Source organism: Eptatretus burgeri, chromosome 7, assembly GCF_056783735.1.
Source record: "Eptatretus burgeri isolate ZD-2024b chromosome 7, Ebu_testis_v1, whole genome shotgun sequence".
Taxonomy (NCBI): domain Eukaryota; kingdom Metazoa; phylum Chordata; class Myxini; order Myxiniformes; family Myxinidae; genus Eptatretus; species Eptatretus burgeri.
This window is the reverse complement of record NC_140967.1, coordinates 85,654,113-85,726,201: the sequence shown is the minus strand read 5'-3', so window position 1 is coordinate 85,726,201 and position 72,089 is coordinate 85,654,113. Positions and strand designations below refer to the sequence as shown.

The window sequence follows — 72,089 nt, the reverse complement described above, 5'->3', positions numbered from 1 at the left end:
AAGGTCCTGAGTTCAAGCCTCGTTGGGCCACTGAATATATATATATATATATATATATATATATATATATATATATATATATATATATATATATATATATATATATATGCTGCATATATGCATGTATATGTATGTATGTATATACATATATATGTATGTATGTGTATATATGTATATACCAAGTGGTATAACACCATGGGGTCGACTCAGCCAGTCATCCTTCTGAGGTTGGCGAAATGAGTACCAGTGTACTGGGCTGGTGTATACCCCGGTTAGAATAGGTGTACCAGATCCCTGTGTCGTAAGAGGCGACCAGGGTGTTGCGTCAGGGAGGGCATCCGGTGTAAAACATGTACCAAATCACTATGCGGATCATATGGATGATCCGCTGTGGCGACACCTCATGGGAGTATCCGAAAGAAGAGGAAGATGTGTGTGTGTGTGTGTGTGTGTGTGTGTGTGTGTGTGTGTGTGTGTGTGTGTGTGTGTGTGTGTGTGTGTGTGTGTGTGTGTGTGTGTGTGTGTGTATGTATGTATATGTACCACTTTAATGTTTTTAAATCCCACAAAATAATGTTTTTGCAATTTTTGTCTTTAGATTTTTATGATCTTGACAACATTATTTTGTTCGCTGAAATGCTCTGTTGGGAACCGAATCAATTGCATTTTAATTTTGATATTCCGTATGCAGAATGGAAATTAATACAAAAAGGGTCCACAGTCTCCGCAGATCTATGCTGAGTGCAACAAGTGGTTACGCATTCCTTTATGTCCTTCAACAATAAATTGAGGCCATTTGGCCCATCATTCCTGTGATGCACTCCTGAGTTAATTTTCACTCCAGCTTTTAAACATCAATCTTTTTGATGTTTTGCGCAGGTGACCCAATGTGTGTGTGTGTGTGTGTGTGTGTGTGTGTGTGTGTGTGTGTGTGTGTGTGTGTGTGTGTGTGTGTGTGTGTGTGTGTGTGTGTGTGTGTGTGTGTGTGTGTGTGTGTGTGTGTGTGTGTGTGTGTGAAACAAATGCTAACTGTGACTTCTGAATCCCAAAGTTATGTATTTGAGAAATGTGGAATATTTAGAACTGAAAATTGAAAGGTTAACCTATTGTTAAGCCACCATATGTACCATTGGTCCAAAGCAAATATTTTCAAGCCAGTTTCAACAAAACACAAAACACAAAACCTGGCTGCTGCGGTCTCAAGCATATATCACCATTGACTACTTCTTATTAGCCAGTCAGTTGGTCAATCACTATCACATTTGAGAATCATGGCTCGGGAGGTACTGTGCCAATATATGTGAAAACTGCCCAATTAGGGACTTGCCAAATATTGTTTTTGCCAATTGATTTTTATAAACTCACATTATGCATGGCTGTTTATTCATTTTCTCTTTGTTCCTCTCTCACATTCACAAATTCATTTCTTACAAAAGTTAAAGGAGCAGCGTGATCGAGAGAGGCGCCTTAAGAAAATGAAACAGGCATCGACTGAAGAAGGTGGAGAGTTTGATGATTTGGTATCAGCACTACGTTCCGGTGAGGTTTTCGACAAGGACCTGTCAAAGATCAAGCGCAATCGTAAGCGAGGAGGAAACTCGTTGCTGGATGGCAGTGTCAGCAGGGAGAGGCCCACAGGCAAGCTGAGCTAAGTATCTGGCCGTCAACTATGCATCCTGCTCTGGCAGCTGTTTGAAGCTTGGCGGAGGCTCTACACCCAGCAGGAAAGCTCCAAGGAACCATGCTCCTGCCACCTTCCAATGCAAACGTTGTCAAAAGCAAACACTTTAAATGGAAAATGGTTCTTGGGGTAGCTTCCACTTTTGGTTGGAAGTTGAATTGCTCGTTTGGACTTTTGTTCGCTGAATAGATGGACTTCTGTCATCGGCCCAGGATTTCACCCATCTGACTTTAAGTTGGGCGGATTCAATGGCACAAGATTTGCGTGCGCGGGCGTACACACACACACACACACACACACACACACACACACACACACACACACACACACACACACACACACACACACACACACACACACACACACACACACACACACACACACACACACACACACGCGCACTCCAAAGAACTCGGACAGAAGTTGCAAGTTCACCAGCTGGGTACAATAGGGCTGACATGTAAACGTGTTTCTATAGGTTTCGACAAGAAGCCATGAGAGAGTGAAATTTTATTATCGTGTTTTATTGCCTCATCATTCAAAAGCTGCTTTGTTGTGCATTTCTCCTTTGGGCATTGCCTTCCCCAGACCAAAATGTATTGCTGTGTGTTGAACCATTGACACTTTTATCTCCACTTTGCAATCCGATAAACATGTGCTTGGGCTTTACTGAGGGCTAATATGAAGTTTGCTCAAGCATTTTGCTTTCGATTGGTATGGTTTTCAAAAGTGCTCATCAAAACCAGTCATCCATAATGAGCATCTACTCATCAGTTCGTCCTTCCTCATTGCTCCATGTGGACAATGTGCCTATTCAGGAAAGCTACTTTTGTGTGGATTGGCAGCAGAGGAGGTGAAGGTAGACTTTTCTGGCTTCTTGAAGGCCATATTAACTATCGTTATTGTATTGCCTTTCTCATCACTGAATCATGTTTGATTATACTGCTTCTACAGAGGGCTGAAAAGACCAAATATGGCCATATATGTGTTAATTTTTTTTTTTTCTTGCGCTCACCCGGACGTTCTCATTCTTTTCTCGATCACGTTTGGCCTGGTGCTAAAATCCTTAGTTTGTAGCCATACATTACATGGAAATTTTTGCACAGGAGGAGATCATTCAGCCCATCATGCCTGTGCCACACCAATACCAGATTTAATTAATCCATCAATACCCCTTCCCTTCGTGTGCAGCCTTTTGGCTGCTACTACACTGGTACTCATTTTGCCGACCTCGGAAGGATGACAGGTTGAGCCGAACCCCTGGTGTTAATTCAGCGGCCAACGGGGCTTTAACTCAGGACCCCAGGATCCCAAGCCGCCACCCTAACCACTTAGCCCACACCAGGTTTTGTTATGCCAACACCATTCTTAGGTTAAATGGATGGCAATGTTTAGGAAATCAATGTGCATTCTGTTATTATCATCAAACAATCACAACTGTTACTATTCCCTAAATATCGCTGATGGTGCTTTACTCTTGAACCATTTACCAATTTCAAACACCTCGGTTGCTTGTTCCACAACTTGCCCCGCTGTTAGCAATAATCATACGCCGTTCATCATCTGCCACCTTGGAACAATACATTTCTGGTGAAATTGACAATCGAGGGTCACTTATAATTATTGCTTGAACAATACTTTTATGCCAGATTTAGGCAATGCAGGTGTTTAGATTTTTTTTGTCTATTACTTCCCTGTGAATATCTTTTATTTGTACACAAGGTGTCTTCATGTTTGTCCTGTATATGCGTTAATGCACATGTTGTGATTAACGTTTTTGATTAACTTACAAATGACAGTGTTTTGTTCACCTTCAAGGGGTTTCATTCCTTGAAAGCCAATTTATAGCTTGTTCGGTATTCTGATGCTCATTCACAATATATACGAGGGAGGTTCAAGTTTATCATGGCCTTTTCGTTGTAGAGATGTAAAAAATAAGAGTTAATTGCTGAAATTATGTGCACCTACCCCTTTTTTTTTTTTTTTTTACTTCTTCCTTCATATGCAGTACATGGCTGGGGGTGCATCTGTGCCACTGATACAGTGTCCCCTGTAGGTTAGAGCAGGAATTTGGAACTTGGCCAGTATGCCGGCGATAGCTCACCTACTCTTCGCAAAGGATGTCTTTGACATCCACCAACTAATGCTGACAAGACGGGATGCCAGTTTAACATCCATCCGAGGGACTTGCGCACATGTTGATTGATCACCTTGTGTCTACCCTGAGCAAGTTGCACAGAAAGTGACATCGGCTTTGGTGAAAACTTATTCTGGGTAAAACCAAGATGACATCCAACAGTATCACATGTGCTGTGGAACATTGTTGTTTCATTAAGATCCATGTGAAGAACAACAAACCGGCACAAATTCACAGGAAATGTCTGCATAATTCGGCGAGACCTGTCTTTCACATAATTGGTTGGTTAAATTAGGTAGTGAGTTAAAAATTGGCCATAAATTGTGGGTGATGTTGAACATTCTCACGTCCAACCAACTGCTGTTATTCAAGCAAGTATTAAATATATTGAACAGATAATTATGAGAATTGCCAGATTCCTATATGTGAAATTTCAGAAGATTTGTATATTGGTGTTGGAAGTGTGGAATCATTCGTTTTCGCATGACATTCAAGAAGATTAGTTAAAGGTGGATACCAAAGGTAATCATGCTTTATATCAAAAGTGGTGTTTTTTGTGTGGCCATTGCCAGAGAGCTCAGGGAATCCCACTCAAGAGACTGAAATGACTTATTGAAGAAGATTGTGACTTGAGACCTGCATCCGTCATTTCATGCCGAAGTCAAAGTGAGCATTCGTACCGTGCAAACGTTCTCGGTCCACACCACCAAAAAGGTTCTGAGTTCAGACATCAGCCAGGAAGCTTACTTACCGCAATGGTATTCATTTAATGGTTTTATTCGCATGTAATTTCTTGAACGTGAGAAAACCATCAATACACACTTAGCATCTCCAGTCTTGTTCCACAATGAAGTGACTAGCACTATATATAGACAATGACCAAGTATGCTGTTTCAGGGCATTATTTGACTGCACAATAATTCTCACCCTCACATGGCAAATATGACAACTTTTACTCAAGTAGAGCTGGGTCGCTAAGTTATAAATCATCACACTGGTCACCTTGTGTGTTTTCATCTCTTTGAAGTACTCAAATAACATCTGGGTGGAATTAAGTTTACGATCGATGGCGACGTCAAAGCAGTTCTCCTGCAATGGCTCTGTACTCATCTGAAATATTTGTACGCAGATCACATGAAAGAGGTACCACATCCATTGGGCAACTGTGTACGTGTAGCAGGGGAATACCTTGAGAAATAGCTCAACGTTTATCAACTCCCTGGTACTTTCTCAAACTCTCGAATCATGATGTCTGCATCAATCTTGAACCACCCTCACAATTATATATATTTTTGACAGCAGTACACTGCACAAGCTGTATCTTCCTGTTTGACAAATGCCTTTGCGCATACATGACTTTTTGTAAGAAAGTTATGACCATATCACATTTTCAAAATATTTTTAAATTCTTGTACCAATTCTTCTTCTTCTTCTCCTCCTTCTCCTCCTCCTTCTCCTCCTTCTTCTCCTCCTTCTTCTCCTCCTTCTTCCCCTCCTTCTTCTCCTCCTTCTTCTCCTCCTTCTTCTCCTCCTTCTTCTCCTCCTTCTTCTCCTCCTTCTCCTCCTTCTCCTCCTCCTTCTCCTCCTTCTTCTCCTCCTTCTTCTCCTCCTTCTTCTCCTCCTTCTCCTCCTTCTTCTCCTCCTTCTTCTCCTCCTTCTCCTCCTCCTTCTCCTCCTTCTCCTCCTTCTTCTCCTCCTTCTTCTCCTCCTTCTTCTCCTCCTTCTTCTCCTCCTTCTTCTCCTCCTTCTTCTCCTCCTTCTTCTCATCCTTCTTCTCCTCCTTCTTCTCCTTCTTCTTCTTCTCCTTCTTCTCCTCCTTCTTCTTCTCCCTCTTCTTCTTCTTCTCCTCCTTCTTCTCCTCCTTCTTCTCCTCCTTCTTCTCCTCCTTCTTCTCCTCCTTCTTCTTCTCCTCCTTCTTCACCTCCTTCTCCTCCTCCTTCTCCTCCTTCTTCTCCTTCTTCTCCTCCTTCTTCTCCTCCTTCTTCTCCTCCTTCTTCTCCTCCTTCTCCTCCTTCTTCTTCTCCTCCTTCTTCTTCTCCTCCTTCTTCTTCTCCTCCTTCTTCTTCTCCTCCTTCTTCTCCTCCTTCTTCTTCTCCTCCTTCTTCTCTTTTTTTTTTTTACCAACTTCTTTGTTTTGTTGCTAAATATCTGATGCATCTGTGTAAATACAACCACCTATTTAACTTGTACTGCATGCCACATCATCTTATAAGGCTTCTTTCTCTGTTCTACCACCGAATAAAGAATACTGTACTCTTGCAAAACTGACTTTGGTTCACTGAAACACATTACTTATGGCAGGAACATCAAACTACTTTTGAAACGATTATTGAAGATTGTGACGTGATTATTTTGTCAGAATTATTGAAAATCAAAGTTCAATGAATGAATGATGCGGCACTTTGATGGTCGTGTTGATTTGTGCATTCAGAAGTTGCTCATTTTGTGGGTTGCTGAAGTAGCTCTGTTGCATTGCAAAAGATTTTGATACATTTTCAACTTTTTCACTAATTGTTTTGTCAACCTTTATTTTTCAAAAATGACAGTTTACATGTGTTGTGTATGTTAAAGTCCAGCTTTGTTTTTTTTGACAATTGAGACACATTGAAGAGTGTAATAATGCAGCCAAAGAGTCAACAAGTAGAGGTACATTCAAAGTACACCGCCGCCATGCCAAATAAATAAATATCAAATCCTCCAGTGCACGACCGCCGGGGCACATGGCGATGCCATCGTGCTGCACATGGAGACGGAATTGGGAGGGAGCAGTGTACAATAATTGATTGATTAATTGCACAATTAAGATAATTGATCACAAAATCATTTCTTAATTGACTAATAGCAAACCTAAGCCACCACTGTTTCATCCAAATCTGTAACTTTTTGAAAATTAATTAATCGAGAAATGAATCATTAATTGATTAATAAATCAAAAATAGCATTTTTAGCCAAGTCACTTGTTCGCTATCCTGTCCAATTATCAGTTTCCGAGCTCAAAAGGTGCCTGAGATATTGCCCAAATGAGAAACAAAATAAATAACTAATTAATAAATCGATAATAATGAAGCAATTCGTCAACTACTTGATCAATGAAAAAATTAAAAATACCGTTTTTGCCAAAGCACATCTTCACTTTTGTCCCCAAATTTCAGCTTCCTTGCTCAAAGGATGCTTGACATATCCCCCAGACAAACAAGAAAGAAAATAATTAATCGATTGATAAATAAATAAATGACCCTTTATAGCCAAATCACTTGTTCACTGCCATCTCCAAAAATCATCTTCCTCCCTCAAAAGGTGCCTGAGATATTGCCCAGAGGAGAAACAAAGTAAATAACAAATAAGTAATGAATCAATTAATTGATTCATCAAAAAATAAAATGAAAAATCACTCATCGAGTGACACAGCAAAACAGAATAAAGTGGAAGGGCACTCGGAAGAGCGCATACCTCCGTCAGGCTGAACAGTTTACATTTTGTATCCCACTGATGGGAGGGTCTGGACCAAAATCGAATCTGCTTGTTCTTGTCATCTAACCAACTCATCCACCTCATTTAAATATAAATTGTCCACAACTTTTTCAGCTCTCATGATATATATATATATATATATATATATATATATATATATATATATATATATATACATATATATATATTTTCCCTATCTCTAAATTTTAGAAATTAGGCCTATGTTGACCTTTTGACCTTAAAAATAATTGGTGGTTGAATTCGTTGACTTGATATGCAAATCCTGTTCAAATTTCAAGTCAGTCGGATGAAAATTGTGGATTTTAGAAATTCCATCAAAGTTGTTGACCTTTTAGCATATGTTGACTTCAAAAATAATTGGTGGCTGTATTCAGTGAGCTGATATGAAAATCCCATTCAAATTTTAAGTTAATCAGATGAAAATTAACAATTTTAGAAATGTTGACCTATGTTGACCTCAAAAATAGTTGGTGGTTGAATTCAGTGACCTGATATGCAAAGCCTCTTCAAATTTCAAGTCAATTGGATGAAAATTGACAATTTTAGACATTTCGGCCTGTGTTGACCTTTTGGACCATTTTTGGCTGACATTGACTTCAAAAATAATAGGTGGTTGAATTCAGTGACCTGATATGCAAATGCTCTTCAAATTTCATGTCAATTGGATGAAAATTGAGGGTTTTAGAAAATTTGGCTTATGTTTACCTCAAAATTAATAGGTGATAGAATTCATTGACCTTATATGCAAATGCTCTTCAAATTTCATGTCAATTGGATGAAAATTGACAATTTTAGACATTTCGGCCTATGTTGACCTTTTGGACCATTTTTGGCCGATATTGACCTCAAAAATAATAGGTGGTTGAATTCAGTGACTTGATATGCAAATGGTCTTCAAATTTCAAGTCAATCGGATGAAAATTGAGGGTTTTAGAAAATTTGGCCTATGTTTACCTCAAAATTAATAGGTGGTAGAATTCAGCGACCTGAGATGTAAACGCTCTTCAAATTTCAAGTCAACCGGGTGAAAATTGAGGATTTTCGAAAATTTTGCCCAAATTGGCTTTTTGGCCAATGTTGATCTCAAAAACGATTGGTGTTTGAATAAAGTAAGCTGATATGCAAATGGTCTTCAAATTTCAAGTTAATTGGATGAAAATTGAGGATTTTAGAAAATATGGCCTTATCTCAAAAATAATTGGTGCATAAATTCAGGAAACTGATTTGCAAATGCTCTTCAAATTTCAAGTCAATAAGATGAAAATTGACAATTTAGAAACGATTAAAACATTTTGGCCTATGTTGACCTTTTCACCTATGTTCACCTCAAAAACAATAAGTGGTTGAATTCATTAACCTGATATACAAATCGTGTTCAAGTTTCAAGTCAATCAGATGATTTTTGAGGATTTTAGAAAATTTGGTCCAAATTGGCCTTTTGGACGATGTAGACCTTTTTGCTTGACTAAATTTTATGAAACTTCAATGCGGGTCCATTGCAGGGTCGGTGACCACAATGCGAAAATTTTGGAACGATCAGTTGAGCGTTTTGGGCTGGAGCCGAGTGGACAGACAAACAAGTGAAAAATCACTCAGAGTGACAACTTGGCAAAACAGCACAAAGTAGAATGGCACTCGGTAGAGCATATTCCACTGCCAGGTGGAAGAGTTCACGATTTGTTTCCCACTGATGGGCTGGATCTGAACCAAAATCCAATCCGCTTGTTCTTGTAACCTGTTCAACTCATCCACCTTTTTTGTCATAACTCATCCACAACTTTTTGAGATATCGTGATATATTTAGATGTTGGCCTGATCTATCAATTTTCGAAATTAGGCCTGTGTTGACCTTTTGACCTTAGAATTAATTGGTAGTTGAATTCAGCGACCTGACATGAAAATGCTCTTCAAATTTCAAGTCAATCGGATGAAAATTGAGGATTTTAGAAATTTGGCCAATATTGACCTTTTGGTCGATGATGACCTTTTCACCTATGGTGCCCCCCCCCAAAAAAGGTGGGTGAATTCAGTGACCTGTTTTGTAAATCCTGTTCAAATTTCGACTCAATTGAATGAATATTGAGGAATTTAGAAAATTTGGCCTATGTTGATATTTTGGCCTATGTTTACCTCAAAATTAGTTGGTGGTTGAATTCAGTGACATGAAATGCAAATGCTCATAAAATTTCAAGTTAATTGGATTAAAATTGAGGATTTTAGAAATTGGCCTATGTTGACCTTTTAGTCTATTATTACCTTTTCACCTTTGGTGACCACAAAAAAATAGGTGGTTGAATTTGGTGAACTGTTTTGTAAATCCTGTTCAAATTTCAACTCAATCGGATGAAAATTGAGGATTTTCGAAAATTTGGCCGATGTTGACCTTTTGGCCTATGTTTACCTCAAAATTAATAGGTGGTTAAATTCGGTGACATGATGTGCAAATGCTGTTCAAATTTCAAGTCAATCGGATGAAAATTGAGGATTTTCGAAAATCTGGCTCAAATTGCCCTATTGGCTGATGTCGACTTTTTCAGTGACCGAATTTTACCAAACTTCAATGCGGGACCCTCATAGGGCCGATGACATTAATCTACGAAGATTTCAGAACGATCGGTTGAGCGGTTTGGGCTAAAGGTGAGCGGACAAACAAACACACAAATGAAAAATCGTGCTTAACACGACACTTGGCGAATTAGTTGACCTTTCCGTGTGGTGGTCCAAGCTGTAATGTCATGGAATGTGTGGTGTTTATTTGTTCGTACATTAATAAAATGACACGACGTCACAAATAACAATTATCAGGCGCGTGTTGTCATGGTAACGGCAGCAGATTGAAAATTTTCACAAGTCATTTAAAGCCACCATGTGACATTCAACAACTTATTATCGGTGCTTGTTGCCTTCATTCTGATCGTAGATAATATTTGAAAATACCGAGGAACATTGCTTTTCAACCAGCTTGACGATCCCGTTATCAGGTTTGAACTACGTCGTAAAACAAAAATATGTATTTTATATGTGTTTTTCATGTTTTGGGTGACCCTGACCTTGACCTTGGGTCAATTTCGATCAAACTTTGTACACATGATAATATTACATGCATAAATAGACAGTTTAAGTTTCATTATAATAAGTGCAAAACTGTTTGAGAAATAGCCATGTGTAATTCACAAAATTACCCATTGGTTTATAATGGGCGATAATATAAAGTGATGCAGAATCCTGATATTGAACATCACCAAAAGTCACATATCTTTTTGCACTGTGGATTTCTATCAGCTGTTAAAATTTCATCCAAATCGGTTAAGAATTGTGACCTGGAGAACGAATAGAATTTTTTTTTTTTAAATCACGCCAATAGCTAAAAATTTTGACGTCATACGCTTGCGAAAACTGTGCATAATTTGTACTAACATGTATTTTAAAACACTTAGATATTCCATTGAAGTTTGTTTTGGCGTCAACAGGAAGTCGCTACGGCTTCCGGTCACTGAGTTATATCCAAAAATGTGTTTTCACGTTGTGTGACGTCACGTCGTGATGTTTAGTCCGATTAAGACGGGGTTTGGACGTGGACCGTATCAGGTGGATTGCCTATCAGGTGTAAAATTTTAAGAACGACTGGTCCAGCCATTTGGGCTGTAGACGACTGGACAAACAAACAAATCAACAAACGGAACAGACCAACATACTTGACAAAATCGAAGATTTCGCCAAGTAACAAACAATGGAGGTGATCAACATACTGTTCAAAAAAAGACATTGCCAAGTAAAAATACCGTTTTTGCCAAACCACATCTTCACTTTTGTCCCCAAATTTCAGTTTCTTATGTCAAAGGAGCGCGGAGATATCACCCGGAAAAATCAAGAAAGCAAGAAAGGAAACAAACGAAAGGAGTAAAAACTGAGTACTCTCCTCCTTCAGTGCCCGGTGATGACATCATGCATCGACTGGACATGGAATTGGGAAGGAGCGGTGTACAACAAGAAAACAAACAAACAAATGGAGTAAAAACTGAGTATTCCCTTCCTTCGACGCCCGGCGATGACGCCTTGCATCGCCTGGATATGGAATTGGGAAGGAGCGGTGTACAATAGACAAAAAATGGGTGAAGGAAAGCACTTGAGAGCAAGTATGTAGGTATGCACTAAAACATGAGGAGAGGAGTTCCAGAAGAAAGGGGGACAGAGGATCAGTGGGTGTAATAAATATAGCCTGAAGGTAGATATCGGAGAGAGCATGAGGTGACGGGGTGCAGCAGACCTAAAGGTAAGAACAGGAGACGATGGACTCGGGAAGATGATGCCACACACGAGAGAAGAGGGGGATGAACAAGTTGAGATGAGTCTCAAATAGAGTTGAGCATTAGTTTGGGGAGGGTAACAAGGTAAGAGTTTCTGGTAGAATGCATGTGCTTTGTAAGGGTAAGGGGTGAGCAGAAAGGTGAACGGGTAGGATAAGTAGGATCAAAATAAACCTGTTGTATGGCAACAAGGCCATCAACGTGCATGTGGTGGGTAAGGAGCAGATCCCAGGAGAGGCTCCTTTTGGAAGATGCCAATGATGTGGAGGGCCTTTGATTCCACAGTCTCAACAGGAAGTGTTAAACTGTGGGGGAAAACTTGGAGATAATATCTACCCAAGACAAGTGAGAGCTGATGGTAAAACTCAGGACTTCCAGTGATTGCACCTCTTTCAGGGGCATTTGCCAGTTAGTCCTTATGAAGAGACCAGGCAATTATTGGACTTGCCTGAATTATAAGGCATGTTTCATGAACATGACCAGTTGCTTATTTCATTAAGATCACCAGAGAAGGATGTTGCCATTGTATGTCTGGTGGGAGGTTGAGGAACAGTTCTGCACACACTCGAGTTGTTTGCAAGCTTTTACAATAGATCTTTGGTTGATGAAGAGAGGTCATTTATATAGACCAAGAACAGGATTGGCTCCAGAATGCTACCTCGAGCAATGGTGCCTTCAAGAGATAGAGAATGTCATTCAAAGCAAACCCGCTGCTTGCAAACATGCAATACATCTGATGGGTCAAGAGGGTATGCTGGATAACATTGGCAGACAGTTTTGAAATCATGCCAGACAGAATTAAGTGAATGGGTGATGTCCGGTGAGATGGCGCTGACCTCGTGTTTGAAGTTGAGGGCATTTATCCATCGTTGCCATTGAAGAAGCGGAATGTCCAGGGTGGTTTGACTTAAGTGGAAGATAAAGTGGTGTTCAGCTCTCAGTTTACAGGCAGAGATTATTGGTGAACAGTTTTCCTTGAAGATCCTGGTGAATGGATTCTTGAGTTGAAAGTGAAATTGCCATTTGGAAGAGTTGTAGATGGATGCTCAGTGTAATTGCATTAAAGTCCAAGTAACGTGTATGGTGTTTGAAAATTTTAATATGCAAATGGGACTGATTGTTGAGCAAGTATTAAAAAATAATTTTGGTTTTATTTATCTCTTTCAATAATAATACAAGTGAGAAATGACCACACTGTGGTGACAACAGGCGATGCAAAAAAAAACAAACCCGGGCAATATATAGTCAGCAGAGGCCTCCAGGCCTAATGTGTCAGGCCCACCAGAAAACCAAGATGGTGGCTATATCATTTTGTGTGGGTGCCATGGTGGGTGGAGTCAAGCAACCAATGTGGGTGTGATCCAGCAGCTGTCTGACCAGTCAGACCTGGTAACCAGGTGACCAGTCAGACAGCTGCTGGATCAAACCCACATTGGTTGCTTGACTCCACCCACCATGGCACCCACACAAAATGATGGGTGCACATTTCAAAAACCAACCATCAACCCCAACAACAACAGCAACGCAGAGCTCTTGCAGACATGTTGCAGGTAAGAATGTTACCATACCCTTCTTGTAGACATGTCGCAGGTAAAAATGTTACCATGCCCAGACAGCAACCACACTGAGATATCAAGGAGTATAATAAATATGACCATATCAAGGAGTGTCTGGGAAGACCAGACCAACTGATACCTGCAATTTAAGCGAGATTTGTTCAGGGTTCCGGTGATAACTCTGTTCCTCTTTACAAAACACACCATGGGATCTTTAATGCCCACCACCAACAAGTGCTCTTCAACGCCCACCAACACCAAGTGCCGGCAGACTGGTCGTCCGGCTTGACGTCTTTCTGATGGACGGCTGCAACACACCATGGTGACAGTTTATAGCTGGGCTGAGATTCGAACCCAGGTGGGACAGCTCAAAGGAGTTTACACATTGCCATAAGCTGACATTCCAACCCACAACAATACTCCTACCACTATAGTCATTAAATATTTATCCAAGTATGTTTAGCAATTGTTCAGGGTGCAGCTGTTGAGAGTGCAGATCATTCCCAACAGTGATGATGTGCAGCTGTTCCAAGAGAGTCCACCAGCTGAAGCTAAACCAGAGGCACTTGTTGGAGAGACAATTTGCATGCAGCACCGAACACCCGGCTGGATGTTTCTATCGATGGGCCCTGGACATGGCACACTTGGAGTGGCGTCATCAATATCTACGGTGGAAAGGAAAATGAAATATTTGTCATATGCTGTACATGACGTGAAAATGTTTATCTAATTCCATCATGAATCATCAAATTGCCTCCATCAGAAATGAACATCAACGATTTTCATTCTATCTATAATTCCAGCAGTGTGTGTGTGTGTGTGTGTGTGTGTGTGTGTGTGTGTGTGTGTGTGTGTGTGTGTGTGTGTGTGTGTGTGTGTGTGTGTGTGTGTGTGTGTGTGTGTGTGTGTGTGTGTGTGTGTGTGTGTGTGTGTGTGTGTGTGTGTGTGTGTGTGTGTGTGTGAGCGCTGTTTCCCGACAACCACTCGTCCGATCTAATTGAAACTTGCCAGCTATATTGCTGGGGACCTGAGGATGTGCCTTTTCAAGGTTTGATATTAATCGGACAAGTGCTTCCCAAGTTATGGCCATTTATTTACCAACCAATGACAGGACACGTTGCTGCGTTGGCCGGTGCGCGGCCGGCCGACGATGACGTCACGGGCCTTGCCGGTTACGATGGGGAAAGGGCGCCATAGTCACCATGGGTAGGAGTGGCAATGGTCAATGACAGGGAGGTAAACTTGATTTTAATTAACTCTGTGTGTGTAAATATCACAGCAGTTGTTACTTCAATGAAAGCGATAATTCGTGATGACTTAGTGTATTCTAATAATTTCTCGATTTCTTATGCGCATTTATAGATAAACACAATGTCCCAATCCAGTCGTCGTTTACGAGAGCGAAGGAACGGCCTGTGTGGTTGTTGTTTCTGGCTCACGTGTGGTTTGAAAGATTTTTTTTGAGCGAAGGAAGGGCCTGCGTATTTGTTTGAAAGATTTTTTTTTGATTTGCACGTACGGTCACGCATGTACGGGCACGTACGTACAGCCACGCACGTATGGGCATGCGAGAGCGAAGGAACAGCCTGTGTGGTTGTTTGAAAGATTTTTTTTTTGATTTGCATGTACGGGCACGCACGTATGGGCATTCGAGAGCGAAGGAACGGCTTGTGTGGTTGTTTGAAAGATTTTTTTTTGATTTGCACGTACGGCCACGCACGTATGGGCATGCGAGAGCGAAGGAACAGCTTGTGTGGTTGTTGTTTCTGGCTCGCGTGTGGTTTGAAAGTTTTTTTTTTGAGCGAAGGAACGGCCTGTGTGGTTGTTTGAAAGATTTTTTTTTCGTTTGTACGTACTGCCACGCACGTATGGGCATGCGAGAGCGAAGGAACAGCCTGTGTGGTTGTTTGAAAGATTTTTTTTTTGATTTGCATGTACGGGCACGCACGTATGGGCATTCGAGAGCGAAGGAACGGCTTGTGTGGTTGTTTGAAAGATTTTTTTTTGATTTGCACGTACGGCCACGCATGTATGGGCATGCGAGAGCGAAGGAACGGCCTGTGTGGTTATTGTTTCTGGCTCGCGTGTGGTTTGAAAGTTTTTTTTTGAGCGAAGGAACGGCCTGTGTGGTTGTTTGAAAGATTTTTTTTTGGTTTGTACGTACTGCCACGCACGTATGGGCATGCAAGAGCGAAGGAACGGCCTGTGTGGTTGTTGTTTCTGGCTCGCGGTTTGAAATGTTTTTTGGGGGGGGGGGTTGCACTTACGGCCACGCACGTACGGGCATGAACGTACGGGCACGCGAGAGCGAAGGAACAGCTTGTGTGGTTGTTGTTTCTGGCTCGCGGTTTGAAAGTTTTTTTGGGGGGTTTTCACATACGGCCACGCACGTACGGGCACGAACGTACGGCCAAGCATGTGCAGGCATGCGAGAGCGAAGGAACGGCCTGTGTGGTTGTTTCTGGCTCGCGGTTTGAAAGTTTTTATTTTTTTATATTTTTTTTGCACGTATGGCCACGCACATACGGGCACGCACGTAAGGGCACGTACTAGCTCTACAAACAAGAAGATGCAACTCATATTGAAAAGGTATAAAACTCATTACCCTGTTCCATTAGCTTGCCAAGCTTGCTTGGTCGCTTGCCAAGGCAGCTGTTCCGTATCAACCGTTCTGCAAGCGCATTGAGGGAGGTGCTTGGCGAGCGGTAAGCGAGCTGCTTGCGAACAGAACGCGCCCACTTAAATTAGCAAAATGGCCACCAGATTCAAAACGATTTGTGGCGGGGAAGTTGTCACAAGATTATCGAGTTAAACTGAAAAGGACGGCCCGGACAGCATTTACTCGAGTCCCACGACATTGTTTACATGAAGACTGCCATGTTGCTAAGCGGTGCTGAGCACTCCGGTCCGTTGGAGTGCTTGCTTGAGCGCTTTGAATCAAGCTAGCTGCTTGGCAAGTGGTAACCAAACCACTTGCAAACGCAACACCCCCCAGTTCCCTTTGATTAATTATGTACCTAATCTGAGAGTGCCTGCTTTTGCTTCTTTTCATAACCCATTTATGTTTGTCTGGATTGTTGCCACTGGATTGTGATGCAGAATGTGTTTGTCTGGATTGTTGCCACTGGATTGTGATGCAGAACCTTTTTATCTTTTTTAAATGCCATATTTGCATTCAAAGCACCCTCAAAACAATCTGGTGAGAAATGTTTCTCAAATAAGCTGTCTTTCCGGTGTGACAAAATTCAAAACGGACACAAAGCTCCTTCCTCAATTTCTTCTCGAAATTTCAAAATTTCTGGGTACTGTGACCAGTTGACCGATTGGATTTGTGACAAAGCTGAACAATGCAGAAATCGAACATTTTGAAATTGATGCCAGAGTTCATAAAATGAGTGAAGTTTTACATTGTTCAGTTTTGTTGTTCATCTTTTGTTTGATATATGATGTCACTCCCAAGTTGAACAATCAACTTGTGTGTTGGTAAACAAAAGACATTTCCATAAAAAAAAGAAAAAAAAAGTCGATTTCAATATTTAATGTTGCAATGAAATGAGCAAAAATATTTTTTCATGAGGATTTGGTTTTTTTAAAGAATGCTTTTAAAAATAAAAACAAAGTTTTTAAAGAAAGAAACGTTTAAATTCAATGAAGATTGTTTGGATATATTGAGAAAAGGGATTTTAAAAGGATGAAGTGCAGGAAGTACAAGCAGAAGGAAATTTAAGTAGAATGAGATCATTATGAAGTGAAAAAAATGAATTTTTTTTAACGAGGAGGAGAAATAGGGTAAAGTTGAGAATGTAGAAATTACAATACTTGGTAAGAAAGGAGCAAAACGAGGAACATGGTGACAAAAGGAACACATCATTTAATTAGACGGCGACTCTCCAAGGAAGGAGTCGGCCTTGAGCAACACAAAAATGAATTCGACAAATACAGCACAATAAGGTACCATTTCATTTGGAAAATTGGATGAAACACAAAGATATAACAGAAAAAGATGAATGCCGTTCAGAAAACTGAGCTTTAATGAGGAGGCAGCAGTAGCAGCTGTAGATTTGACCCACACGTGGAAAAATCCCTGAAATTTATATTGCACAAGGTTAATTATTGGTTGTGCTGGATCAGTGTTTCTCAGTCGGATTTTGTTGATGACCCACCGATCCTGGTATTTGGTCACCGAGACCCCTCGTTACCTCGACAAGGGTTAAAAAACAACAACACAGGAATCAATAGTTTGAAAAAAACCTACCTTACTGGGGAAAATACTAGGTATATTCAAGTGGGGTTTTTAAAAAAAAAACCCAGATGGAAAAAACTGGGTTGGACCCAAGAGTTCCAACCCTGATTACAGGAGGAACAAAAAGGCTGGAATCTGGGCTATTTTGATTTCCTTTTTGCACACGTCAATTTGGGGACTACTCGTACTTAGCGAACATCGTAGCTTGCTCTTGACATCAATCAGCCTGTTTCTACTTTAATTTTGATCACTACTGAACTTGAGAATGCAAGTCCACATTGGTAAATCATTGGGAATATCACTTAGACTTGTGCAACTACGTAGCGCAGGCAGCTCACGACCCCCCCCCCCCCGCCCCCCAGGAAACCAACTCACAGCCACCTTGGCAGTCACGACTCACCATTTAAGAAATACTGTTAGAATGTGTAAGCTACAATATTTATTGTGCAAATTAAAATATTGTTTGTACAAGATTGTGTGAGTTTAAAATATTGTTTGTCCTGCATTGTATAAATTGAAAATATTGTTACGGATTTCAGAATCCGATACAACGAATGCATACCAACATCCAGGTCCTCAGATAGTTATTTCCTTAAATGCATGTCCAGGATAGACCCATCCCCATGTCTGGTGGGATTCTAAATGTGATGCGTTGAGAAGGGTAAAGAATACAGCCCCTCTCTTATGGGAAGCTTTTTCTCTTGACGACAGAAACATTCATGCATGGCTCTTCTTTCACCAATGCCGACGCCCGCCTTCCCCCATTTCTTTCACGGACACCGATACTCGCCTTTTTCCATCGACGTTCGACACCCCGTCCAGCAGCTCTATGGACACTGGCTGGCTTCTTTTCATATCGGGCTGAACAGTGAAATGATAATTGTTGTTGACAGTTTTATGAGCGCTTCACGTTTGTGCTGGGTAATTCTGACAAATGGTTGCTTTTTGCTCGCCCAGCACCACAGACATGGCCTCGTAAGCAGGAATAACCGCGGACTTGCAGGTTGTCACGGTAATGGTGTGCAAATGGGGTGGGGTGAATTTTGGGGGGAGTTTGTGCCACCAAGACAGGCCGCCTATAAAAAGAGGGAGTGGTCCATTTGGGGGTGAGCGGTGAGAGCGGCGTGCAGGTCAGTCGGTGGCGAGTGGGGCACGGGTCAGCCGACGAGTCAGTTTGTCAGTCAGTTGGCGATAGCTGGTTGCGGTACTGACAGCTTTGAGAGCGTTTCATAGTTCCAGACGGCTGCTTTCATCGTTCCAGTCAGACAGTTTGCTTCATCCGTGCCAGTCAGACGGTGGCTTCGTCAGTTCCAGTCAGACGGTTTCTTTCATCCGTGCTGGTCAGACGGTTTGCTTCGTCTGTGTCAGTCAGACGGTTTCCTTCATCCATGCCGGTCAGACGGTTTGCTTTGTCAGTTCCAGTCAGACGGTTTCCTTCATCCGTGCCGGTCAGATGGCTTGCTTCGTCTGTGTCAGTCAGACGGTTGCGCGCACAGTGCCAGTCAGACGGTTGGTTGCTTCATCGTTCCAGTCAAACGGTCGCTCTTGGCATCCCTGTTTCTTGGGGGTGACGTCGACTGGCGTTCAAGCCTGTTGGCGAGTGGGTGCACGGCAAGGCTGGGTGCTGGCGACGAACAAGGCACGCTCACACATTTCAGGATGTTTTTGTTTGACGGACGACTTCTCTTTGGTGAGCAAAACGATTCCTCTTCCCCCCCCCTGAATGATCTGCTGGGTACCCTTGTCTGTGTTTAGTTGTTAAGTAAGTCAATCCCCGATAAGCATCTGCTCTCTGTCTCTTTTCCATCATTCTGATTGATTTTGCCTGATTAATTATTTATTTGCTTGCAATCATTTTGATTGATTTGGAATTTATTTTTACCTCACGGAAATACAAAGTTCTTTTTATTTATTAATTTTCTTATTCATAAATTGCTTGTTGACGTTCCAACCTGTCCATGCTTGTCCTTTCCTTCCATTGATGCAGCATTGTCCGAACCTCGATAGACTGGGAGATAATTACCACAGACTTGACCAATAATAGTCAGCACGCACCAGCGGTTAAACGCTCAGCGACCGTAATTAAGATCTAATCAAATTAAGATTGGTGTTTTGCCGAGGGCATGCTCCCCGTTCAGGTAACCACGTGACCTCTAGTTAAACGGCATGATTAGACGGTGGACACTGGAACTCGTTGTTAACTGGGTGGCGTTCGTGGTTCTAAAGCAACCCACCATACCACAAAGTTAATTGTGAGCAGTGGCCCCAGGTCCGGCTCTTCTGAGGACAAACGGAATTAAACCCCCTGAGTAACAAACTGGTGTCTCGGTACCTGTGGCCGTACCAATATTATTTGTACTAGATTGCATACGTTTTAAATATTGTTTGTACTCGATTGTGAAAGTTTTAGATATTGTTTTTACTCGATTGTGTGAGTTTTAAATATTGTTTGTACTAGATTGTGTAAGTTACAAAGTTGCTAATATATATCGTACAAGGTTAATTATTGGTTGTCCTGGTTTGTGCAAGTTACAACATTATCTGTGATAGATTGTGTAAATTAAAATATGACTTAATGTATGTTGTGCAATTTTAATAATTGTTTGTGCAAGATAGTACAAATTATAATATTGCTTTTTCTTTGGCACAATGTCACATGCTGAAGTTTAAAAATCCTGTGCCTGGGATTTTGTCATTTCTTGAATTAATAACTCAAATAGTGACTGGAAATGATATTTTTACGCCACCGTATGTTAATGGTTGTAGCGGGAAAATGATTACACAGTTGGGTGATCAATATTGTCTCCCGTTAAACGGCATTCATGCAGTACCAGGAAAATACGTATAACTGAGTGTTTGGAACGAAATAAACATCCATTTGACCGTTTCTTTCTTCAGACTGAGTAAGCAGTCCGTTTATTTGTGCATGTGAGCACAGACTTGTGCTTGTAACCACAGTTACTGTTTTCCCAAGTAAAAGGTGCAAATTTGTTCTGAAAAACATTGGCTCAGTTTTACTGGTGCACCTTTTTCGAAGTTTATTGCAAGCTGCCTGTGAATTTTACCTTGGCAACCAAATTTCCATGCATTTTTCCTTGCACCTGGCCACTCTGTATTGCTACATACCCCCACACACCAATGACTCAACCTGAGCATATGTTCGGCTGGAATCTCGCTCTGTATAAATGAATGATTTGCCATGAAACTATAAATCCAGCATCAGTCTTCAATAACAAAAGGATACTTGATATAACAACACATTTTTTTTTAATAAGTTAATGATTCAAAGGAGTTTTATATATTGTAATGTGGATGCAGTGGTACGGTAAGTGCAATTAAATGACATTCCAGAGGTTTGGGGTTGAAATCACCGTGAAGGTGGCAATATTATGGATTTGAATTTGGAATCAAGCAACCGTAAACAGAGCTAGTCTCGGGAGAAATGAAAAGCTGATAAAAACCCTGCTGACTTAATGGCCTTGAGGTCCTACGTGGTGCTGGTCAACCATGAAATGGGTACTGGGGCTGGTCCTATGGTGTCCAGTCCACATTTTGCCATTAAAAGTGCTCTTTAGGCAAATTGGTATGGGCACAAAAATGTTTCCCTTAAAATGGAATCACTACTCTAATACCCCAATATGAATTAATAAAATAACATGAATGATAAGGATATTAGGACATAATTGATTATTCAAACCTCGAGTTTGTATTTTGACTCAGGTCAGCACATTAAACATGTTTCATATTTTTTCAGGGGCAACATACAGTCTAGTTGAAAGCATATGAAACGACTTTCTTACTGCTCCTGCAATCTTTTATGAGAACAAAATAAATGTCATTATTTATCTTCACAGATTGGAAGTGTGAACACTATTTCAACATGCTGGGAAAAAAAAAACTCACTGCTTGAATGTACTGTACTGTACTTGTAAATACCTCTCAATGGATGTTATCGGACTTTATTGGATTTTGTTGCTTATTTTCATTTAACGTTGAAGAATCCAACACAGGGAATGTTACCAACTTTCCGTTTCAACCATGAACACAACACAGTTGGTTGTGTTTCCACCACTTGCCAACGTTCGATGGATTCCTTGGGCACCATCAGCAGAGTCCAACCCACTGCAGCTGCCTTATTGGCCAATGCCCTGCTTTCACATATTCGTCCAATTGAAGTAAACAATTGAGAAAAGCACTTGCCAGGTGGTGGTAGATTTTTGTGCATTTGACTCCTACGCACTTGTACTGAATTTACAACATCCATAAGTCAGTTATTTTAGACCGTCACTGCATTTCTCCATTCATATGTTTGAGTGCTCCATGTTGACAATGAGCAAAACTGGATTCTTTCTTGTTTTATAACTGCTCTTGCAGGTGGAAATCCGTAAGGCAAACAGGTCTGTGTCGTTTCCTTTCACAATTGAACTCTCATAATCACGAATAATGATTGACACAAGACCAGTAAGGTAAAGTTGGAACATTTTCCATACAAAACTAGCACAGACAAGCTGCACTTTCTCTGCTTTTAACCTGTTTATAAACAATTATACAGCACTTTCATGCAAACACCTGTTTGATATAAAATTTATTAGAACATTTTGTGGTTCAATTAAATGGTTATACAGCTGGAATGCATGGTGAATTGTCTGTATTAAATGAATAAATGTTTCCAACATTTCCAACAGAGACCAATGGTGGAGCGGGGAGGAGGTTGTTGTCGGGCTTTCTGAACTGGGTAAGTCCACCATGTGGAATATATGCATCATGTCATGTACAGCCTCGGAAACTTGTGAAAACATTTTGAGAGCACCCATTTCTTTTCTAAATCCAACTTCAAAACAACTTGCCAGCACCTTTAATTCCAAAAAATCAAAAAACATTTTATATTGTTGGGGAAATGATCTCAAGTGAATGGCAAGAAAACCCCAGTCCTGAAAGTTACATAATATTGCACACAATCACCTGTAAGTTCATTGAGAAATCATATCTGGTATAGAAGGAGCTTTGTGATCAGGGCAGTGACCAAATCTTTTCAGCAGACAGAGTACGTTGCAGTATGATCGACGATTATTTTCTCTGGATGTTACGGTTTTGAAAGGTTGCCCAAAAATGGATGTCTGCGCAAACCTGAATTTTTCAGTGACCTTTCCCATCTGGAATCCAGCATATATTTGATGGTCCAGCTTGAAAAAATTTAGGGCATGATGAACGAAAGAATAGTCATAAACACTCCACAGAGACATCGTGCATCCTGTACTCTAAACGGGCACAGGTTTACTGATGTTTGGACTTCAAAGCATCCATGATTGTAAGGTTGATGCAAGTTGGCATGGGGCTTCAATTCGTTCAATCTATCATCCAAACCAACATTTAAACATCGAACAGCAAAGGAAAGAATTGGGGAAAAAAGAAGGCGAACCTTTTTTTGATTGCAGATGAATCTGCTGCCAGTCTTACTTTTGCTGCATATCTTGTTAGTGCTGCGACATTGAAGCCGTCTTCGAGACAATTTTGTTTCTTTTTCAGCCAAAGGGTATGAAAACAAAGCTTTAAAACGTCTGTTTTATGATGCTGGAATATATCTTATGAAATGTCATGCAAAAAGTGCCCTGGGGGAAAATCGATTCGAGTGTGCTTTCTTTGTGTGGCATGTGTTCAGTGTTACCCTTCTCATATCCCGTGGTAGACCTTGAGGTCAAGCATATCTCGCTCCAAAGCTCGATTATTTGGTGCAGGTCACAACATTCCTTCCCAAATGTGCTGTGTAATCTTTTTCAATGGGTGCATTCTGGCACCGGTTCCTTGCATATTTGCCATAGCTTGCTTGAAAATATTTTTGGAATAGTCGGTCCCAAAAGCTGAGATCACAATGACCCTATCTGGCATTTCCTGGAAGATAATTTTTTTTTTAAATCAATCGGTATATTGCTTCATTTAAACACTGGTAATGATTTCTTGCTCTTCTTTATGTGAGATGTCAAACACGAATTTTGAACTTTAACCCCGTCGGAATAATTGAGTGCACTCCAATGCAACTGCACAGACTGTCGTTCAGACCCCAGTTACGCGCAAGGACACGAAAATGCGGCATTTCTTTCCTCCCTTCCATTTGTGATGTTACACTTGACGAAAGAAATTTTCGAAGAGCGAAGAAAAATTCTGTGGGTTCAACACATTCTTTGGATTGATTGTTTAAACCAAAAATAAAATTTGAAGTATACACAGGTAACTGAGGTTTCTGGCAAAAACTGCTGCAGATAATTGGCCCAAGCTGAGAAGTGTAAAAGAATAACCATGCGGGTTAAAAAAAAAACACCCACAGGCTGCACCTTCCATCGTAGCAGTGCCATCGGTAGAGCTGTCCGTGCGTGACAGCTCGACGCCCAGAAAAGTCCATGCGGCGTCAAAAGAGCATATTCTCCATTCATTCGATTTGATCAGATATATCGGACAGTGGAATAAAGTGGTAATTATTATCAGAAACATGAAGCTCATTCTTTTATCACAAGGATTAATAGCTTGTACAGTATGTAACTGAGATGTGTTGGCTGCCCAGATGATCATGTCTGTTGAAGGCGTTAATTTTGGCAGTGGACACCCTTGGTGCTGTTAGCTGGCGTCGAACTATCGCTTTGATTTTTTTTAATTTGCTCGCCTGCTCTACAGATCGATTTATTTCTTTGTCCCACGAGCCATGGAAATGCTTCGTGCATGTTTTACCAGCATGCTCAGACAAAAAAAAACAAAAAAATTGAGGACTTATTTCCCAGGGCTATGGAACTGTGCAAAATATCATGCAGATGTACCATGCAATAATAATTATTTTTTTGCCATTCTTCGTGTGGGTGTTGAACGACTCGCACAGGTGGATGAAGAATGGGTGGTTCCAAATTTCATCGTTTTCTGCTTGTTCCCAATTCATATTGGAAGACAAGTACACTTCATTGTCTCTGATAAAAAGCATTCTAAGAGAAAATTAATACAACAGGCCAGAATACTTATAAAGCCACGTTTGATCCAGTCATTAGAAGATACCCGCACCAAGTTAAGTATGAATATTGTTATGGATCTGGAAACCATATGCATTCAACATACAAATGACCCAAAAATCAGTTATGTCGTTAAGTATGTGCGTAGTCAGATCCCCTTCCTTTTGTCTAGTGGGAGAATCAAAGGCGTGCGTTGCGATTTCTTTTAGTTAGGTTGTTACATCTAACAATCATCCCATCCCCCATCACGATCCACCGCCAACCGGCTGCCTTCTCGCACCCTGACGTGCCAAGGCGGGATCTCGCGGTTCCAGTTTCTCGGCTTCCACAAACGTTGTAACTCTTTCACGATGACCTTTGCAACATTGATACTGTTGCTCGACAAGTATGAACCCGTGAGGAAGAGTGGGTGGGGTTTTCTGGCAGGGGCCGAAATCCTGCCCAGAAAGGGCGAACCCATAGGAGCCTGTCTAATCAGGGCGGGGAGTGACGTCTGTTCGAGCGAGCCCCTCACTGTTGAGGGTGGTCCATAAATTCCCGAGCACTCTGAGGCAGGGGGTTGTTACGAAGGTTGTTCTGAGGTTTTTGACAGGGTTGTGGTCGTTGAGAGTCGAGTGAGGAAGAAGGGTCTTTGAGGAAGTTCTCCACGGGTTTCTGACAAGGTTTTGGATAGGGCTCTGAGGGTTGTTGTTGAGCGTGCAGTTCTTTTGAAGCGGAGGGTTGAGCAGAAGGTCATGAAGGCGGCAAACGTGTCCCTGTTGGCCCTCTACAAGGAAAGGAAAGAGCAGCCCTGACGCCCCTCCGTGGACCCCGCTATTCACCACCCTAGCTCTGCCAAGAACCACGAGTCCCACACGTGTGACTGGGGACCAAACCAACGACCATTGTCAGGTGCCGCACCACGGAGCACCCCCTTCCTCCGACGGTCAGGTACCCAGCTGGACTCTGACCCCCAGCTCGTCTCTCTTCTCGGCTGCGAGGGCCCAATAAAGAACTCTGGGTTTATTTTCATTTGTGTGTGTGTGTGTCTGCGTGTGGGCCCGTCTTATAGGTAGAAACTGTTTAAGTGTTTGTTTTTGATCATTACCTTCGCAAACTTTGTTGCGAAGGTTATGTTTTGATCGCTGTGTATTTATTTATTTATTTGTGAATATGTGTGTTTGTTTGTTTGTTTGTTGTTCGCATAACTCCAAAAGTATTGAACTGAATCGCAGCAAATTTGGTGAGATGATTGGTTATTATCCGAGGACCATTTGGTTAGATTTTGGGAGCGATCAGGTCAAAGGTCAAGGTCAAGGTCATGAAAAGGTCAAAATCGTCTTTTTACCATAGCGTGGTCAATTTATATCCAATTTGCATGCAACTAATGCCAAAATGTTCAGAATTCAATGCCCCATCTTGTGATATGTGACATGACACAATGACATAATAAGCCTTAATAGCGGTTGGGAGTCAAAGGTCAGGGGGGGTCACGACATTGCAAAATGTGCGGTTTGAGTCATAACACGGTCAATTCTTATCCGATTTGCATGAAACTAACACCAAAAAGTTGACTGTTCTGTTCCCCACACTCTAATACCAATTACAAAAATTAAGAGTACAAAGGTCAAGGTCGAGGGCATGAAAAGGTCAAAATCGTCATTTTGCCATAGTGCGGTCGATTTTTATCCAATTTCATGCAACCAATGCCAAAATGTTGTGAATTCAATGCCCAATCTTGTGATATACGATATGACACAATGACGTCATTACCTTTGTTAGCGGTTTGGGTCAAAGGTCAGGGGGGTCAACGACCTTTATTATCATAACGCGGTCAATTCTTATACAATTTGCATGTAAGTCGATTCAAAATGTTTAGAATTCAATTCCCTATCCTGTGATGTGTAATATTTGACAATGACTTTATTCTTCCATGTTTCGTGTTTTGTCAAATGATGTACGTAGTTAGTTCAGACGAACTCTTATATGTCCTTTTCGGGCTAATATGTCCCTTTGGTTACCAGTTTGGGCATTGTACTTTTGCAGGATTAATTTTTGTATTAACCATGCATTGTTAGTTTCTCAGTTGTTCTCAAATAATACAAAACAATTAACTGTTTTAATTGTACAATGAATGTTTGTTTGTTCACAATAAATAACTTATTTAGAAAAACAGAAACTCGTGTGTGCTCACTGCCCCTAAAATGCCAGAAAATAATTTCTTATAATGTGACCAGTTGTCATCAGATTGACTTGACACCGACACCCAAAAAGGTCAGGGAGTTCATACAGAAATTGCACAATGCATGTGAATCAATGTCAAACAGCAGGAAATTTAATGTTTTTAAGCCATCATAACACATATGAGATGGCAGATGTGGTATGGGATTAAATACCCTCACAATCAACGGTTTCTGGGGGGGGGGGGGGCAAAATGTAGCGTTGGCGAAGGTATGCGCTCTACTGAGTGCCCGTTCTAGTTGTAAATATTACTTGTATATCTGCGTTAAGTCTTCCCTGTGTCTTTTAATTGTAAATAAATAATTGTAGAAATGTCCCCAGTTAGTTTCCGTCCTTTCTGGAATTGGTCCAGCATGGTTCAGATCTGAGTTTAGGTGGGGTTTTATCCCCGGTAATCAGACAATTGTAGCCGGGACGTCCTGGGCAGGCCCGCTCGACAGCATCCGGGCCGGAAAGGTGGGTGGCAGAGTGGTAGTCAGTATGATTAAGTGCTCAAAGGTGCTACCTATAAAATGTATGTATATATATATATATATATATATATATATATATATATATATATATATATATATATATATATATATATATATATATATATATATATATATATATATATATATATATATATATATATATATATATATATATATATATGTTCTCCATTGTAAAGTTACCGAGACACCAGCTTATCGCTCAAAGGGATTAATCCCCAGTTGTCCTTGGTAGAGCCGGACCTGGGGCCACCGCTCATAAACAACGTTGTGGTACGGTGGGTTGTTTTAAAACCACGAACGCCACCCAGTCAACCACGAGTTCCAGTGTCCACCGCCTAATTATTCCGTTTAACTAGAGGTCATGTGGTTACCTGAGCGGGGAGCACACCCTCTGCAAAGCACCAATATTATCTTGAGTAGATTTTAATTAGGGTGGCCGAGCGTTTTAACCGCTGGTGCGAGCCGACGATTTTTGGTCAAATCTGTGGTAATTACCTCCCAGTATATCTCGGTTCGGACAATGCCAGACCAATGGAAGGAAAGGACAAATACGGAAAGGTTCGAAATCGACAAATAATTTATTAATAGTAAAATAAATAAATAAAAAGAACTTTTTATTTGTTGAGGTAAATAAAGAATTAATTTCAAAGCAAAATCAATCAAAATGCCAGGAAAGAGACAAAGAGCTGATGCTTATCGGGGGTTGACTTACAGCTAAACACAGACATGGGTACCCAACCGATCATTCGGGGGGGGGGGGCGGAAGAATCGTCTCACTCACCAGAAAGTGAAGCAAAAACGTCATGAAATGCGTGCGTGTTACGTCTCTCGCCAGCACCCAGCTTTGCCGTGCACCCTCTTGCGGGGCAGCCTTGAACGCCAGTCGAAGTCTGGGGGCACCGGGATCATCCGTCGTGGGTTTCGACCCTGGTGTTGTTGGTGACCGACCCGTGACTCACTTGTTGGCGGCGCTGCTCACACCCACATGTGCATCACATGCTCACTTGTCCAAGCACTAGGAAGGACGAATTGTCTCTTTGGCGCTGGTCAGACACCCACACGCTCGCTTACCCAAGCACTGGGAAGGACGAATTGTTTCGTCAGCGCTGGTCAGACACCCGCTTCTTGCTCGCTTCTCTCGCCCTTTGCTTTTTCCTCTCTCCTTTTGCTTTTTCTTTTTCTTCTTTCGCTTTTTCTCCTCATGCTTTTCTCTCCTCAGAACGTACCTCTCGCTCATTTTTATATCTCCGGGCCGTCTCCGCCGGTCAGTCCACCCCAAGCTCACCCCGGCCCACTAGAGCACGGTTACCATGACGACCCGTGCGCTCCCAAAAAAAGGCGGTAGCCCAGTCAATGTAGCAAATTTGAGGGGGCAACCCACTACTAATTGCAAAATAATTGTTTCCACTGCAGTGCATTTTAGTAAGACCCCCTAATCACCATACTAAAAGTCCTAAAAAACCTGAGCATGGGAAAGTGGTCTAATTTGCATAATATGCAAATTAGCTTCTGCCATTAGAGAAAATTCATATTTTCACTATAACTTTGCATCTAAGTTCCCAATTGAAGCAAATCAAGTGTCCAAACCCATGTTTTGAAGGTCAGTGAACATGATAGGCACATTTACAAATTTATATTTTTGAATATAATTTGCATGTTGTGCAAATTAGCTTCTGTCACAAGAGAAAATTCATATTTTCACTATAACTTTGCATCTAAGTACTGTATCCGATTGAACCGTAACCCTAACCCTAACTTGTATTGTTTCTGCTCTGTTACTTCATGAATTACAGATAGCTATGGCTGAGAGTGTTTTCTGCAAGAAGTGTTTAGAAGATGGTCAGGATACTGCAAACCTTCGAGAAAAGGGGAGCGAGAGTATCAACAGGGCCAGTGAGCAGCAAGGTAGTAGTATAAGAACTCGTAAAGGTCAGCGAGTACACACATAATGCCAACGGGTTTTCACTCATCCACAGACGATTGCAAAGGCACAGGAAAAAGTAACTGAACAAGATCAGCCCTCACCGTGTATCCTTCGTTCAGAAACGCCAACATTCAGTTTGGACAAGCACTGTTTGTTTTGTGGTGAACCAGCTACTTACAATGAGAAAAAGCGTGATGGCATGGATGTCTATCCTGTAAGAACCACATCATTCCAAAATATTGTCTTACATTCATGTGCACAAAGGAAAGATGAATGGTCTACGTTAGTTTCAGGCAGAATTGCATATGCTCATGACATAATCGCAGCCGATGCAGTTTACGATCAAAGCTGTAATGTCAACTTCAGGACTGGGAAGCAAGTTCCACAGCAACATTCCTCTGCACTAGGAAGTGTTGCAAAGAAACAAAGGCTTGGAAGACCCAAAGAAGCAGAAAGATATGAAGCATTCCAGTTGGTTGCAAAGTTCCTGGAGGAAAATGACTATGAACGGATCACAATAACAGACTTGATTGAGAAAATGGAGACAGGTCTTTTGGGTTCAGAGGTTGCAGCTTATGGCTTCACACATATGAAGAGTAAACTCATGGAACATTTTGGTGACAGTATCATAATAACCGAGCTGAATGGAAAGCCAAATGTTGTAACTTTTAGATGAACAGCAGCAAATATTCTCCATGACTTTTACAAGGAACAGAAGAAAGAGGACCCCAATAATGAGAAAATACGAATGATAAACACAGTTGCCAAGCTTATCAAGAGTGACATAAAGGCAGTTGACTGTTCTAATGATGTATATCCAACCAGAGACCAGATGTCATCAACAGAAGCAGCTGTGCAGTTCATTCCACAGCCACTACTGATGTTGTTGCAAGGTTTGTTCGTTGGCAAAAACACTGATCTGAAGGTAGCATCAATTGGACAAGCTATAATGCAAGCAACAAGGCCAAGAGTCATTCTAGCCCCATTGCAATTTGGACTCGCAACTGAAATGCATCATCATTTTTCATCACGGTTCATCGTAGATACTCTTTATAAACACGGCTTCAGTTGTTCCTATTCTGAAGTGCGGAAGTTCGAGAAAAGTGCCGCTCTTACACAAGGAGCAGAGTTGCCTGAGCCTGGATCTGGAGAGTTCATTCAGCATGTTGGTGACAATGTTGATCACAATATAAGAACTCTTGATGGCTTTGGAACATTTCATGGAATGGGGATTATTTCCACTTTCACACCAGGAAAGCTGCTTAGTAAACCTGTACCTTGAGTATCAATGACAACGGATGACATCATAAAAGTGGGAAGGATCAACGTCAAAACTTTCAAATCTCAGCACACAGGACGTAATCCATTGACATACAAAGAACTGCAGGCAATGGAAGTGCACGATCCAACGTATCACATCGATCTTCTGTGGGAAGTGGCATTTGTCCTTCGTCATAAGAGGCCAGCATGGTCAGGTATGATGCAGGTTGTTCATCAGGTTGACTATCCTGGCAAGTCATCTGTGCAGTTCCTGCCCATGATAGATACAGACTCAACTGACATGTCTTGTATCTTCCCCACACTTACTTATGTGTGTGAACAAGCCAATGCCTACAATGTCACCCCGGTGATTACATTTGACCAGCCCCTTTGGTTGAAAGCCTTTATGATTATAGAATCAGAGCCAACTGACAGTTACCTGAAATCTATTGACTTGAGACTTGGAGGTTTACACATGGAAATAAGTTTTCTGGGCTCTATTGGTTACCTTATGGCAGGAAGTTGTCTCCAAGAAGTCCTTGAAGTTGTATATGCTGGAAATGCTGTAAAACACATGCTAAGTGGAAAAGCAATCTCCAGAGCAGTGCGACAGCATCTCTTGGTTGATGCAGCCCTCAATACAATACTAGTCGCCAATGCATATAATCTGCCCATACCCACACATCAACCTGACCAACTGGAACGAGACACAGAAAGTACCTCTGATGACTGGCATACAATAGGCCTAACAGGAGAGATGGAAGTGGAAGTTGAGGATGAAGTTATTCCAGACAAGAACCAAGAGCAAGACTTGCTTGAAGCCAGCAAGATTTTTAATCACCTAATGATGGATCTGGGTATCGCTGTTGACATTTCCTCTTCAGAGGTTCTCTCAAGAGTTTCTGAGAAATTGAAAGGAGAACGGAGCTCAATGAGTGACCTAAAGACTGCCCAACTTTGGTTGCAATACTTGGACATGGTTGCCATCCTAAAGAGATTCATAAAAGCTGAAAGCACAGAGAATTGGATGTTGCATCTTGAGGCAGTACAGGATATGTTACCTTTTTTGCTGCAGCAGCAGGGCACAATCTGTCTGCCAAATCAGCATACCTGTATCTGCAAAAGATGTGCCAACTTGACAAGACTCATCCTAATGTATACACAAGCTTCATGAATGGTTTTCACGTTGTTAGGAGAAGCGATCGATTCTGGGCAGGCCTATCGACTGATGTTGTAATTGAGCAAGTGCTAATGAGAAGTGTCAAAACAAGTGGTGGGTTGACAAGAGGAAGAGGTATGACCGAGGTCCAGCAGCTGACCTGGATATTGGGGATGCCATCTTGTGCCCAGGTCAATTTTGCTATGCAAGAGCTCACTAGTGTAAACGACAACACCAGTGAGCAGCACAAAGACACATCCAAGTCCAGACAACAACGGCACACAGCAGACACCTACAAATTAATTGAAGCCTTCAACGAATGGGATCCATTCGGTAGTGAGCCATCCCTGCATAACATTGTGAGCTGTGTTGCTGCACATGACAAAGTGAATGTCAACAAGGCAAGATCTGTAAGCCAGACTATACTAGAGTCAATGGTTGGGAACAATGTGACTGATTACTCTTTCAAAAGGAAAAATCAAGCAGTCACACTCGGATCCATGACAACTGTTGTCATCGGTGGAGAACCAGTTCAGTTGGATCCACAATTGCTTTTCCAGTGACCGAGTTTTATCACCACCCGTGAAGAGCAGGACGATCCAGCAGCTTTGTTTAAGTACGAGCTTTGCAGTCATCCCACAGCATTATTTGACAATTTTGGGCTTCCTGGGGAGCCAAACAAAGCGGAACGAGGTGATGCCCTTTGGGAGATGGTGAAACTGGATCAGACAGATCCCACCGGTGATGATCTACATTACATGCTTGATGGTGGTGCAGTCTTGCAACGTCTACCGTGGTCAAGAGGTCAAACCTTTGAGAGCATATGTCATATGTATGTCACATATGTGACAAAGCGGTATGGAAAGGCAACCATTGTGTTCGATGGTTATGAAGATGGCCCCACCATCAAAGATGCTTCACACTGAAGATGCACAGGCAGCTCCAAAGGACCAAATGTTATATTTACAGGAGAGACTTTGCTGAAGCTGAAGAAAAATGAGTTTCTGGGCAACAAAGAAAAAAAACAAAGGTTTCTTAATATGCTAAGTTCTTTCCTTGAGAAGGCGAGCTGCAAAATGATTCATGCCAAAGGAGATGCAGACATTCTGATTGTCAAGACAGCAGTAGAGTCAGCGAAGGTTGTCAACACCGTTCTTATTGGTGATGACACAGATCTGCTGATCCTTTTGTGCTACCATGGAGATGCAATTGAGAAAGACCTATTATTGAAACCTGAAATAAAAGCGAACACCAAAAAGCACAAGGTATGGAGCATAAAGAAGACACAGGAGATCTTGGGAAAGAAAATCTGTTCCAGACTACTCTTTGTACGTGCATTACTTGGATGTGACACAACATCAAGAGTTTTTGGTATCGGCAAACCAGTCGCCCTAAAACAAGTCCAGAACAATGTTGATTTCCAGCAACTTGCTGACCTGTTCACAAAAGAGGGTGCTGCAAAGAAAGATATAATTGATGCAGGAGAGAAAGCCCTAGTCTACATCTATAATGGCAAGAAGGGTGAAGGTATAGAGGTTTTGCGATACAAACGTTTCTGTGAGAAGGTAGCAAAAAGCAGAACATTCGTGGAGCCGCAGACATTGCCGCCAACATCTGCTGCTACACAGTATCATAGTCTGCGAGTATATTTTCAGATTCAGATTTAGAAAGAGACTGCTGGACAATTAAAACCAGAAGAATGGGGATGGAAGATCACTGATGGCCAATTACTGCCAGTACAGTCACATCTCCCTGCTGCACCAGAGAAGTTGACGAAGATATTCAGGTCTAACTGCAAGACCGGGTGTAGCACCAGCAGATGCACCTGCAAGCGTATTCCCATTGACTGCACATGGATGTGTGGGGTGTGTGAAGGTGTAACTTGCGCTAATTCATCTTGGGTGGAGATATATGACAGCAGTGATACTGATTGATATGTTACCTGAAAATTCATCAAGAACACTAACCACATTACCGATTAGCAGTGAAAACCTGTGTTAAATGTATCTTATCATCTTGATTGGGTGTCACCACTTTAAGTATTTCAGGTATTGCTTGTTGCTGCTTCAGTTAATTTTTCATACTTGCTTTTATATGACTTTATTGTTTGTATCAGGCACATGGATGCAAAGTTATCTGACATTTTTGATTTTCTCTAATTGCTAAAAGCTAATATGCTTATTTTATGCAAGTTATATTCATAATATGGGTTTGGATACTTGTTCCTTATATGGAAAATAATAGTGAAAATTAGAAATTTCTCTAATTTCTGAAACTAATTTGCATAATATGCAAATTATATTCTAAATATTAATTTGCAAATGTGTCCATCATGTTCATTGACCCTGAAAACATGGGTTTGGACACTTGATTTGCTTCAATTGGGTACTTTGATGCGAAGTTATAGCGAAAATATGAATTTTCTCTTATGGCTGAAGATAATTTTCATATTATGCAAATTACACTACTTTCCCATGCGAGGATTTTTTAGGACTTTTAGTATGGTGATTATGGGGTCTTACTGAAATGCACTGCAGTGAAAATGATTCTTTTGCAATTAGTGGTGGGTGAAGATACTAATTTGATTGGACTACGGGCGTCGGAGCTCACGAAAGATTGCCGCTGAGGAAGAATGGGGGCGGGCTTCAGAGCTCGTGAAAGAAATGTGTGTAAACGTGTCTGTCATAAAGAAAAAAAGCTTCCCATAAGGGGACGGGATGTATCCTTTACCCTTCTCAACACTTCACATTTAAGATCCCATTAGACATGGGGATGGGGCTAATCTGAGCATACATTTATGGAAATAACTGTCTGAGGACCTGGATGTGTGGATGCATTCATCAGACCGGATTCGTAAAATCCGTAACAATATGTATGTATGTATGTATGTATGTATATATATATATATATATATATATATATATATATATATATATATATATATATATATATATATATATATATATATATATATTGTTGCGAATTCGTGCCCGCCGGCGTGCGATCGGCCACTCGACTCAAATGGTGGCCGCCTCGCCCACCGGACGGACAATTCTGTCGTGACCCTCTGGGAACTATCGCCCGGAGCCAGTCACGGGTGGGCCTTTCGACCTCACCACGATCGTGCCAATCGGCCACCCGCGTAGGATAGGGTTTTTCGCCAAACTCGACCTACGTAAGTACCCACGCGGATGGCAAACCGGGCTATCGTACCTTGCCGCAGGCCGACTCCGGACACGAACCGCTTAAGCGGTCTGTTCTGTGCTATCGGGATAACCGAGCGGTGTTATCGTCGGCCTCGACGGTTCCGATTAATTATCAGGTGTATTAAGCCCACTATGAACCCTTTACATGAAGCAAGATGGAGATTCAAATGAAGGAAAGGACGCAGCGAAACGGGGAACAATTCAACATAATGCACATTTATTACCCAGCCCATGAGAAGCACACATATACAATCAAACAGTCAGAATGCACATATATCAATTTAAAACAAAAACAACAATGCAGAGCTACGACCGAATACGCGAACACACGGCAACACTATTACAGTTTTACTTTACAAGACACGGCGCCACAAGATCCATACAAAAAAACTCTAAAAGGAAAAGGTGACTTCCCTTTTGGGCCGTCGAGTCCCTCTCCGATGTCCGTCGACGTGGTCCCACCTGGCCGCGACTCCGTGCCCTAGTGTGGTAGGCGAGGCCTCTCCGGCGTGCCTCGCGGCGGCACGTGTTGGCCGCTCGACGCCACGGACGGAGTTTTCGGTGCTATCCCAGCGCAGATAGAAGGGGGGGGGGAACGTGGATGCCCGAGGTCGGGAGGGGGGAATGGCGGACGCTCCTTCCCGCCAGCGGGGTCTTGGAACCGCACCACAGCAGACCAGGCCACCAGGAGAAGAGGACGAGCGAGCCGGAAGACAGGAAGAGGGCAAGAGCAACCACACAACCGCTCCGCCCGTGTCCGACTTTTTATATCCCGGAGCTCCGCCCTGTTGCTCCGCCCCGTTCTTTGCTCCACCCCCTTCGAGGCGCTTCGAGAAAGGTCTCGAAGAGGGGCGTTCCTCCTCCTTGTCCGCGTCACACCACGCATCCACCAATCGGGTGCCAGCTGCCCCACCCCGCTTCTCCTCCCTTACACCAAGCGCGGAGAAGAATGGCGCGAAAAAGAGGCGGGAAAAGCCCACCGAGCGTCCTCGTTGGTTTTTGTTTGAAATAAATGATAGAAAAAGAAAAACGACTGACTCAAAGCGTCGCAGCCCGAATGAATCACATAAATTCCCTCTAAACAACGAGTTTGAGGCTAACTACACATGTACTTAGAGTTATCTCACCTACGGGACCTGAATGGTGGTTTGCGAATTTCCACAGCCGTAACAATATAATGGCCCAGAAGGAGAACTTAAACAACAACAACAACCACAATTATGTGTTATAAAAGATCCATGTTTTGTGTGTTTTCCTTCACTTTACATCCTTATTGACATTCACAGATAGACATGCAATATGTTTGTGAAGTACAACGCGCTGTCTTTTGATTAAACCTGTCGGCGAAGTGCCTGGAGGCATGCCTAGTAATTATAACTTGTGAACAATTTTTAAGGTCGATGTACATCTGAGCTATAACTAAAACCACCCATCACGTCTGATGATATGTTGCTTGAACATTTTCATCTGTCCCATGTATCACAACACCACCATTTTCCACTCAAAATCGTTTTTCCCTGTTCCTGTGTATTTAACCATCAGAATTCAATCTCATGACATCTTTTTATTCTCTATATCCTCATTTGAACATTGTGTTGAGTGGAGAAACTCAGATGCCATTTCAATTGTGTCAGGCTTTCCAGCCTTTGTGATTAATGGGCCTAAAAGTTATTTTATGTGATATGTTATGGAAACAGTGTTCATGAATTTTACTCGAATGGATATAATTTATCGATGAAATAATTCATACTTGTCTTGCTGTCGACTATGACACTATGGAATGTGTGCGGCCTCATCGTTCCAACCTCTTTTTCCTTCCATTGATTGCTTTTCTGAAATCAAAATTCAGACACCCCAGTTGTGTGTAGACTGTTCTGTTTGTTTAAATAAACGTTAATTGGGAGGCTACGTGGCTGGTGAAGTACAGCAACTGGTGCTGGAATAGGTGAATACAATTGTTTATGTCTCCATATACAATTAGTAGTTTTTTGTATATGGAGACAAAAAGTTTTTTTTATGTATATGGAGTTTTGTTTTTTGTATATGTCTCCATATACAATCACCTTTCAGTAGTTTTTGCAGGAGAGATTAGATATATGCGCAATTGCCTTTGTGCTGTCTCGCCTGGGTTTGAATCTCAACCCAGCTATAACTGTCATCCTGGTGTTTCAAATGCATGGCATGGCATCGATCTGAAGGACCTTTAAGGTGGAGGACCAGACTGTTAACACTGGTCTTTGGTGGATGTTAAAGATCCCATGGTGCGTGCCTTTTGAGCGACTCGGCGATGCAAATCGCAAATTTCTGCCAACTTCAGTCCTATGTCACGCCTAGTCGGCTGGCTCGTGAAAGTCACAGAAAAACGTGATGTGGGCCAACCACAAAATAAGGTGGCAGTTCGTAGTTGTCACCAAACCTCTAGAAATATCCAGTAGTTTAACAAAATTCCTCATGTGGAAGATCTTCTAAACACGGTTTTATGCAATACAGTATGCAGGACGCAAGCAGTCACATTTGTATGAAGAAGCAGCGACGAGGTGCATTTGATTTTATGCTTTTCTCATCCGCTGATTTCAAATCAATCTGTGAAGTCTTGTTTGCCCCAATTTTACTTCAACTCTCATTTCCTGATCACAAACACAGCTTCAGTCGCTCTGTCAGCACAATTCACCAACATATATATATATATATATATATATATATATATATATATATATATATATATATATATATATATATATATATATATATATATATATATATATATATATATATATATATATATTGTTGCAGTTCTGAAAAACTGCATGCCTCGAAGGCAATGGCACCAAACATACAGTGATCCCCAGGCAGTTATTTCGTTAGTCTTCGTGCAGTCAGACCTTCACCTCATGTCTTATGGGTTAACGGGATGAAGTGCGTTGCGTGAGTCCAATAGGGCCTTAGTTATTTTATAACTTGGTTTACAGATCCGCCGACGGTATATTTGCCGAAATGAAATATAAATATAAAACACATTTTTATCCTTTTATATTTATAAATTTTTCACCGAAGGTGCAAAAGTTTCAAAACCCAAAATGTGAACGTCGGCATTTATTTTCAAAATATAATTTCGCGCGCCTGCACCAAAATGCCGAGTCCCCTTTAACCAAGCTGTGCAGTAGTCTTCGGTCATGGCATCTGAGCAGTGGCCAGCGTGGTTCAGATTGACTGTGGTTTCTGGGGTGAAAGTGATTGTTAAGAAGTATGTCAGCGGTATAAATTTGAGTGACTGCATTGGTGATTTAATCACACAACATCTTGACGACGAATATTCTGGCCGAACGATTGCATCAATTCAGTGCAGCAGCAGGGATGATTCGCAGGCTACTCTCGATCATGCCGATTTTTGTTTCCATCGAAAGTTGTACACCGCTGTTCGTATTGAAAGAATTTGGTGCCAAGTATGTCAGTTTCCCTGCGAGATGCTAATATTCAGCCTTCAACGGACCAGAAATCAGCCTTTGATGTGCTCATGGGGATGGGGAGACAGTACGATCAGATGCCCGCTGAAAAGTAAGAGCTGGTTATGGCTCTGATTGACCGTTTTGAGCGTGTTGACTCCGAGTAGACACCTTTTTAAAATCATATCCAGCACTATGCACTGGTGTGCACGCACACATCTACGACTTGGACAGTAATTTTCTCAGCTTTGTTTCCATTGGTTTGATGATCCAACAGGTTTGTATAAGAAAAACATGCCAGACTATATTGTAAAAACAAGTTTTAATCCTTCTTTATTGTTTTTCACATCAGATGATACAGTGAACATGGGCATCCTGCATTTGAATGGTCTTCCATTTTCAGTGTTTTCTTAGATCCTCCTGGTCTGGGATTTATATTTATTCCCCCCCCCCCTTGTCTTTTGTCTTTTCCATGGAACATCCGAAAGCAAATCATAAAAATATGTAATTTCTAAAAATTAAAATTATATTTATATTTCGACCTACCGACCCTACATTTCAGCTGAAGAACTGTGTAAACCAAGTTATAAAATAACTAAGGCCTAGCTGGGTTTAATAATTATATCTCTATCTTCTTTTCAATCCTGATTTCCTTTTCAACCCTTTCCTTTTATCCATGATCCAAATCGGAGCAAGCACAGCACCACGGCAGCCACCTGTGAAACAATTACCACATGAACAAACTCGCTGCCTGGCTTGCACATGGCACCCCCTTTCATTCAAATCTGAGTGCCAATTTACAATGGTGTCTCACCTTGCTCAATCTTCGCTCACCAAAAGCTCACCACCTCAACCACCAACATCTCCCAAACAGGGGAAAAATCATCACGCGCCTCCTCGCATCTCTGCATCGATATAGTTCACCACCAAGCAGAGGCATGCTGCATGGCCCAGGCCGCTCGGGCCGCATGGCACGGGGATGGGCCAGGCACATTGGTAGCACCGGCCGAGTCTCACCAGGGATGCCTCGAATCGGCTTGTGAGATCAATGCGACCCTCGTACAGTCACCAGAACATGACAGGATGGGCGGCGAGGGACGGGGGTCGCGGGATGGTGTGAGGCTCTGGGCCGTGTTGCACCGGATGTGCGAACACGAATGCTTCTGGCCCCAGGAGCCTGGCAGGGCGGGGGCGGGACCCAATAGGGGAGCACAATTCGGGTGGTGGCACGTCGTTTCAGTTTGTCACCCCACCCTTCGCCCGGGGCTTATAAAAGACAGATCGCAAAGCCGTTCTCTCTCTCTCTCTCTCTCTCTCTCTCTCTCTCTCTCTCTCTCTCTCTCTCTCTCTCTCTCTCTCTCTCTCTCTCTCTCTCTGCACTTCATCTGCCTGCCTGCCTCGCCCACTTCTCCGCCTTTTTGCTATGCCCTCTCTTCACCACTCCTCGTTGTCTGCCTGTCGCTACATCTGCACTGGGGTTAGTGTGCGACAGACGTTCTTCTGGGACCAGTGCAGAGCACGTTTCCACGGGCCCCAGAAAATTGATTTAGCAGGACATAATGCACATACTCTTAAGGTGGGATTGCTCAAGCGGAGTGTCCCCCAAAGTGAACTGGGTTGCATGGTCGGCCAACCGTGCCAGTTATTGGTGAGGCCGTTAGTCCTCATCTGCTCTCCTTCCTTCTGGCCATCTGATCTTAATCGTGTGTGTGTGTGTGTGTGTGTGTGTGTGTGTGTGTGTGTGTGTGTGTGTGTGTGTGTGTGTGTGTGTGTGTGTGTGTGTGTGTGTGTGTGTGGGGGGGGGGGGGCGCCCGTCGTAGCATAAGTTAAGAATGAGGAAGATATTACGGGATAAGTCTGCTCTGTGTCTGCTTTTGTAAATTGCTTGCCTTTTGTCACACCCCACAAATTCCTTGCTATCCCGACTGTACATAATAATAAAACCCATCCACTGTGCCACATACCTTTCCTCGCTGAGTGTAAATAAATGCTTTGTGTCGAAATGTTCCCAGATCATTTTCGTCTTTTCCTTCATTGGTCCAGCATGTTCCGCATCCTAGGCTGGCTGAGACATTATCCCCCAATGATCTGCTTTCTAGCTGGTACATCCTTAGCAGTTACGCTCGCTGCATCTGATCGGGTAAGGCGATCCGGTTTGAAGAAGGCATACTGAGGGAATGTCCCCCGGTAATTAGATCAGGTGACCATGAGGTAACCGGTTTCCATTTGACGAAGGACCCGAAGTTACGTGGTTGAGGTACCGGGGTTCACAGTCGATTAGTGACCTACCGCATCACAGAGTTATCTGTGTGCGATAGCCTGCGATTCCGCAGAGTCTGACCCCCCAACCCCCTCTTGGTCTTCTCATCTCGACCACGGGTCCGCAACAATATATTGTTGTGGATTTTAGATTTCAATTTTGGTGTACCTGGTTCTTAGCGTTCCTGGCTCTTGGCATACCTGGCTATTGGCGTACCTGGCTTTTGGCATTCCTGGTTCCTGGGGGTGATGACGTGACGTTGATTGGTGTTTGAGCCTGTTTGTGGGTTGGTGCACGGCGAGGCAGGGCGCTGGCAGCAGAAACAAGCCGGGCTGTGGAGACCTCATTTGAAGAGGTAGACCAAGGCACGTTCACACATTTTGGGTTATTTTAGTAGACGCACGACAATTTCTGCCTTGGTAAGACGAGACCGGATTTCTTTTCACCCTGAATGGTCTGCTGGGTACCCATGTCTTGTGATTAATTGTAAAGTAAGGCATAGTGATAAGCATATACCTTTTATGTCTGATGTTGGCTTAATGGTTAGGGTGGTGGGTTTGGGATTCTAGAATCCTGAGTTCAATTCCCACTTGGCTGTTAAATTTATACCAGGTGGGGTTGACTCTGCCTATCATCCTTCTGAAGTTGGCAAAATGAGTGCCAGCTTACTGGTATCTTGTGTTGGAGTGGTTACCTGTCCAGGATTGTGCCCAATAGCCAAGGAGACTGCTGAGGCAGCACCAATTCCCTGCACAGCATATAGTCCCAATGGATGGATCTGCTCTTTGTCCATTTTTCTATAAATTCTTATTGAATTCTCCATTTGTTTGAGATTATTTTGTTGATTGAACATTTGATTTGAATTAATCCATTTTATCGACAAGGAAATAAAAAGTCCTCCTGTTGATTTATTTTTCTTAATAATAAATTCCTTGCTGACGTTTCAACCTGTCCTTGATTGTCATTTCCTTCCATTGATCCAGCATTGTCTGAACCGAGATAGACTGGGAGATTATAATTCCCAAACTAATTAACCTGTCATAGTCCGCATGCACCAACGGTAAACGCTCAGCCGCATTACTTAAGATCTAATCAAGATAAGATTGGTGCATCGCCGAGGGCACGTTACCCAGTCAGGAGGCCACGTGACCTCCAGTTAAATGACAAATTAGATGGTGGACACTGGAACTCGTGGTTATCTGATTGGCGTTCGTGGTTGTTAAGCAACCCACTGCACAACCAAGTTAATTATGAGCGGTGGTCCCAGATCCGGTTCCTCCGAGGAGAAACGATATATATATATATATATATATATATATATATATATATATATATATATATATATATATATATATATATATATATATATATATATATATATATATATATATACATATACCAATGTAATACAGCTCTCCTGCTCTCACAGCAGCTATTAATATCTAAAGTATTTTGTATTAGGTGAAAAGCCTTGCCAGTTTATCAAAAATTAATGTATCACAATCTCAAATCACCCATCTGCCAGCATTTGCTCATGGACATTGGAGACCTTTCTTTGTGTGCTGGTACCCTGGCCAATGACCAAACTCCCATCATGGGAAATCAAACACAAGCCACCCAGTCTTATCGTACACAAGAACCTGAAAACACCTACCCTCCTATCTGAGAATAGTTCTTACCATGCAGATCACATCAAATTGGGATGTTTGTATTCTACGAGCTTTTGCTCGATTTGATCACCATGGGGTCGCAAGCTGTTTGGCTCATCGGAGATCACCATGCTATATATAACTACTTTGATTTGCCTGTTTTTGATATCTTTTGAAAATAGTTATGGGCGAAGACATACTGCTTTGTTTAAAATATGAGTATATATATATATATATTCAGCAAGAAAGGATACTTTTAGAGCTTAGCATTTTGTCCAATGTCTTGATGATTCTGAGAAGCTCTGAATTCTTCCCCGTCATTGCACTTCACACAACGAGGTTATTAATTATTTATTATCCCCCCCCCCCAAACATTTGATCTCTATTAAAGCACTTCCATGTGGATGTCTCGACCAAAGCATTTCCAGGCTTTTGAAAGATGGAAAAAACTATTGGAGAAAAAGCTTCTTGAATGTTGGAAGTTATGGCGTCTAATATTATAGAGGCATCTCGCTCCTCGTGGAGAGAAACAGTCATTTCCTTAATTAGACATTTCCTTTTGGCATCCTTTCAACGGCATACTTTAGACACTATGTGGACACGATGACCACAATGGAAAAGCATTAATCTTGAAAAAAAACATGTTGTAAAACGTGGGAAATGTTCATGAATACATCTACTATAAATGGATGAGGGTGTGTGTGTGTGTGTGTGTGTGTGTGTGTGTGTGTGTGTGTGTGTGTGTGTGTGTGTGTGTGTGTGTGTGTGTGTGTGTGTGTCGTTGGTTGTTATCTCCATGTTTGGGTTTGAGGAGCTGGAACTCAAGATATCCACATTCGCTTTGATAAGGGATCAAAGTTCATGGACCAAGCTGTTCAACTTTTGTTGTTCTCAGAGTTCTGTTCCGAGGGCTCTTTTCAGGATCGTCACCAAACCCTGGACTGCCTCCAATTGTAGTTTGTTTGTGGTAATATTGCCGGGGATGGTTTTCAAAATCTCAGCGAGATTCTTATTTATTATACCTGTTGCTCCAATTATCACTGGTGCAATTTTGACGCCTTTCAGCTTCCAAAATCTCTTGATCTCATTTTTGAGGTCCTGGTATTTGGTCGTTTTCTTGATTTCTGCATTATTTAAGCCAAATCGCTGGGTACCGATATCTCAATCAGAAATGCTGTGTTCTCCTTTTTGTTCCTGAGAACGATGTCCGGTCATAAGGCTTTGTTTTCTCTGTTCACGCTCGATGGGATCATTAGGTCGTACGTGAGCATGACATTCTTATTTTCAATGATTGCCCTGGTTCGTGTTTCCATGAGTTTTTCAGAACTGGGATGTCGAAATTTTTACACATATGCCAATGAATGATTTTACATACTTTGTTGTGCCGTTGTGTGTAAAGTTGTTCTGATAATCGTTTTTTGCATCCCAAAAGCAGGTGACCAGTACTTTCTGGTTTTGTCTTGCAGAACCCTCACTTCTCCATCTGGCTCAGTCCCACCAACTTTTTAATCCTTTGGTGTAGTGTCCTTGATCTTGGAATTTTATTATTATTATTCATTCTCCATCCCAGTTGAGCTGACCTCTTCTTAGTTATTCTAATGAGCCTTCTTTGCCGATCCAAACTCAGTCCAATTATATTTTGCATCTTCCTGCTCTTTTGTCATTCTCCCAGTTGTTGGTGTGTATTTCTTGATGTTTCTTTTGTCTTTTTTGCAATTGTTACTTCCGCCAGCAAAGGTGAATAAGGTTATGTTTTCACCTGCTGTCTGTTTGTTTGTATGCAGGATATCTCAAAAACTTGTAGACAGATCCAGATGAAATTTTGTGGACAGGTTGCGTGTGTGACAAGGACGAACTGATTAGATTTTAGTGAAGATCAGGATCCAGATCCGACTACTAGAATTTAAGTGATTCTTCACCATTGAGAGATTGGGCGAAACTAATATATAGCACGATATCTCAAAAAGTTGCAGACGGATTCAAACGAAACTTGGTAGGCATGTTGGACATGTGGCAAGGACTAATTGATTAAATTTTGGTGAAGATCCAGATCTGATAATTTTAAAAATGATTCTTCAGCATTGAGAGATAGGGCCAAAAACGACATGTTGTTGTTTTTCTTTCGGCTGCTCCCGTTAGGGGGTCGCCACAGCAGATCATCCATTATGATCCGCATACTGATTTGGCACAGGTTTTACGCCGAATGCCCTTCCTGACGCAACCCTGGTCACCTCTTACGACACAGGGAATAAGGATTGGGTTTCGCCATGATTCCGGGCTGCCCTACACCCTCTCATAGCGTGGCCCAGTGGAGAGCACCCGTCCTCAAGCGATCCTCCAACCCAAGCCTCCGAGTTGCCGGATTACAGGCGCACGCCACTATGCCCGGTAGGGCCAAAAACGACATATAGAATGATATTTCAAAAATGTATTGTGCCCGATATGTTCTCGTAGATCAGGCATTGCGTGGCGGAGGTATGCACTCTCCCGAGTGCCCTTTTTGTTGGAGCTGTATTTGTTGCCGTTTCATTTTCACATGCGGTATCTTCTATTTGAACCTGTTTTAGAAAATGCCTTGCAAGGTGAGTTAGGGATACTTTTTTTTCAGGTTTGTTGTGTTCTTGTTTGTTTCCAAATTGAATCCGATAGTCTGTTTAGCATTTCACATACTCATCTAGTTCAACACTCTTCGCTCTGTGCACCTGGTTGAGTTCCATTAGGCCACCCCCTCCCTCTCGTCTCAGCAGGTACATTATTGGGGTGCACTGGTTGTTGTAGAACATTTTGTGGATAGAAAGCAGTTTTCTTGTTTTGATGTCTAACTTATTGATTTCTGATTGGGACCAGTTTATTATTCCACAGGTCAGGTCAGGTATGGGAGCATGCACCAGAACAACGTGTCGCTGCATCCACTTTCCGCCAGTACTCCAGGGTCCTCCGTCTGGCCATCCCACAGGCCATCCTCTTTGAGATGCCGATCAACCTGCTGCACAGTTGTATTGGTGAAGATCAGGATCCAGATCAATTATTCCACAGCTGTATTGGAACACTGGGAGTGTGAGTTGGTTGATGGTTTTGATTTTGTTTCTTGTGGAGAGGTACATTTTCAGGATCAGCTTCGTTCTCCATCGGTATTCTTTGCCGATTGTTTTGCACATTTGTTTGTGACATATTTGGTGGCCCACTTCTACTCCGATGTATTTATGTGGTGCTTCGTTTTCTAACTGCTGTATTGTTGTTTCAACATCAATTTTTAAGTTGTCTGTTTTTGCTGGTTTCCTTGTACAAATGTGCACTCGGCGCCCTTATCCAGTCCAAATTCCACTTCAATGTTCTCAGAGAATCGTTACCTTCACATTCTGCGAAAGGTTATGTTTTGGTCGGCGTTTATTTATTTATTTATTTATTTATTTATTTGTAATCTTGTGATTCGTATCACTCAAAAGGTATTAAACCGAATTGCATGAAATTTGGTGGGATGATTGGTTATTAGCCAGGAAGCATTCGATTAGATTTTGGGATCGTTCGGTTCAAAGGTCAAGGTCAAGGTCACGAAAAGGTCAAAATCGTCTTTTTACGATAACACGGTCAATTTTTATTCAATTTGCATGCAACTAACGCCAAAATGTTCAGAATTCAACGCCTCATCTTGTGATATGCAATATGACACAATGACGCCCATACTCGTGTTACCGGTTAGGGGTCAAAGGTCAGGGGGGTCAAGACCTTGAAAAATATGCGGTTTTTGTCATAACGCGGTCAATTCTTGTCCGCTTTACATGAACCCAGCACCAAAATGTTCAGAATTTAATGCCCAATCTTGTGACACAATGACGTCATAACACATGTCACCGGTTGGGGTAAAATGTCGGGGGGGTCACGCCCTTGAAAAATATGCGGTTTTCGGCATAACTCAGTCAATTCTTATTCGATTTGCATGAAACCAGCATCAAACGAGATTACCTTCTCTTGTTGAAACGTTGTATTCACCGAGCTTGCGAGTGAAGACTCGCCAAAACGACGTGAGTTGATTGTTGTTTAGTCCGTAGCCCCCGAAAGTCGGGGGGGGGGGTCATGACATTATAGATATGTGGTTTGTGTCATAAGACCATTCATATGAAACCAGTTCCCCACACTCATACCAAGAACAAAAAAACTAGTGCTGGTGGCGAAGGTATGTGCTCTATGAGTGCCCGTTATAGTTTTACTAGTTTTAGCTGTTCTGTCAATTTTTCTTCATTTGGTGTGAAGACCTTTAAATCATCAATGTATCGTGGATGTGTCACCTTTCCTGTTTCTTTGGATGTTCTTCTATTGGTGTATCCGTGTGTGTGTGTGTGTGTGTGTGTGTGTGTGTGTGTGTGTGTGTGTGTGTGTGTGTGTGTGTGTGTGTGTGTGTGTGTGTGTGTGTGTGTGTGTGTGAGGCATGTTTTTTGTGGAGTTCTACCGGAGCGTTCTGATGTGGAATGTGATACACCCAAATGATCGTCATGATCTCCTGAGTTGATGAGGCTAATCAACTACAAACAATCCATCATAATTCCCAGGTTATAAATGCACTCCATGCTTGGGTGTATCGAGCAGCTTAACAGGTCCTTCTACAGCATGGCATTCTAATTCCAAAATAAATAACAAAAATAATGATAACTATGTAACAAAGCATTCATTAATTAATACCAATAATATCAAGAACAACAACAATAATAATAATAATAATAATAGCATCATTTGGCAAGAATAATAATGAACTTGTAATCTCCCCCACCACCCCTGTCTGCCCTGGCCCAAGCATATGATCTGGGCATGGTGAAAGACAAGCTAATGCTCCAGCAGTATGGCAAGCAGGCATGCTGCAAGGCCTGGACTAGTTATTACTGAAGCAGCACAACAAGTGTGTGTTGAATTTGTCCTGTATTTCGAAAGTCCCCCCCATATCCACTCCAGAATTCACCAGCATATCGTAGTCTTCATTTTCCAATCTACCATCAGTCTGACTTTTCATTCTTTGAGAAAGAAGGCGGTATCCTAAAAGGACTGGGACAATGACGAATCTCTCTTTCACATGGTTATATTGTCCGACAGGATGGTGCACAGATTGGTGGTCTCGTCTGGGTTTGATTCCCGACCAGACTATAAGTTGTCTGGTGTTTCGCGGGAAGGACATTGCATCACAAAATTATCATCCATCAGATGGACGTCAAGCTCGGTGTTTCATTAGCATTAGATGGTCGATGTTAAATATCCCACGACGTCTTTCGCGAAGAGCAGGTGAGTTTTTGCCAGCATCCTGATTCCTGTTCCACCCGGTTTGTTAAAGATTGTCCAAAAACGTTCTCCGGTCGACCACATGAGGTTGGGAATAATTGAGACTGTAGTATTGTTGTCGTAGTTACTATTGTGTGCAGCCTGTGGCTTCTGGTTGTATCATTTTCTGGGGGCATGGCTGTGCCCCCTATTACCAGTACACATTGGCGCACTAATGGGGGTGTGGGGAGGGCAGTCTGCCCCAGGTGACAGTCGGGGGAAGGAGGGGATTGCCATTGGGAGAGTTGATATACCAGTACGATGAAACAACGATGGTGTTCCGGAACGAGAAGGGCGCGTGTAAAATAACTGCTTTATTGTCAGGCCGTAGCTGATCTCGCGTGCTCTCGCGAGATCTCACGCAATCCAGTTTGAGTTGGAAGAGCATTATTATGGTTATTCACAAAACAACAGAACCAAACATAAACACGGAGCAGGAACATAGCATTACATTAGATTGCAGGGCAGGGGGTGGTGGAACTGGTGGTTAATGGGAGGAGGTAGGAGGAGGCCGAGCTGATGATGTGCTTGCCATGGGTTCCTCGGTGGATGAAACAGATGTTGATGGTTTGAAGTAGCTGCTGAGAGTAGACTGTTGACAGTTTTTTAATTTCTTTTCAAGAGTCCTCATATAAAGCATGATAGCAGTGGACAATATAAAGCACAATAGCACGATTCCAGAAATGCTTGTTTTGTCATCAGCTTTCTCCACCAATTAGTAGAAGCAAGCTTTCATCAGTTACCAGGGCATTATGCATTGGAGGAAAGAAAGGTCATGATTTGTTCTTTGAGTTGACTCAGTGTAAACTTATTTGCATATGCATCTCGGCCACCATGGTAACTTGACGTGCTTTATGGGTTAACCCTTTCATTCTGAAAAGTTAATAACATTTCTGTCATCTGGAAAGATATGGACTGGACATAAACTTGTGCCATGGTCAACGATATGACAATGCTGCTACCACGGCTGGCATTCATGGGGGATGTTCAGTCAAAGATCAGAGAGATTAATCCAAAAGCTTTGTTTGTTCCTTGTGCAAATTCTCTGTGTGACCTTCTTTGGAAACTTGGAGAGAGTCTACTCCTCCTTTTCAGTCTCACCTCATCATCGGGAGGTGCTGAAGGAGAATATGGGCCTCACAGTCAAAAGACTTTCCCAGACCAGATGGAGCGCTCATCATGATGCTGAGAAGCCAATGAAGGCGTATTTTGAAAAGTTGACCTCAGCCCTTGAAGCACTGTGTAATCCAAAAGAAAATGTGGATACAAGAGGATCAGCTGAGATTTTGCTGTCTGCTGAATGTGATTTCTCTTTTTTGAGTTATCTTTCTTTCTGACGTGAAGTCCTGGAAGAAGTTGATCTCACACAGAAGTATTTGCAAACAGTAGGAATCAGCCTTGAAAAGTGCATTGTGAAGCTCCAAGCTTAAAAGCTGTTTCTTGAATATCAGAGGAATTAAATTGTGGAGAGGGCCATTCATTATGCAACGACACAGTGTGAGGAAATGGGCATTTCTATGGAGAGAAGTGGGAGGGTTAGGCTCCAAAAATGGATTCCAGGAGAGATGACAAAGGATGCTGGACTCACATTGCCTGAGAAAGTGAAAAGAGCGATTGTCCGAAATCCTCGATCGCTTTCATCAAGAATTGGAGACTCGCTCAAAGTCAATGGATCACGTTCCGTCAGTCTTTGCTGCTATTCAGCCAAACTATTTGGTTGTTGCAACAGAAGAAGAACTTCGGAAGTGTATTCCAAAATTGACTAAAACGTTCGATGGAATTCTCTGACGAAGATAGTGTGGAAATTGGATGATTTTGGAGACATTTGGAAGTAAAGAAGTGGACAGCATTGCAGTGTTTGGAGTTTATTGTAAAATGGGATTTTTGTGAATCCCTGCCAAGCCTGTCATTGTGCTTGAGGTTCTTTTCGACTATCTGTGTGTCTATCGCTTCATGTGAAGGAAGTTTTTTTTCCAAATTGAAACTGATGCACGGAGTCAGACAAGATTGACAACAAACCTGGCTTTGCTTTCAATCGAGCATGAATTATGCAAATGAAGTGAATCTTGATGAGCTCATTGACCAATTTGCATAAATTAAGGATTGAAAGCTGAGACGGTGAATGTTTTTTTTTTTCGATTCATCGTTGAAGAATATGTTGGGCCTTGACACTGGATTTTCCGTTACCTTTTCTAAAATTCTTCCTGGTGATGTTTTCTCTGTGGTTGAAGATGTGTTTGTTATGATATCAATGCCAAGCAGTATCACCTGTTTGCTGAATTTTTAATGTCCTGCATTTTTCTTATTTCCAGTTTGCTTACTCCAGGTACAGTACTGTAATCCCCTTGAACTTTCACTTACAAACATGATATGTTTTCTGTGTATTTAAATTTTTTAAGTATTCATCCCGGGTGGAGGGTGTGCCAAAGGAAGGGTCCACCCAGGGTGCCAAATACTCTAGGTACGTCCCTGCCAGTACACTGGTATTTATTTTGTCGACTTCAGAAGGATGACGGGCTGAGTCAGCACCACCTGGTGTTAATTCAATGGAAAAAAAACACGAGTTCAAACTCAGGACCCACAGACCTTAAGACAACCACGTCAACTGTTAAGCCAATGCAGTAACAGTCACCACTACTGAGCGGAAGGTGGAGGCTGTGAAAGTAGGAATACATAGGATTCATTCTGATAATTCTCATGAGCTTAACGTTCCAATCCAACACAAATATCATGAGAAAAGTTTTTCTTTCTTTCTTTCTTTCTTTTCCCACCTGAAATATGAATTTGCTTGCAAGGAATTTTCGCACAAGAGGCGGCCATTCGACCATCAAGCTTGCGCAATGATTTTGAACCTGTGGTTGTTTGTCTGTGCTCTCCATCCTATTTAAAATGCTGGGCATCAAGCAAGGATGCAGCACATACCATTTTTGAAGTCTTTGGTATGACTTGGACGGGATTCGAACCACTGACCTCCCAGACCAAAAGCAGACGCTCTAATAATTCCACCATGCACCAACTTTGGTCAAGTCACTGTCTTCCATATTGTTGGACATTCTTCCAACATTTTTCATTATTTCTTTTCCTTGTTTTCCTTTCATTATTCTTTCTTCATAGCAGCAGCCAGAATACCACAAACCACAATCCTGAATGTGCCGAAAATAACTCGGACTTACTGAATCCCCTTCAATCATTTCCTCCTTGTGCTTTTATTTTTCTTCACCCAATGTTTTGTGTGATGCGTGTCTGAGTCAAACAAATACATCATGGCCGCATAAAATGAAAACATAAGTGAAGCTATCAAAGTACAATGTATGGTAAATTTGATTGGTGAAGACATAGACATGGGCGGATCCAGGATTTTTTGAAAGTTGGAGGGGGGGGGGGTCCAGAAATCAAGGGAATGGATTCATGCTCTCCCAGCTACTGTGAGTGTGAAGCCACTAATCGTGTGGTCCGGGGTACGCTTAAGGACTGTGGAAGATTTTGGATTTTAGATGCTCTTGAGTGCACTCTGAACATCTCCTAACAATATTGGCTACATGTTGGGAGGGCAACAAAAAAACATCACAAGTTTTCATTGTAAAATAAATTTTATTTGCCATTTTGTTGTTAATTTTGATGTCATTGAGTTGGAACCTGTACTTAAATGGACACCAGTTACTCAACAATCCTCATCGACAATTACTCTGAATGATGTATTTATTGCCTGGAGTACTTGCCTGTTTGGGGGTAAGGCACAAAATCAAGTGTGATGTTCAAATATGGGCTTCACCCAATCAGTTAACTTTCCAACCCTGATTTCTCCCAATCGTTCGCCCTTGTTTCTGGACTTGGTAATTGTCCTACAAATGTGATTCATGAGTCTCCTGTTCTTCTTCTGCCCCAATAGATTCATCTGTTCATCTTCTTGTGAAAGTTGACATCTCTCTGGCTATAGTCAGAGAGTGCCGTAGAGTCTGGTAGTTCACTCAAGCTGACCAGCAGAGACTGCAGGTTGCCCTCTCATGTCAAGATTGATCATTCCACACAAGCTTGCTTTCCCTTATGCACATATTTATACCATTTCGTCTGCAGTTATCATACCTATCCTAAGCCTGGTGTTAGCTCAGTGGTTAGGGTGGTGGCTTGGGATCCTAGGGTCCTGAGTTCAAGCCCTGTCGGCCACTGAATTAATACACCAGGGGGGTTGACTCAGCCTGTCATCCTTCCACGGTCGGCAAAATGAGTAACAGTGTGTACTGCAAAACGCAAAACGCAAAAAAATCTGAAAACCCACTCCGTGGGAGTACCTCCTGTGCAGCTTCCCTTCGCAGGGCAGCTCACCGGATGATGGGATTGGGGCAAAGCCTTCGGGACCCCCAATCTTTGATAGGAGGGAAACCACGGGGTAACATCCCTGGGTCAGATTGCGGGAGAGTGTGTCGGAGTGGTGCTGAGGTGTCGTCCACCAGACGGCGGTCTCCTTGGGTTAACCTGAGGCGGTCCCTTCGGGTGGGTGCCTGGAATGTCCTATCCCTAAGAGAGGATGATCACCTGTCTCTGTTATCATCTGAGCTCAAGCGTTTGGACATCGGGATTGCAGCTCTCTCTGAGGTTCGGAGACCGGATTGCGGCGAGATAATGGTGGGTGGTTACACCTACTATTGGTCTGGTCGCTCTGATGGTTACCATACCCAAGGAGTTGCTGTAGCTGTGTCCAATAAGCTGACCCCAATGATAATTGAGGTAACACCGGTCAACGAGCGTATTATGAGATTAAGGATTCGTCACTCCTTAGGTGTCATTTCCCTGGTCTCTATTTATGCTCCGACTGAGGCGAGTGATCTTACCGTGAAGGATGCATTCTACGCCACACTCGAGTCTGTGGTTGATCAGTGCCCCAGACGAGATACACTTCTAGTCTTGGGGATTTCAATGCATCGACTGGAACTGATAGGGATGGTTATGAGGTGTGTGTTGGTCCCCATGGGTCAGGAACTATGAACCAGAATAGCACTAAGTTCCTTGACTTTGCAAGAAGTCATGGACTTAGGGTGGCTGGTTCATGGTTTCAGCGCCCGCAAGCTCATCGCTGGACTTGGTATTCCAACGCTGGCGGTGTGGCAAAGGAGATTGACCATGTCCTCGTTGACGGTCGTTGGAGGATGATCCAGAACTGCAGGGTCTACCGGAGTGTTCAGTTCCTCAATACTGACCACAGGCTTGTTGTAGCAACTCTAAAGCTGCACCTTAAATCCTGGAGAATGGTACCATCCCAGCCTAGGCTGGATGTTGCCAAGCTCAGGGATGAGAGAGTAGCTGAGGAGTTTGCGAACAGGCTGAGTGGACACTTGGGGGGTCTGGGTGCTTTGGGGGGTCCTAAAGAGTTGTGGAGCACCTTCAAGACCACCGTCCTTGATGTTGCCGGTGGATGCCTTGGAGTTCACCGCAGGGCAAAGAAGAATTTTGTCTCTCAAGGGACACTGGATACCATTGACCAGAGTCGCAGGGCCAGGCTGAATGGCAGAGCTGAGCTGTTCAGGGAGCTGAGGCGTAAAACTGTAATGCACTGGAGGGTGGACAAGGAGACCTATGTGCGAGGAATCTGTGAGGGGGTAGAGCATCACCTGTGGACAGGTGATTCTCGTCCCGCTACAGGGGAATTCGCGCATTACGTTCATCCAAGCCCATCCCTCGGAGCACTGCAGTTCGAGCAGAGAGTGGTAGGCTCTTGACAGAGGAGTCTGAAGTGAAGGCCCGCTGGGCCGGTTACTTTGAGCCGTTGTACCAGGCTGATCCCCCAGCTGTCGAGTTGGACGTCATGGTGTTACAATCCCTGTTGCTGACCTCGATCAACTGTGGTCCACCATCGCTTGTGGAAACACGGGCTGCGGTGAACCAGTTGAAACGGGGCAAAGCTCCAGGGATCTGTGGCATCCATGCTGAACTTCTCAAGGCTGGTGGAAATGCTGCACTCGCGTTGCATGCAGTTTTGTGCTCTGCCTGGAACACAGGCATCATCCCAACTGACTGGAAGAGGGGCCTTGTTGTCCCTCTCTGGAAAGGGAAGGGTGATCGCCAAGACTGCAACAACTACCGAGGGGTGACGCTGCTCTCAGTGCCGGGCAAGGTCTTTGCTCGGATAATTCTTGATAGGGTTCGCCACCATCTGCTTGAGCACCAGCGTCCAGAGCAGTCAGGCTTTACACCAAAGAGGTCAACGATTGACCGTATCCTTGCTCTTCGTGTCCTCACCGGACGCAGACGAGAGTTTCGGCAGGGGCTGCTTGCAGCCTATGTTGATCTCTGTAAAGCGTTCGATTCAGTGAATCGGGATGTCCTCTGGAGGATTCTTGGTCTTCGTGGGGTGCCACCGAAACTGATCGATCTGATGTCTGAACTCTACTCTGGTACTGAGAGTGCTGTGAAGTGTGGTGGTACCGCCTCTGACTTATTTCCAGTTGTTACTGGAGTTCGTCAGGGATGTGTACTTGCCCCCACACTTTTCAGCACTTGTATGGACTGGATTTTGGGGAGGATGTCGGAGAGATCAAGTTGCGGTGCATCGTTTGGCAATGTCAAGATCTCGGACCTTGATTTTGCAGATGATGCAGTCATCTTTGCGGAGACTTTAGACATCCTCTTGGGGCCCTCGAGGTGCTGAATGAGGAGTCGGAGCCGTTGGGATTACGGATTTCTTGGGTCAAAACAAAGATCCAGGCTTTCGGTGACATCTTGGATGCTGCTGTCCTGTCTGTGTCTGTTTGTGGTGAGGATGTTGAGGTCGTGGATAGATTCACTTACCTTGGCAGTGATATTCATGTCTCCGCAGGTTGTGAGCCGGAGGTCAATAGACGTCTGGGTCGGGCCTGGGGAGTCATGGATTCACTGGATCATGGGGTGTGGCGCTGCCGGTACCTGTGCGGGAGGACGAAAGTCCGAGTCTTCAGGTCCTTGGTACTTCCAGTCTTGCTCTATGGGTGCGAGACTTGGACTTTGACCAAGGATCTGAGACGGAGACTTAATTCCTTTGGTACCAGGTCTCTTCGGAGAATCCTTGGCTATCGCTGGTCAGATTTTGTGTCCAACGAGCGGTTGCTGAGAGAGACTCGGATGAGATTTGTCACCTGCATAGTCCGTGAGCGTCAGCTGCGGCTGTATGGACATGTGGCTCGTTTTCCTGACGCTGATCCTGCTCACCAGATTCTCTCAGCGAGGGAGTCTCATGAGTGGAGGAGGCCAGTGGGCCGACCACGTGCCTCATGGTTGCAGCAGGTTGACCATCATCTCAAGGAGATGGGGATGGGCCTGGCATCTGCCTGGGGGATGGCCAGACGGAGGCCCCTGGAGTACCGGCGGAAAGTGGACGCAGCGACGCGCTGTTCTGGCACATGCTCCCATACCTGACCCTGACCCTGTGTACTGGTAGAGGGGCACTGCATCAGCGACACAGTCGTGCTTCAAGAAATGATAGCTACCCCGGCAGCTAAGCTGCCATACGACCACCACCACCTCTCACCCCTGATACACAGAAACTTGTGGTGAGGCAGTTGTTTTTAAACATATAGCGTTCTCTTCCTGGAAGGCAAATCCGACCAAAGGCAACCTCAGATCATTCCACAAAGCTTTGGACCAAATGTGTGTGCACTCTCAGGAAAGCTAGAAAACAACATCTGGCCAACCTTTAAGGCTGAATTCTCAAACCTGTCTCCCTCCTCTAAAACCTGGTGGCATCTTGTTATGTCAATCTCTGGTGTGTGCTCTCCCTCTATCCTTTCCCTGTCTTCAAATGTCACCACAGCTGCTTGTGAGAAGGCCAAATGTCTCAATTCTGTGTTTTCTTCCAAATATTGTGACCCCAACCCCTCGCTTTCCATAACCACCCTTCTCAGTCACACCCAACTGCTCCTGGACTCTGTGTCTTTTGCATATCAGAAGGTGGACACGTTTATGACAACCATCAACTCTGACTGCTACCGGATACTTGCAGCATTGGTGAAGGAGAAACAAGGGTTGAAATGCATTGTCAATTTTTTATTTATTTAAAAGAAGTGTTTATATTTAATGTACATAGATTCCATTTGGAGAGAAGAGGGGCTGGGGTTGAGGGGGGGGAGGGGGGATGTAGAACCAGTAGCAGAAGGAAATTCAATATATAGTAGAAGAGCACTCAGTGGAGTACATACCTCCGCCGCGTAATGCCTGATCGACGAGAACATATCAGGCTCAATACATTTTTGAAATATCGTGCTATACAGTACTATGTCGATTTTGGCCCTACCTCTCAGTGGTGAAGAATCACTTTTAAAACTAGAACGGGCACTCATAGAGCACATACCTTTGCCGCCACTACTTTTTTTGTTCTTGGTATGAGTGTGGGGGAACTGGTTTCATATGAATGGTCTTATAACACAAGCCACATATCTATAATGTCATGACCCCCCCCCCGACTTTCGGGGGCTACGGACTAAACAACAATCAACTCGCGTTGTTTTGGCGAGTCTTCACTCGCAAGCTCGGTGAATACAACGTTTCAACAAGAGAAGTTAATCTCGTTTGATGCTGGTTTCATGCAAATCGAATAAGAATTAACTGAGTTATGCCGAAAACCGCATATTTTTCAAGGGCGTGACCCCCCCCCCCCGACATTTTACCCCAACTGGTGATGTGTGTTATGACGTCATTGTGTCACAAGATTGGGCATTAAATTCTGAACATTTTGGTGCTGGGTTCATGTAAAGCGGACAAGAATTGACCGCGTTATGACAAAAACCGCATATTTTTCAAGGTCGTGACCTCCCTGACCTTTGACCCCTAACCAGTAACAAGAGTATGGGCGTCATTGTGTCATATTGCATATCACAAGATGAGGCGTTGAATTCTGAACATTTTGGCGTTAGTTGCATGCAAATTGAATAAAAATTGACTGTGTTATCGTAAAAAGACGATTTTGACCTTTTCGTGACCTTGACCTTTGACCCGAACGATCCCAAAATCTAATCGAATGCTTCCTGGCTAATAACCAATCATCCCACCAAATTTCATGCAATTCGGTTTAATACTTTTTGAGTTATACGAATCACAAGATTACAAATAAATAAATAAATAAATAAATAAATAAATACACGCCGACCAAAACATAACCTTTCGCAGAATGCGAAGGTAATTATTAGATCCAGATCCGGATCTTCACAAAAATTGAACCATTTCTTGCTTGTCACATACCCGTGTCCACCAAGCTTCATCCGAATCCGTCCACAACTTTTTGAGATATCCTGGACACAAACAGACATCAAACAAACAAACAGACAGAAAGGGGTGAAAACAACCTCCTTCACCTTCGGTGGCGGAGGTAATGAGAATCGTTATGGGGTGAAATTAAATAAAGTTTTTTTTTGTTTGCTCATTTGTTCCAATTTTTTGAAACGAGGAGAGGAAATAGGAAATAGGATCGGATAAAGTCAAGCAAATAGAAGTATCGGACCCGACAATACAACCAGGAGTGATTTACTGAAGCAAACTTTCTATCCGAGTAAGGCCTTGAAAAAGGACATGAAGGCCTCGACAATCCAAACGAATCGAAGAAAACAACAAACGGATTAACATGAAATACAGTGCTTCGATGGGACAAACCAGCAACAAATTGACGAATGACACACAGAAAACAGGACGAATCTGGTTCGGAAAACTCATCTTTGGTGAGTTGGTAACGAGCAGCTGCAGATTTCACCATCCGTATGGAAAATCCCAAGTTTCCAAACGGAAATTTTTGAGTGAACCATGAAATGATGTTTTTGCATTGACAATGACTTCCTTCGAGACACTTTGTACCATCAAATAACCTGGCCGCTTGACTTGGGACAATGGCGGAGGCATTAGTTGCATGATGTACATGTTCGAAGATGCGGGTCTACAAATCGTTTTGCTCATTGTTGCATCCGTCATCTTCACACAATGTAGGCCAACTGCTGCCTCTTCGCCACCGACACTAATACTGAATCACATGTACTAACTACAACCCATAAATGAGAAACTGGACTATTCAGCTTTGAGTACGTGGGCCAAACATGCTACCTTACCCCCCTTCTGCTCCCACCCCCACCTCCTAAGTTTAACCTCTTTTTTTTTTGTACACATTGTTGAGGCTCTGATGAGAGCTAACACACAATACACAGCAAGGGGGGGCATGAGACAAGAGGGGCGGGAGAGGGGAGAACAAAACAGTGGGGAATAGAGACATTAGATCTGTGGAAGGAAGAGGGATGGGACGGGGTAAACAAGATGGACATTACAGGGACTTTCAGATAAGAGGCTTGGGATGGGGGACGATAAGAGGTCGTGAGGTACAGCTGTTTTCCACGCCTGTAGGGAAGAATGGGGTTGAAGAGAGTGGGAGTTTATTCCAAAAGTGGGGGAAAAAGAGGAATGAAAGAGTGAAGGTGAGCAGTGATTCGTGATTTTGGTAGTTTTACCAAAAGGGGGTTGTTGGCGGACCTTGAGCGCCCTGCGAAAATATGCTGGGGACATATCACAGACAATGCGGGGGGGGGGGGGGAAAGACCAGAGAGGAGACAAAAGAAGACAGAAAGACCACCGACCTGTCTGTGGTGAGAGAGTGAGAGGCCCAAAGACTCAACCTCATCACGGGAGGTACCAATGACCCTAAATGCCTTGGTTCCCACAGCGTGAAGCCGAGAAAGGTGAGAGGCAGGAGCACCAGCCCTGAGGGGAGAGCAGTACTCCATCAGGCTGTGGGCGAAAGCTTTTTATGTGGTCAGGAGCTCAGGTGGGCTGAGAAAGGACTCTGCATGACGGAGGATTCCCAGTCAGCGACTGGCTTTGGAGGCCAGGTTGGAAATGTGACTTTCTCAGGAAAGATCATGGCAGATAGTGAGACCCAGAAGCTTGAATGAAAGGACTTCTTCCAGAGGATTGTTGAGAAAGGAGGGGGAGGGGGGAGGGGGTTTTATAAATGGTCCTTTCAGAGAGATATAGTGAAAGTGTGAGATTTGTCAGGATTGAAAGACATGTTCCACGTGTGGGACCAGTTTGTGAGAACCTTCAGTCCTGTCCAGTTGTGTTGGACCTTCAGTCCTGATTATATATTCAGCATCCTAAACATATGTACAAGAGCACTCTACCTCTCTGTCTTGCAGAAAATTTGAAATACAACAATCTTCAATTTGCCAAATAAAATTGGGAAAAAGGTGTGTTTCTGTGTGTGTGTGTGTGTGTGTGTGTGTGTGTGTGTGTGTGTGTGTGTGTGTGTGTGTGTGTGTGTGTGTGTGTGTGTGTCTGTGTGTGTAGCCTTTTTTTGATTTCTATACAATTCCACACCCCTGGACTAATCTCCACCAAATTTTGCATACGTGCTTGGGGTACCCAGAGTCAAGTCATGGGCACATAACTCCCCTCCCACCACAGGGAAATTCTCTGTATGTGTGTGTGTGTGTGTGTGGCCTTTTTTTTGATTTCTATACAATTTCACACCCCTGGACTAATCTCCACAAATTTTGCATACGTGCTTGGGGTACCCAGAGTCAAGTCATGGGCACATAACTCCCCTCCCACCACAGGGAAATTCTCTGTATGTGTGTGTGTGTGTGTGTGTGTGTGTGTGTGTGTGTGTGTGTGTGTGTGTGTGTGTGTGTGTGTGTGTGTGTGTGTGTGTGTGTGTGATATGATAGGAAAATGATACATGCTAGGTGTATCTGATGTCATGTCATGGATATAACCCCTCCTGCCCCCACTTGCGAGGGTTGGGAGCCGACTTATGAGGAAATCAGGCCATTTGTCCCAACATTGTTGTGGTGCACTCCCGTGTTAATTTTTGCTGCAGGTTTAAACATAAATCATCTCGGTGTTTTATTAAGTTTAAATAACCCGACCTCGATAAAGTGACCCGACTTGTACACACACACACACACACACACACACACACACACACACACACACACACACACACACACACACACACACACACACACACACACACACACACACACACACACACACACACACACACACACACGCACGCACACACACACGCACACACACACACACACACTGGCAGGATGGCCAAGAGGTTGTCACACTCACCTCTCAGCTGTCTAGTCTGAGTTTGAATCTTGGCTCGGCTAAATAACTTGTCATCCTGGTGTTTCACAGGCAGGGTGATTCATCAATGTGTGTGTGTCATCCCTTGGTTGGGCGTCAGGCCAGAGGACCTGTCGGCCAGCATTGGTCGTTGGCTGATGTTAAATATCTCACTATATTTTTCAGGAAGAGTAAGCGAGTTGTCATGGGCGACCTATTGAGGAATGGTTCCAGCCTTGAAACTTTTCTCGACTTGTTGTCATCAACCTAAAGCTCCATTAATTGCATTGGCCTCCATTATTATTAATTTAAGGTTATTGCATTTAGTACAAAGTCGAAACAATTTGTTCTTTCATGCAAATATTATCTAACAATGTTACTGAAATACTATTGCAATCGAATACGGTACACTGTACACATATATTATGGCTGAATCTCATATTTTCATAATAGGCAACACAGAAATAACTTTACACAAACATTAGGGAAGCACAAGTAAATAATTCTGGCTGCGCGAGTACAAACTTGGTTGCGGTAGTAAACATTTTGGTTGACTAGTGTATGAACTGGTGAAATGCACGTATAGTCTAGACTCCAGATGATTGGTTCCCACCCCTTTTTCAATATTCAGACCACCTTGGTGTCCATATTTTTCTTCCGGACCACTTACCCCCTTTTTCACACCAACATTTTAAAACTAATTTTTATGTGCATGCACCAGATTAACAGTGATGTCATGCACAAGTGTTGGTGTGTAGTCTGTCAAGATCAGACTCTTCTAAATGTGATCAAATTAGTGTTTTAAACTAATAACAGTACCAAACTTAACAATTGCAGTATTATTGCTACACATTTTAAATCATATCAGTACATGTAGAGAGTAAAGTATGAATATAACTTACCCAACTTAATGAGAGCCCTGGACTTCAATATTCCCTACCAGTTCATCAATGAGAGGATAAATCACGGATAGGCAGGAACGCATGTCATGTTCTGCCTGGAGCTGTTAAAGAATCCAAGAAACAAGAGAATCCAGCTTTCACAAGCATAGGTTGCTGCAAATGGAAGCAATATTTTTTTATCGCTTCACCTGTGTTCTTCATAGGCCTTTTCAGCGGAGAGCCAAAAGGCCGTGAGAGATTTCTCTCTGAATTTTACCTTCAGGCTACCATCACATGACAAATCCACCAGCTGATCGTGGGCTCGGCAGCTGAGGTTTGTGTTTGAAACGACATCTTCGGTGAACGGTTCACGGATCCACTGCCACTTGTCATCCGAAATGACTCTGAAGTCGGTCTCAAATTGTGTATCCAAGGCATGACAGACATATTTAAGAGGAATTGAGTGAGCAATTAAAACCTCTTTGATGCTGGGCAATCCAATCTCAGAATTGCTGAGAAATTCTGTGAGCAGCGGAAACATTCCAGTAATTCCATTTTCCAAGTGAGTTCACCACACACCGAGTTTTTTTTTCTTCTTTTTCTGAATCCCATCACTATGTTGCTAAGCATCAAAATGTTGGTATCTTTACTTTGCAGTGAAGGGTTGAGATCATTCAGAAGGATGAACATATTGGCTAAATATATAAATTTCGCAACAAAGAGTTGTTCTTTGAATTGGCTTGCATGGCTGTAGCTTCTGTTTATCAAGAATTCCACCAGTTCCTTGTGCAGCTCAAATAAACGTTGCAAGAATCGTCCACCTGATAGCCAGGAAATCTCGGCGTGCAGCAACAGTTGGATGTGATCATCTCCCATTTCATTTAGTAGTACAGTTTACTGTTTTCACTGTATCTGTCAGAACAGTGTATCGTGCTGTCGAAATTTCGATATTCCCGAATGCTGAGAGCACGAGTGGCACATTTGATTGGTCGGGATGGAGTCAAATGGCGTAATAGTTTGCCCAAGTACTGCTAAACTGAAGGTTTCTGAAAGTGTAAATAACGTGATTTGTGTCCCACAGTGTTCAATTATACAATACTACATTCAATTGAAATAAAACAAAAAAATTTAAAGGCTGTGGAAAAAAACAAAACAATGTTTTTCAGAAGTTTACCACCATTGGCACAGCTTCTTTTACAACACCTTATTTAACACATTAAATTAGTTATTGGTGCCTGTTGTTTGTCCTTTATGACGTCCCTAAAAACAGTAAGTTTACTTTTTGGAATAATTTTCAATTTTGTTTGACTGCAAGGCAGGCAGACATGGTAAAAAAAATCAAAAAAAAATCATCGGACTCCTCTGGGTGCATGCACGATCGAGATGAGATTCCGTACAATTTGCCAAATTCAGAGCCAAAGTATTGATAAACTGCAGGTTCATGTTCCGATTCATGTTCTGATTCGTGCTCTCGTGTTCAAAATATCAAATTCTATAGAAATTAAATTGGGTGGTCGCTAGAGTACCGTTTTTCTCAGGTTTTCCGTCTGTCTGTGTGTCTGCTGGGTGGTCATAAGAGTACCCTTATTTTCACTTTTTCCGTCTGTATGTATGTTTGTATGTTTGTTGGGTGGTCGCTAGAGTACCCTTATTTTCACTTTTTCCGTCTGTCTGTATGTAATGGACAGCTCTGGAGGCCAGAGAAGTCAACCGATTTTGATGAAACTTGACTGGTAGGTTCATATCAGGATCTAGTTGTACGCTTTTGAGCACCATTGCTATGGACGCCACCGTTGCCTAGCAACGGGACTTTGAAATTTTTGAAAAATCCAAAAAATATATATTTTTTCGAAAATCAAAAATCAGCTTCCAGGCTTTTATGCGCACTATAATCAACCTCTTTGTCAAAAAATTTCAGCCCGATCCGTCAAAAACTGCATGACTAGTCTGCAATTATGTCGCGACCACCCATGTCGCCTACCGGCTTGTTTTCACTTTTTCCATCTGTCTGTATGTTTGTTGGTATGTTTGTTTGTATGTAATAGACAGCTCTGGAGGCCAGAGGAGTCAACCGATTTCGATGAAACTTGACTGGTAGGTTCATACCAGGATCTAGTTGTATGCTTTTGAGCACCGTTGCTATGGACACCACCGTTGCCTAGCAACAGGACTTTGAAATTTTTGAAAAATCCTAAAAAAAAATTTTTCGAAAATCAAAAATCGGCTTCCGCGCTTTTATGCGAACTATAATTTAATCAACCTCTTTGTCAAAAATGTTCAGCCCGATCCGTCAAAAACTGTATGACTCGTATGCAATTATATAGTGACCACCCATGTCGCCTACCGGCTTGTAAAATGGTTTCTCACTCGTAGACTGACGACTGGACAGACAGACACACTGATAGACAGAGCAAACCTATCGTTCAACCCCGTCTTGTGCTTCGTGTGTCGGGTAAATATCTGTGAATGTCCAATAAGGAATACCATTTCGTTGTTTACTATTATAGATATTTATTTACAGTGCATATCCACCTTGCAAAAGCCTAAGTTTGCTTCAAATGATTATGATCATGGTATTTGTTACATAGTTAGTTATAAGAGCAAATTTATGTGCAGCTGTTCCACATGAAAAAAAAAAAATTTCTTCTATGAAGCACTGCACATGCAGACAGGCATTAATTATTTTCATTATCATGGCAGTTACAGCCATCCATGCTTCTCTCTTGTCGTCTCACTGCCCATGGCTTTTCTGCTTTTGCAGTGGTACTTCTCACTCGGCCTGTGCGATGGACACTTGTGCCGGTTCTTTTGTATTGCAATTCTATTTTTTTTAATTTTATTTATTTATTTCTATTGCGACTGACCATTTCACTTCATATAAGGCCTGGTCTATATCACTGATCTTCATTTTCTCAGTATTTTTGAGCCAGTCTCCTCCAGCACAGTACTTTTTGTACATGTTACATGCAGCTTGCTACATGCTAGCTTCTTTATGCATGATACCACCACCCCTACCCCCGCATTCTCTCTCCAATCGCATCCTTTCTTCCCATCTCTACTCTGCAGGCGACTCCTTATCAGCCGATACTTGCCGTTGAGAGAAATTGTATGCATCACTGTGTGGATCCACACTTCCATATTTGTGGATTTTCAGCAAATATGTGCTGCAAGTTATTATTCACAGCTCATTCCTCAACATGTTGCTTCACCTCCTTTATATTTGTTGTTTTGTTATGATTTCATTGTAGAGGCAGTAGTAGACGCCACATTCTGCTGCTGCTGTCTTTTCTTTTTCATTACCTTGTTTACATTTGATTTTACATGTAAGTTTGGCAAACCACCTTTTTTTATTGCAGAGTGTAAGTGCGTCATTGTAAATTTGCAGTTATCACACCATGACCCTCAAATATATTGATATATTATATAATCCACTGGAAATTTAACATTTCTTTTTTCTTTTGACTTTTTTTGTGAGTGTAACTTATAACCTCATAAACTACATTTCAAGATATGAATGGGAATGCCTTGAGATTTGAAATCCCCCAAAGCAAATGCAGAAATAATAACCCAACAGCAGCCAAAGCTATCACTTCCTCCGGTGGTGTTCCTCACTGACATGTTAAAGATTTCGCTTTCTGTTACAATGATAAAGGTGTGCTATGCAATCCAGGGCAACTCATTCTCATATATTATGAGCCGGCCTGAAGATAGCCCAACCATTTTTTTCTGCCTGTACCAATTTCCAGAGTGTAGTCTCACCTACAAGTAAGACCAATGTAGTGGTTTAGATCCAGATTCGGCCACATGGTGACCATGTATGTATAATAGATGTAAATGATGTCGCATTTTTTTTTCTCATTTCCCATTATACTCCTCATGTACAGGAAAGAGTAAATGTGTTGGGGCGTTCCTTCATTGCCGTGTAACACTCCTCTGGGGAATACAGATTGCAAAAGACTGCACTATCTACAATAATTCATGAGCCTCAGGAAAAGAGCATGAAACCCACCTTCTTCCTGCTGTTATAACTCGTTCATGCAGCGTTTCCCAAAGGGTGGTTCATGCTTTTACTTGTAACCTTTGAACTTACAACAATGTACATTCATCCAGGGCTAATTGTCGAAGCACATATTGTTTGTCCTCTTCTGCAACCATGAAATATACAATGTCAAAAGTGATTATTTAACTATGATGCTATTTTCCAAGAGCATCATCCTGGAAATGTGTGCATGGTTCATAAAGGAGAGAGAAGAGTGAGAGAAGAGTTAGAGGGAGACAGAGGGAGACAGAGACAGAGACATGGAGACTAACATTGACACTGACACTGACCTTTTAATCATCAAACTTGTGTTTGACCTCCATTCTAACACATTGCATACAAAAATATCAATCACTGGGTGTTCACAATTGTAGGCATAGATGAGAGGAAGGAGAAAGCTAGCACTGAAAGTAGATTTTGTTTTATCACTGGAAGGTTGTGGATAATATTGAGGAGAGAGAGAATTTGTAAGCGGCGAAGAAGTATGAGATTTCACAAAGAGTAAAGGAATAGAAAAGCTCCAACGATGCAAACCATGCACCCAAAGTAACTGAAGGAGATGAAGGAAGACTACTTACAAGTGCTAGTAGATGTAATATATTACAGCTCCATTAAGACAACAGAGGTCTATAAGATTGGAAGATCGTAAATGCAGTGGCTATGTTTCAAAGAGGGCAGACGACAACACATGCAGGTGAAGGGTGTCCGACGGGATGATGCACAGGTGGTGAGTGCACTTACCTTTGAACTATCCATAATTCTGGATTTCATTGTCGAACTGACTGTAAACGGACACATTGGTCTTTCACAAACAGGGTGTTTCATCAAAAAGTGCGCTACACCTAGGATGGATGTTATTTAGTGCGTCGCATCTGATAGCGTATTCTGGTGGATGTTAAACATCCCACCGTGTATTTCACGACGAATCGGTGGGTCATCTGGGAACCTGGACCAATTCCTGCCAGAACTCCTTATTGAACATCAGGTCTGGCCAGCCAATTAATTAAATACATGGGCCAAATATTCCCTGGCTGACTTCACAAGAAGATGTGAATAATTAAAGCCATTAAATGAAGTAATCGACCAGACTTTAAGATACAGTCTTGAACAAACTTATATTTTACAATTATTCAGTTAACGGTAATAACATGCAGATGTAATTACTACGAGAGAGGGAACTTTGCTTGTCGAAGAGTACAGGATAGTACTTCATTAGTTTCCTCTCAACAGGAAACCGTTAATATCTTCTGATTTATTAAGTTTTGAGAAATGAGTTCCAGACATTGTTTGTCCAGAGATGAAAAGATAATGGACTAGTCACTGGAAGAATTAACACACTGCAGGCAGAACAATCTGCCGCATTCAATCGGGGCCTTTCAAGAGGATCTGAGGACCCAATGGGAACTTAAAGAGGAGAAACGTTTGGAGGTGAAGTTTGACAACATTAGGTTGAGAAGAGAATGAAAGTAATTTTGGGAAATATGCGTTGGGAATCCAACCTTCCTCCAGCTATGTTGCCTCCAGATCCAACCTACCTCCAGCTATCTTGCCTCCAGATCCAACCTATCTCCAGCTATCTTGCCAGCTATCCAGAATACCTCCAGCTATCTTGCCCAGCATCCTTGCCCTGCTACATCCTCCATGAAGTGAGACAGTTGCTCACAAGAAGCTTTTCTTTTTCTCCTCAAAGGTCAATCCTACATGTGGGGAGTTGTGGTCCTCTGTAATGCCCCGCTGTCGAAACCGTCAACATTTGGTATATATTGTCCACTCATTGACTGGCGATCAATTTTCCTTCACACTCGCAAGAAGTGAGTTGCTTTGGGTGATGTTCTCTCCAATGCACTAGCTTGATAGACCAGTCTCCCAAAAGGTAACATTTTGGAACCAATCCTATTTTTCGAATACATCAATGATCTTTGTTTATTCCTGGAAAAAAAAAATATTGTATAATTTTGCCAACAACTTTGTTCTGTGCAGGATAGTTTCCATTTCCATGAATAGTTGCACATTTTCTAATAATCGAAAGGCGGGTGTTGCCAGACTGGGGCAACTCTGCTGTCTGTCAATTTTAAGAAAACGTACAACTATTCATATACGGGCACCTGGAATGCGTCTTTAAAAACAGGAAAGACTCACATTCTCTAATTTTCCATCCATAAAGAAGAGTTGGCAAATCCCCTATTTTTTTCTTCTGTGGTTGGCATCTAGGACAGGTGCAGACTCTGGAGCTTGTGGGACCTCACCATCATCTATAAGGTATTTTGGGTACATCAAAGCTCCAAGCTTTCTTTCAAATCTTACTGCTGCCTTGTAATGCTCTATGGTGCCCAAGTCTTTTTCTGTCCTCACCTTGGTGTGCCTGGCCTTTATCCGAGGTGTCATGGAACATGCCTCCCCCCTTGTGGACTGACTGCTGCTTTCACTCAAGCTCAATTTTAAGCTGTGGAATTTTTGACCCTCCATGTCATCAGCTTCTCTTAATAGGTGGCTCAGTCTCCTTGTCTGCTTCTTTATCAGCACAGGAAGCTTAGCAGCCTTGGAGTCTTTTACTGGCTCTAATCTTGTGTTACTCATCCTGCCCTCTCAACACTCTACTCAACCTCGACCATTCAGGTTGAACGCATTCTGCATGAAATTTACCTTGTGAATTTACCTTACCTTGTGAATTTTCCCATACCTAAGGTGAATGCTCACCTCCACTTATTAATCCCCCTATTCTCTCACATGTGGAACTGTCTTGCTTAATCTTGTCTTGCACTTTCCCTCGAGGACTAAGTTTGCTTCCCCGTGAATTCTCCCAATATGGGACTTTCAAAATGGCGTACAAAAGTCAATGAGGCCTTGCACACATTTGCTGTGTGTGTGTTTTCAGTGACTTACTTTCGCCTTCCGGGGCATTTTAACTTTTGCTGAGGTGAAATCTGCAATTCAAATCATCTTTTAAACATTATTATTGTTATTATTATTATTTTCGGTAAGATTGGCAATTTCAAAATGGTTAACCATAATTGCTGTGTTCCTGGATGCAAACCAGACTCATGAAAACATAGAAAATATGAGAAATATCTGTGGATGAGAGGTGTTGAGTTGCTAATATTGTTGCGTGGCCGGATGTCGGCCGCGAGCACGACCGCTAGATGGAGCCGCAAGTCGGATCGACCGATCGCCCGGAATTCAGATTATACTTCTCCGGAAAACTCCGGAGTATACGGGTCCTTTGTCTTGGACCGTGAAGCGTCAATATTTCCACCACGTGGTGCAGGGTTATTCGCCAAATCTCAAAATACCTAGAGACCACGTGGCGATCTACCGAGTCTTCACACCCTCGACTGCACCCGTACAGAACGAGCGGCTTAGTGAGCTCGTTCCGTGTGCTATCCGAGTGGATTGATCGCCGAGTTCCGTCGGTCCCGATTGTCCCGTTATTACAGCAATGGCCAGCTAATTCCCCGGCACGCGGCACGCTCAGTCAATGAAAGAATAGACGCGAACGAGCTGAAAACATTTAACAAATGGGGGTTTATTTATACCATAGTTGGGGAATGAGGGAAGCACATAAGGCAAGAGCTAAACCGAATTATAGAAAGGCAGATAATGTACAGCAAAGCACTTATATAATTACTACTTTTCAGACTTGTGCCACGAACACACACACGCACACACACCCAAAGAATCGGACAAATGGGTCTTTATTTGGATCTCCAGCCCGGAGGACAGTCGGGCTGCAGATCAGTGGTAGCTGGTGGCTACCTGGCCGCGAGCATGCGGCTGGGCGTCCCCTCCTTCCCGGAGCTCCGGTCACTGTAGGACGGACCAGCCCAGCCGAACCCAGCTAAGGTGAGTCGTGGTGATCGCCTGAGCTCGCGATCATTCGGAGGAGGAGGCGGTGGATGAGGACGAGGACCAGGACTCATGACCAGGACGGTGGAGAAGTCTCTTCTTCAATCTCCAAGCGAATCGAATCTCGAATCTTGTATCTCTTTTCAAACCAGCCATCTGCACTTTTATTTCGTTGTTCCCCGCGGAATGGGAGGGGGGGTGTCTCCGCCCTCCCTGCTTCTCCACACTGCACGGCCTTCTGCGCAGAATTCCTCGTCGTCCTGTCACTGGCCAGTTTTTGGCGCACATATCCTCGCCGTCCCTCTCACTGGCCAAAACGGGCGGCAAACCCTTCGATTGACCAGGTGGCGTGGTGACATCACTTGGACCTCCCCTCACAGAGTTGGGGAAGTCCGATTGGCCGAGCGACGGTCACGTCACTCGATGCATCCCGATTGGACGAGCGCCACCGCGATGCTCCTCCTTTAACTCTGCCCTCATACATGGCCGAACGCATCACGACAATGGCGTCAGGCAGAACGAAGTGAAGGTGTGGCTGGCGTTTATGGGGGTGTCGGAATGAACGAAAATAAAACCGGACTATTAAAAGAACTTCACAGCGCATTTACATTTATTTACCCATGAGACAAGGGACGGGAGCTATCTATAAAACTCATACTTACCGATATAAATAATCTATAGGACCTCAATGTTGTGTGCGATAGTTTTCCAAATTCGTAACAATATTTCCTGTTGAGACAAGCAAGCAGCAGCAGTAGATAATGCACACACACACAAACACACACACACACACACACACACACACACACACACACACACACACACACACACACACACACACACACACACACACACACACACACACACACACACACACACTCACACATTTCTCCTTTTAGCAATAGATGCAAAAATCAAGTATAATTTCCCTTGGGGCACCAAAACAAAACCAAAAAATATTTATAGCAGCCCTCACAGCCTCACAGCAATTTGTAGCAGCTTCCCCCCTCCCCCCAACATGATTTGTAGTAAATATCATCATTTTAAAAGTTTATTGTGAACGTACCCTGTGCATTCACAAGCCCACGACATGACCTACCCATCGCTGTTAAGAAGTATTCAAACCAGATACGGTGTCTCCATCATGGAAGTCTGCCTGACACATCCGGCTCCCACGTAAATATAGTTGGCACAAGATTTGTTTGTTTTCACGTCCTGAACCTGAACAGGATTCAGGTGGGCATGAATGCATGGAGGAGGGTGGAGGGAATAATGGCAGATAGAAAGATCTCAAGGAAATTGAAAGGGAAAGTTATGGTGACTTGTGTGAGGCAGCTTACCTTTATAATCTCAAAACAGTGGCACAGTCAGATAGACAACAACAGAGGTTGCAGGTCTGTGAGAACTGGGTGAGTGAAGAGGGTGGATAGAAGTAGGATGGATGGACTTAAGAAGCAGATTGGTTTGCAGATGAGTTTGATGGATAGATTGGTAAAAAGCCAGCTGAAGCGGGCTGGGCATTTGGTGCGGATAAAGGAAGAGCGAAGAGAGTGGATAGGTTGAGGGAGGAAAAGAGGACGACCAAGGTTTAAATGGGAAGATTGTGTGAGGAGGGATATCAATAAGGTGGGGTGGTTGGCGAGTGGAGAGAGTTGTCTGAGGACGGGGAAGTGGAGGAGTATTGTTGTCGAAGCAGGGCACCATTGGACCTCACCGCTTGTAAAGGTAGGAGAAGAAGAAGAAATTGTCCTTTGTCAAAGGTTGGTAATCATTATTTTGTGGGTAATGATGCACAGCATCACATTTCCAATTTCACACATCCATTAAATAAGTCACTAAGCCTGCCATGTTCATAGGAGGGACTCCTGCAAGGTTCAAAGTCTATTCACTGGCAGTGATCATTGGGGATTGGGGGGGGGAGGGGTGGGGTTGGGTAGAATGTGCCCATCCATAGTACGGGCCTTGCACTAACCCACATCATTGGGAGTTTTAGCAGTACTGGAAGCTGAAAGATCTCAGCCCTTTTGGCAATACTTCCCTAACTCTTTTGTTGTCCAGAAGGCACAACCCTTTCTCTCAGGCACTTTTCCAAGTATTTCTGGCTTCTTTTAGAAGCTTTGTGAGCCATTTTGGGGAACAATCTTAATCTCACGTGCACGGTAGATGTTTCCATGCCCTGATCAACATTGTTGCTTCGGCGTTCTGGGCATGTGCACGGAGCATTATGTGGTGGATTACGTCATTTTCAAAGTTCTGTATCACAGCTGCCTCATGGCCTCTCCCTTTGAGCTTTATAATACCTGCTGAGATCCCTGTCCCCTTTTCATCTGCAACCCCTGGTTAGTAGAGTAGCTTAGAGGTAGCAAACTCCTCTTTGAGCTGTCTGTGCTGCTCTGTACATTTGCATCTGGACATTGAAAATCCCACGGTGTCTTTCACGAAAAGGTAGGCAGCTCTCTTCAGCACCCGAGCTAAATTCCAAATTTCTGCGCTCGCCTTCAGTGAATACTACGTCAGCATCTGCATGCTCAAAAAGTATGCATCCACCAACCTAATGTATATTGTTATGGTTGTGGAAATTCACAGAACACCATTCAGGCTTCCCAAAGATCAGTTATGTCGATAAGTCCGTGTTCAGATAGATTTCCCGACCGATGTCTAAAGGGTATTATTGGTGTAACCGGGCTGTGATCTTTGAGGTAGTGTTTTTCTTTTGCTATCTTTATTTTGGACCAACCACCTCTCAACCACCACAACCGCAGCCACCTCCACAACCGCATCTCAACAACCACAGCCACCTTCTCCACAACCACCTTCACAACAACCACCTTCTTCACAACTGCCTTCACAACAACCACCTTCACCACAACGACATCTCCTCGCCATCTCCTAAACAACATCTCCTCACAACATAACCACCAACGAACAGCATCGCGTCACCTTCATCTCCATTGCGCCGCCATCTTTGCGCCAGCCACAGCGAGTTCCCCACGAACGGCATCGCCGCCGACAGACGCAGGGGTTCCCTGTTCGGACGGGGGCCGGTGATTTCCACAACGTCCGCATGGGGCTGGTGATTCCTGCAATGTCCGCTTTGTTCGCGTTTCGCAACAATTCGGATTGGGATGCCAGGAGGGGCAGAGCCAGCGGGGGGTCAGAGGTCGGAGGGGAGAGATCAAAACCTCGCCTCATGGACTCCATATAAAGGCGCGCAGAGATGCCAAGCAGTTAGTTGAAGTCTGAGAGAGTTGAAGTCGGTGGGGAGCTAAAGAAGTCTGGGTTCGCCGTGGAGCACGCTTCAAGAGAGTCGGTGGAGAGTCGGTCTGCGGCCTGTGAGGAGTCACGTGGCGAGCAGGCAGTGGGGATCATCGCAGCAGAGCCTGGAGCGCAGCCTGCCGTGCCGAACTGTGGGTCGCTGGAGCGCAGCCGGAGAGGAGTCGCCAACCAGCGGCAAACGGTCCGAGGTGATCGGGCCCTGGGACAGTCCGAACCATGCTGAGGAACGGGCGGGCTCTTAAGAGAGCATCAACTCTAAAAGAGCAAAGGCCCGTTCGTTCCTCTGAGGCGTTGTCGACTAGGCCCGATCGACCGGGCCGCATGACGAGGCCTGGGCCGAGCCGCGGTCACGCCAGCTGCCGTGTGGACGGGACGTCGAGGAGCGCCCAGCGAGTCACCACGAAGATGACAGGTAACCAGCCCGGTCTCTCGGAGTTCCTGCGGTCTCCACAGCTCCGTGAACTATAAAGACCCATGAGTTCCAGTCCTACCCATGCCTTTCCTGGGGTTTTCTTTGAATGAATGTTGTGGTGCCGAGTCCGTTAAGTAGAACTGTTAATAAGTAATTGTACATAATAAATAGACCAATGGTTGTAGTTCTTCTTGTCGTGCTTTTGTAGATTGCATTGCTTTTCTGTGCCTTGCATAAAT

At 43.1% G+C, this 72,089-nt stretch overlaps 1 protein-coding gene, 1 long non-coding RNA gene and 1 pseudogene across 7 annotated transcripts in view; all 3 read left to right on the top strand.

Annotated features, from left to right (window-relative positions):
* The window catches only part of LOC147023669 (disheveled-associated activator of morphogenesis 2-like), a 232,218-nt gene extending 230,160 nt beyond the window's left edge, over positions 1 to 2,058 (top strand). For 5 of the 6 annotated variants that reach the window (XM_085889357.1, XM_085889361.1, XM_085889360.1 and 2 more), the window contains exon 26: positions 1,437 to 2,058. In XM_085889357.1, coding sequence (XP_085745483.1) covers positions 1,437 to 1,652 — 216 coding nt within the window. In that variant the 3' untranslated portion in view covers positions 1,653 to 2,058. Of the gene's footprint in view, positions 1 to 691; positions 1,013 to 1,436 lie in introns of those variants that run through there. The other variant, XM_085889363.1, reaches the window with a different exon arrangement.
* An 11,052-nt stretch (positions 2,059 to 13,110) lies between these two features.
* LOC147023667 (uncharacterized) lies at positions 13,111 to 64,257 on the top strand. The gene is made up of 4 exons (XR_015060328.1): positions 13,111 to 21,882; positions 22,102 to 22,151; positions 44,883 to 45,077; positions 63,347 to 64,257. It is a non-coding gene; the product is annotated as an uncharacterized LOC147023667 (long non-coding RNA).
* LOC147023668 (uncharacterized) lies at positions 30,332 to 32,048 on the top strand (annotated as a pseudogene).
* Positions 64,258 to 72,089: the final 7,832 nt, after the last annotated feature.